This window comes from Peromyscus leucopus, chromosome 8b (genome assembly GCF_004664715.2).
Source record: "Peromyscus leucopus breed LL Stock chromosome 8b, UCI_PerLeu_2.1, whole genome shotgun sequence".
NCBI classification, from domain to species: Eukaryota; Metazoa; Chordata; class Mammalia; order Rodentia; family Cricetidae; genus Peromyscus; species Peromyscus leucopus.
This window is the reverse complement of record NC_051086.1, coordinates 20,527,933-20,581,994: the sequence shown is the minus strand read 5'-3', so window position 1 is coordinate 20,581,994 and position 54,062 is coordinate 20,527,933. Positions and strand designations below refer to the sequence as shown.

Genomic DNA, 54,062 nt, shown 5'->3' with positions numbered 1-54,062 from the left:
ATGACTCCCTTTCCAAACTCTTCCCATTCCATGCTGCTCACTCTGAGTCCAAACATTAAAATGTTTCCACACATTGCTGTTCCCTGACATCGTGTGCACACAAAAGCCTACTGTGTATATGAATCTACACCTTTCTCAGTAGCACTGTGACTTCTGGCATTCTATACCTGGGTGATTAATCAGGCTCATGGCTTATATCATGAATATATCACACTTATTTACCTAGTTTCCCAAAGGTAGACATTTAGCATGCTGCCAACATGTGCTGTTACAAGCATCATTGCTATGACCATCCCTGTGTCTCTCTCCTGCCATCTATGACATACTGATGTCATTACTGCTCAGCTGTGAGCTGAACTTGACATAAAACTCTTCAGTAAAAAGTGAAAGTGACTGGGCAGATCTAGGAAGACTGTTTCCTATGTGTTTGTTCTACAGTAGACTTCTACATCATCACCCCCTGCTGGGCTGGGTAATTTGGTTATGGTAAAGTTCACCATAGACTTTAGCCAAACTCCCCTGACCTGCTGTTGACTGAGCTGTGGTGGAGGGAAGACTCAGTGCTGAGGGTGAGGGGCATCAAGACCTGTCTGCTCCAGGCCTCAGTGAAGTTCTCTGCAGTTTTCACTGTTCCTTCCAACAATGACATTTACCATCCTCCTCAGGCTAAAAGTTCCGATACACATGCAGCAGCCTCACCATCCTGGAAATTCAGGTAAAGACTCAAATCTGACATTTCACACCCTTCTAGCTGCTTCTTTCCAGTCAAGGTGTCACAAGGACCCTCTGGGCAGGGCAGCCTGATGAAGCTAATTGCTTTACAGTGGCCTGGGAAGATACAGATCTCCTTGGATTGTTTATTTCCTTGTTGGTGTTGTTGAACTTTTTATTCTGAAATCATTTAGATCTGTAGCAAAGTCCTTGTAGTCATTCAATTCTTTCTATTGTGTGCAGGGTACATACTTGATCAAAACAAAGAAACTGGCCTGATACTATTAATTGAGTCACATTCCTTACTGGGAGTCCTGGGATTGGTTCCTCAAGTTTGAACAGTTTAGTTGGGTGTGGCTGCACATGAGTGAAATTCCAGCATTCAAGTGAAAATCCAGTATTGGGCAGGGAGATTGCTAATATGATGTCAGCCTGGTCTCCACAGCAAGACTTTGTCTCAGAAAAACCAAACCAACAAAGAAATAAAAGAAGTGGGAATACAGGTCAGTAGTATACATACATACATACATACATACATACATACATACATACATACATACACACATACATAAATGTCTAAGGCCAGCCTCAACTACAGAGACTTGAGATTCCTGGATTACATAAAAGCTCATCTCAAAACAAACAAAACAACCAGCCAAGCACACAAAGACAAGCAGAGTCTAAGTTAAACACTGGAAATTCCTCATTCTCCTTTATCATTGGGCATTCCCACAATCCCCAGGAGAGGACCAAATAATTGCTCTGCACTTCTAGACCAGCACTGTCCATTACTAATACAGTAAGGACTGCATAGCAGTTTTAATTTTCTACTACCATATTAAAAAGAAATGGGTGACAGGGCTTGAGAGATGGCTCAGCAGTTAGACGTACTGGCTGCCTAATCATGAAGGCCAGACTGAGCATCCCAGCCCTCACATAAGAAGACACCACCCCAAGAACACCTGATTCCCAGCTCCGAAATGGGGAGAGGGAGCAAAAGGGAATGGTGGTCTTTTGGCTTCCAGTGTACTGAGAAAACCTGAGGTCCAGATCAGGGTCATCCTGACTCAGAGGAATAGGCAGGGAAATAGAAGAGGACATCAGATACCCTCTTCTGGCCTTCATGTGTGTGTATGCCCCAGCACAAACACACACTTGCATATCCACAGAGAAATGAAAATTAAAAAAAAAAAACAAAAGCCCCATTTAACATATATTAGTATGTTAAGATGACTGGTGAGCATTCTTAAATACTCAGATGATACATAAGTATAGAACATCAAGGCCAGAGAGATGGCTTCGTGGTTGGGAGTACTTCCTACCCTTGTAGAGGTCCTAGGTTAAGTTCTCAGCACCCACAGGACAACTCATCCATGTCTCCAGTTCCAGAGGATCCATGGCCTCTTTGGTCTGTGGCTTATCCATGCACATGGTGATGTAATATATCGCCTTCCACTGATATTAATATAAAATTAAAAAACTTTAAAAACAAAATTATTTAAAAATTAGAGAGCTTTAAACTAAAAGTCATTTTATTTCACCTGTTCTCTACAAGGTACTTTGAAGAGTCTGTGGTTTTTTGCCCCTCACACACATTTCCATTCTATAGGCATATGCATTAAATATGATGCTATTGAGTTATGATGCTTTGCAAAAATGAATTCCAAGAAACAAGTTATGTGTTATTTTTCACTTACATTTCTTGAATATATTTGAAGTCACACAGTTCCCCAAAATTATTATTTATTATTATTATTATTATTTTGGTTTTCAAGACAGGGTTTCTCTGTAGCTTTGGAGCCTGTCCTGGACTAGCTCTGTAGACCAGGCTGGTCTTGAACTCATACAGATCCCCCTGGCTCTGCCTTCCGAGTGCTGGGAATACAGGCGTGTGCCACCACTGCCCAGCTAAAAGTTGTTATTTTTAATAAGTACACATTGTTAAGAAGCAGAGTAAACATGGTGTGACAACTCATTCCCAGAGCAGGGATGTGCAGAATACACCATACATTTTGTACAGGTGCCCTGGCATGGACGGTTCAGTATGCATGGACAGTTCTTTTTAAGATGATCATTGTGGCTGGGGATTAGCTCCATTTGCCAGGTGTGCAAGAAGCCCTGGGTTGGATCCTCAGCACAGTAGAACCCATGGGGCATGGCACACACCTGTGATCCCAGCACCAATGGAAAGAAGATTGGAAGTTTAATGGTTATTCAGCCACAAAAGAGTTTAAGACCAGCCTGCATTACATAGTGAGACCCTGTCTCAAAATGAATCAAGAAACACAAACAAACAATAACAACATCCAAGTCAGAACTGAAATGATTATCCTGTCTTGACTCCATTCAATAAAGCCTTATGTGATAAATCTTCTGGACCCCTCTCTTTACACAGATGGGTGTGGAGGCAGCATCTTAACATTCAATGATCCAGGCGGTGGTGGCACACACCTTTGATCCCAGCACTCAGGAGGCAGAGGCAGGCAGATCTCTGAGTTTGAGGCCAGCCTGGTCTACAGACTGAGTTCCAGGACAGCCAGGACTACATAGAGAAATCCTGTCTCCAAAAAAAAAAGACACATCCAAAGAGATGGAGAGATGGCAATGATCCAGTAGAATTCTTACCTCAAAACTCTGTCCTCAGTATCTTTAGGAAGACCATACAAGGTTGGCTAGTTATTTTATAATTTGGTTTGGGGAGGGGAGATGTGGGGGGAAGGGAGTGATGAGGACACCCTCTGGAAACTCTTGTTTGAACACAGCACCCTCTAGCGGACAGATGGGAAAGTGCTCACACTGCTTACTCAACACCCACACTCTGGGAGCCTCTATGGACAATTTAGTAACAACTGAAATGTTCATCAGGGTATGGAGAAGCTTGGCTTCAGATGGTTTAAGATCTCTTCTCATTGTGTAGCCTTGGCTGACCTGGAACTCTCTCTGTAACCCTTCTGACATAAAATACAGATCCACCTGCCTCTGCCTCACCAGTGCTGGGATCAAGGTATCTACCACCATATCTTGTATTCCCTAAGCTTTTGGAAGCAGAGATTGTGAGGTAGATTTATTTCTTTCAACTCCCCTATTCTAATATGGAGTGCTAGTAAACACATATTAGAAAGATGTTAGTTGAAGGGTAGACCAGTAGGTACAATAAGAGCAGGTGTCCCTTCTGCTCTTGCTCCAGGGACTCCTGGTTTCTACAGTTGATTCTTCTTTCTGGAGCAGTTTATTCACCTGTAAATTGAGAGGGTTGGTCCAGGTGTTAAAGTCCCTTCACTCTCTAGCCATCTCCAAAGCAGCATGGTCCCCAGGCCTAGAGTCACACCTCAAGTGAAGATCTTTGCTGCAGCTTCAGACACAGCCCAGGGGCACATTAGCAATGCTCCCACCCACTGATGTTCTCCTCTAGTCTGTTTGTATCAGTGAGTAGATGCTATCTAGTAGGTGGATTGGGGAACTGGAGAGACTCAATTTTCACACAGAACAGGTGAATGTGTGGCCAGGGAGATAAGGATGGAATTCTGGGAGAGACTTGTCTTTATCCATCAGCAGCTTTGGAAGTCCATCAACAGCCAAGATTTGAAGGGGAGACTGTAAGAAGAAGCTGGGGCTCTCCTACCTAACTGGTAAGTACAGTCTTCTGCAGACTCATTCTGGAGAGAAGCAATCAGGATAGTGCTCCTTGGAGTTATGGGATTACAAATGGGATTATATGGGATTGTATGTGGGACATTAGGGCAACTTAACGTCCAATAGAGTTATTTGGATTCTTGGAGTTAGATCTTTATTTAAACGGAATAATAAACTTTCATAGATGAGCTGTTTGTTTTTGTTTGTTTGTTTGGGTTTTTCAAGACTATTTCTTTTTGCATAGCCTTGGCTGTCCTGGAACTCACTTTGTAGATCAGGCTAGCCTCACACTCACAGAGATCTGCCTCCCTCTACTTCCTGAGTGTTGGGATTAAAGGTATGGGTCACCACTGCCTGGCTCATAGAAGAGTTATTAAAGTCTTCTTAAGTAAGGTTAACATGAGAAATAAGAAGAAAGCTGTAGAAAACAGGCTGGTACTCTTGAATTAATCCTTACTTATTTAGGTGGTGTCTATAAGTAACATGTAATGTTATCTAAATAATATGAAAATGGGAACAAGGAGGTGAGAACACAGCTATAACTTCAGTCTTCTTCATTGACTTGTTCGTTTGCAGATTAAGAAAAATTTGTAAGAAATGATTTGTATGAAATGTAAAGAAAAAACAAAGGGCAGCTGTAGGATGGCTCAGTGATAGTGAGTTTGTGTGTCAAGAAGGCATTACTGCCAGGTGGTGGTGGTGCACATGTTTAATCCCAGCAGTAGGGAGGTAGAGTCAGGCAGATCTCTGAGTTTGAGGCCAGCCTGGGCTACAGAATGAGTGCCAGGACAGCCAGGGCTACACAGAGAAACTCTGTGTGTAACCAAAAAAAAAAAAAAAAAAAAAAAAAAAGGAAGGGATCACTGTGTGTGAGGCAGTGAATGTCTGTATGTTCCCTGTCCTCAGCAGAACTCAAAAGGGACAGAATGGTGCCACGTGCTGCCAAGTAGTTTTATTGACAAAAAGCCACAAGGCTGATACTCATGTGGGCTTTAGATTTCTAAAATTCATCTATTAATTAACAGTTTTTAGATATTTCTCATGCAATATCGTCTCAGTGTTTGGCCAGCCATTTGCAGCATTAGGGGTCCTGATCCCCTTCCAAATACAGAGGCTGTTAGTGTGAGTCATGTGGGGTCCCAGGTCTGAGGATGCTGAGCCAGCCCATCACAGGTGTTCTCATGACATCTGTCACTGGCCTCAGAGACTAGAAAAGGCTGTCCATTTCCTCTCTGAGAGGAGGTCCTGGGATGTCTGAACAGAAGTGAAGGTCATAAAGTACTAGTGGGCTTACTTCTTTCTATTCTTATGGCTTAGCAATTAAAAAGCAAAAGTTGAAATCTAGAAGTTAGAATTGGAATGCATAGAACATCCTCTATAAATGGTCATTTATAAAAGCAGCTGCCTTGGGGATTCTGTGAAGATTAGACCTGTGAGTAAACAGCCCAGCATCTCCTTCACAGCAGATTCTCCGAAAAGTTGAGCAAACACTGGTGCTATTTTACCTAGAAGAAAAGCTAGGCATGGCGGGGCTCTGTGAATGGAAGGTTTGGATTTGTACCCAGTGCTTTTCAGGGTGTCTCTAGACATCCCTCCAGAAGACGCGGTCTCAGTCACTGTGAGGGGCAACATGAGTGATCCTTTGCTTTTTTGTTCATTCCATCTTTCTAGTGAAGAACTTGGATGAGGCTTAGGGACCAACCATTGTGGCCACTGAGCGGAAACAGCCCCATGCCCATCAGAGGGCAAGCTCATCTTCGCCATCAGAAGGCTGGTGCTCACTCAGGATTCTACCAGGAAACACATTCTTCTGGTCTCTGCCTTCAGTTTTCTCTGTGTTTGCTGCCTTATTTGTGCAAAGACCAGGAATGAGATTGATGATTATGTGTGGGGATGGATCGGGAAGAAGAGGCTGTTTTGGAGGACAGCTTTCCCTCTCCAAGGCACACAGTCCTCCACCACTGGGAACTTACAGAGCCCTGGGTGGAACCTTTGAATATGGGCTTTCTTGGCCCAGAAGAACAGGCTCACATGATTCACATCGTCAGGGGTCAAAGAAAAGTTGCCTTTTGAATATTAAGGCATGACCAGATACCATGTACTGAGTGCCACAGGCAACTAGAGTAGCTTCTTTTTGTCCTCCAGGTCAACATGATGTATCCTCAAGTCTTCATTTCAGGCCTCATACTGCTTCTCCCAGGTAAGTGAGTAGGTGAGCTGGGGGAGGGTGTGTGTTGTGGAGATGATTGGATACGACACAGGAAGAATACATTCCTTGGTATTTGTTGATTATGAATTGTGTAGAGAGGAGAGAAGTAGGGTAAAATTGGAGCTCTGGAGAAATTATTTATTTGGATGTATTTCAAAGCTGATTGCCAAAAATAAATAAATAAATAAAAATAAACAAACAAATAAATAAATAAAACCACAAGAGCACATGAGGAGTGACTACATGTGCATGCATATGATAGACTAGTAAGGCTGAGTACATGTGCATGCATGTGATAGACTAGAAAAGGGTGACTACATGTGCATGCATATGATAGACTAGTAAGGGCTGAGTACATGTGCATGCATGTGATAGACTAGAAAAGGGTGAGTACATGTGCATGCATGTGATAGACTAGAAAAGGGTGAGTACATGTGCATGCATGTGATAGACTAGAAAAGGGTGAGTACATGTGCATGCATGTGATAGACTAATAAGGGCTGAATTCATGTTTCTGAGACGTCACCCACTTATAACAAGGGATTCTTACTTGGATTTTCTTAAGGACTGATCCTAAAACTTCACTTCTCATAGAGTTCTAAAATCCTTTCTGAAAATTGATGCTGAAGTATAAAACTTCTGCCTTTAAGTCAATAATGCTGTAAACAAAACCTTGGCTTTGTTATTTGTATAGGAGAGGAGGGTAAGGAGTTGATGGTTCCACTTTGAATAACATAAAGGGGAGGGACAGAGGTGGTTTGGGACAGGGTCTCCTGAACCCAGGTTGGTCTTGAACTCGCTAGTTACCCTAGGCTGGCTTTGAACTTCTGACTTTCCTGCTTCCACCTCTCAACACACACAGCTTCTAGGACACAGCAGGTTTAAATTTGAAAACTTAAACTTGAAGTACAGTTTGCAAACCTCTGTCCCAGTTAGCTAAGAGCAGCACTAGTCTTGTCCAGGAAAGAGCTCACCATTCCGTTATCTGATACCAAATAGTTACCTCTGAACAGAGATACAGGTGTACAGTCACATAGAGATGGAGCAGGCTGTATTTATATAAGTATGTATGTATATATGTATGTATACACACACATACATATATATATATATATATATATATATATATATATATCCATGTAACAACAATTAGTGATAAAAAGAGGCCACAAATTTGAAAGAGAGCAAGGAGGGCTGTATGTGAGGGTTTCAAGGGAGGTTGGGAAAGGGGGAAATGATGTAATCATTATCTGATCTTACAAAGTAAAATAAATAACTTTTAAAAATTAAATTAGAGCTGGTCTCAGTGGCACATGCTTGTAATTCCATCTTTCAGGCATCTGAGGCAGGAGGATAGTCAGTGCGAGCAAGCTTAGGCTACAGAGCAAGAGCCTGAGTAAAACGCAAACCAACAGGTCAGGCCTGGTGGGGACTTTAGCCCCAACACCCAGAAGGTAGATGCAGGAGAATCTCTAAGAATTTCGGGCTAGCTAGTTTATAAGGGGGTTCTAAGCCTGCCATGGCTACACAGTGAGCTCTGGCTCAAAAAGGAAAATGAAAGAAAAACAGACAATAGTAACCAAAAACAAGAGAGAGAGAAAGAACCCCTTCTCTATTTCCCCTTCTTTGCCACAGCTGCTGCGGAATCCTTCCCAGAAGTGCATGGAGTGGTGGGTCACCCTGTGACACTGCCGTGTACTTATCCAGTGTCTAATGGACTCTCACCCACGTGTTGGGGCCGAATGGCATGTTTTACTGATAAATGTAAAAATGTTGTTATCTTGACCAATGGATACTACGTCTACTATGAGAGGAACAATCGTTACCACTTAAAGGGGCAGCTTCTTCGAGGAAATGTGTCCTTGACAATAGAGAATGTCACTGAGAGTGACAGTGGTCTCTACTGCTGTCGAGTGGAAATGGCAGGATGGAATGGTGTACGGAGACTGACCATCTCACTGCAAGTTCAACCAGGTAAGCGTGCCTTGTTGCCTTGCTTATTTCTTACAAGTGAACCAAGTCCTCTATTTTGCTAATAATTTGTTATTTTCCTAGAACAAGGAAACAAAAGCTCTTATAAACATTTTTGCTACTAAACACTTGCTTTTGTTTTTTGTTTTGAAATGTAATCTCATGTATCTTGATTTCTACAATCTCCTGATCCCCATGCCTCTAGCTCTTCAGTCCTGAGAACACAAATAAGTTTCATCAAACACAGCCTGAATATTTCCTTCTGAGGTACAGAATACCTTTCATGTGCTTGGATCAACCTTAATTCAAAACCATGAGCTAAGCCAGAATCCATGCCCTACCTGTGTACTTGGGACAGTCTTGTTGGTCCATGAAACTGTCTCCACTTTCCGTCCTGAAACCCAGTGGGGAGCTTTATTTAAGCTGAAGTGACTTGAATGAAAGGGATCCCCTGCCTCAGAGTTAATGTCCTGTGACATTAAAGCACCTGTCCTTAGCACTGTAAAAGCACAACAGCTCTAACCGGAAAAGCAGGCAATGCAGGATGCTGCTGTGCAGATGATTTAGACATCCCCCCAGGAAGATGCGGTCCCAGTCACTGTGAGTGGCAGCATAAGTGATCCTTTGCTTTCTTGTTCAGTCCATCTTTCTAGTGAAGAACTTGGCCTAGGGACCAACCATTGTGACCACTGAGCAGAAATAGCCCCATGCCCACCAGTTACTGTCTTGCGACATTAAACCACCTGTCCTAAGCACTGTAAAAGCACAACAGCTCTAACCGGAAAAGCAGGCAACGCAGGATGCTGCTGTGCAGATGAGCTGGCTTCAACAAGGGTCAGCTGACCTTGCTGAGTGCAGGCCACATCGTAGGTAGGTGGAGAGTTCCACTCCATGTCTGCCCTGCCTTGGGCTTTTAAAATAGTCCTTACATCACGTCACAAAATTATCCTTTTACATACAAAAATGGCCACATGGGAAAGTGTCTTCCAACCCCTGTTCAGTGGTTACTAGTGAGAAGTTTGTGAAAGCTCTAGGTCTTAAATCATTAGAGTTCCTTTGTGATGTGGACATCCAGACTTTCTTTCAGCTTTTAGTTAAAGGTTGAATTGTGAGGATGTGCCAACTTCTGATGCTATTTCCTAGTCCCCTTGACTAAGGGCTTACACTGACAATAGAAGTTTATGGTAACCTGTCTGCATTCTTTTTCAATTCAGACCATTATCTTGTAATTGTATATATCAACCTTATACTTTGCTTTTTATTTTTTATTTCTTTGACTTATTTATTTATTGCTGATACAGGATCACAGTGTATAGTATGGCTGGTCTGGATGTCCATATGTAGATCAGACTGGCCTCGAACACACAGATCCAACTGCCCCTGCTTTCTGAGTGATAGGATTAAAAGCCTATATCGCCATGTCTAGTTGCATGAAATTATTAAGAGTAGGCTTTAATCAAGCTTAGAAATTCTTTCACAGGTCACTGTTGAAAAGTCTTCTGGCTGGCTGGTCAATGTGTCCATGAGTGACACTCTGCCTTATCCTTTAACAACCAAGTCTATATACACACGGAGCTCCCTCTTCAGCATCCCAGGACCCTCATCAGCTCCTTTGGACTTCCCCATCTACCTGGGAGGAAAAAAAATGCCCCAGAGCAAGAAAAGCAAAGGTCTTGAGCTGATGGTTCTTTCCTGGATTTGTTCTTTTTTTTTTTTTTTTCCATCACAGGCAATTTATTTTGTTCTATTCATTCACAGTTAATACAGAAAATACTTGGAAACATTTCCATATATGTTTGACACAGAAATCATCAAATAGAAGTATACAATGTTGACAGGAGGCAGTACATTATAATTTATAACCCTAAATGTATTTATAAATTAGAAATGGAAAGATCTACAAATGAAATTATGAAGGTTCACCAAAGTCATTTAATCTGTCAGTTTCTCATTCATTTTATGTCTTAATAATTTCTATGTATGAATAGCATTTTATTTCTCTCAGTTTTGATAGCTATTGAGTTGTAACTTTTTACTACTCACATGCTTCTTCATGACATGTCATATCTAGTAGAGTATATTCCTAAGAAAGTAACAATAACAATGTGCATTTTACAACACAAAGTTGCAAAGTGACAATTTTACATTCTCACAAATCTTGTAAGCTCATGTAAAAAGCATTCAATCATCTGTCAGACAAAGAAAAAGTAAATAGAGAGTGTCATTCATTACTATGCAAAGCATTCTGATTTTTTATGTGACTTCTGACTAGATTTTGCAGTTGCTTTTCTATCAGAATTTATCTAGATATTGATCATGCTCAAGCATCTGGCTACACATTAGACTTATTCACCAAACTTTAGCCAGGACTGGATCTGGTTAGGTGACAGACCCACTCACTGGTGTGAAGAGTTTCACTGAAGCACAGCCACAGGACTCATTGCTGTGTTGGAAAGCCGTGACTTTCCAACTGGTTGAGGTGCATGCTTGCTAGTCAACATGTGTTTTTAGGTTCCCAGGCTGAAAACATTTACTCTTTGGCCTTTACAAAGAACAAGGGTTAGGGGGCGTTAGAGATGGCTCCGTTTCCATGGTAGGAGCACTTATTACCAAGCTCAGTAACCTGAGTTCAAGTTCTGGGACCCACAAGGTAGAAGGAAAAAAACATCTCTCAAGCTGTCCTCTGACCTCTACATATGGGACACACACACACACACACACACACACACACAGAGGAAGGCTGACCCTTGCATTTACTGCTTCCCTGCATATTATAGGTACACACATTTCTTTTCCTTTTTTCAAGGCAAAAGCTATCTAGATTCCAAATTACATTTTATCCTTTAAAGGAAAGCAAGGTCAAGCCAATTGTTCTCATTTCCCAAGGTTTTATTTTGTAGTTAGCAGAGTTAGGATTGGAGAAAGCTGCTTATGGGGGAACGTGTCATCTGACAAAAACACTGTGTGCTCCTGCTGGGGTCCTTCACTCAGTATTTCCTTCCAGGCTCCCCGTTCCCTTAATTCCCTTCATTGGCTCTCTGTGCACTCTCAGAACATCAATAAGCTGTTTGGATTCTTACAGCACTCCTGACTCTCTTGATTTGTGAATTCCTGATCAAGTCTGCCTAATTTGAGAATCCAAAGTCTGAGTGTGAGAAAAATGTGACAGAAAAGCAGACTCGATCTCAAAACTGGCTAAGACTGCTTTATTAGAACAGTGAGGAGCCCTGGCCTTTCTGTGGGATGATGGTTGAGCACATTTAGAGGGGATGAGGAACACACACACACACACACACACACACACACACACACACACACACAGTGTATGTGTATAGTTATGTGTGTGAGTGGCGTGTGTGTGTGTGTGTGTGTGTGTGTGTGTGTGTGTGTGTGTGTGTGTTTGTGTGTGTGTGCAGCTACCAGGAAGTTACAGCTGTTTTGTGGTTTGACCAGGAGTGGGGTGGGTTGTTTTCAATACCCAGGCATATTGTTTCTGCAGGTGGAACTGAATGGTCAGCATGGGGCTATTCAATTATTTATGGCTAGGGCCTATTACACATTTCCATCATCGTCAAATACACTTTATAGTCCCAGAGTTCCACTGTGCATGGCTATCTCTGATCATTGGGTCTTCTTCCATATTCTAGATTAGCCACAGGCCAATAAAGGTAAAGGTCTATGCTAAGGTCTAGGATGTTTTCCTGTTCATTTCACTTGGTCCCTCTTCAGTTTACTTCTATTTCCCTAGGAATTGATCCAACACAGAACCCACCAAGGATCATGACTAAAGGCTTCTACATTGGAATCTCCATTGCCTTGGTGCTTCTACTTCTTGTTAGCACAATGGTTATCACAAGTAAGTAATTTTAAGATAGTTCCAAATGGTAGGATAAATGATAAACGGTAAATAATAAACGGTCATAGAATCCAAAGAATGTTTGCAAAGAAAAAGGTTTTACTTCTGTAGAAGAGTGTAAAGCCACTTTAATCCACTGAACAAGCATACCGTGGGGGTCCCACTGGGCCTTTAAGTGTAAATCACAGGGCCCTGTGCTCTAAATGCTCAGAGCTTGGCCTCGCATTCTCCTGAGACTGGCCCTATAAAGCAGTGCAGTGACTAGGGAGAATGGAGTCTGAGCATAGATTTTGATGGTAGGAAAATGCTTACTCCATAGCTCTTCTTGCCAATGGAGTCTTCCCACATTTCTTTCAAGATGGCACTTCCTCTGTCTTCTTTAGCCCTTTGCTAGAAGACAGTATGTTTCATGTGGGTTTCCCAGACCAAGGAACTAGAACAAGGATTCTCAGCCACTCTGACTGCCTTCAAGTAACTCCACATGCCATGGGGTTCACATTTCACATGACTCCTCTGTGTTCCCCAATCCAAGATACATACTGCAGTCCCTTCTGGATCCCAGGGATGTGTTAGGACCTACTGTGCACTGAGATTGTTTCTAAAACTTATGAAATATTCTGTGACCTTCGTTTTGAGTCACTACATGGGTGCTAGGAGCCCAATCAGTGTTCTCTGCAAAAGCTACAAGTGCTCTTAACCACTGAGCCAAGTCTCTAGCTCCAGCCGTTTTTTAAATATTACTTCTTTTATTTTTTTAGAATATAATATAATAACATCATTTCCCCCTCACCTTTTCTTCCCCCAAGCTCTCCCATATATCATTCTGTCTCTCAAATTCATGACCTTTTACATAAGTTATTACATGCATGAATGTATATGCATGCATACATATATTCCTAAATACAACCTCCTCAGTCTATGCATTGTTCTTTGCATGCATGTTTTTTTTTTTGTTCCAAGACATCGAACATGAGCTCATTATTGATCTGTTTCACATGACTAGATAGAAAACGGAGAATCAGAATATGCCTGCCTCTATTTAGATCTTGTTTATCTAAAATGATTAAGCTGACTCTGGTGGTATGCACCTATAATTCCAGGACTCGGGCTGCTGAGACAGAAGAATCATAGCTCATGGACTATAATAGTAAGATAATGTTTAAAAGAGGGGACTAAAAATTGTAAAATAAATTACAAATATGTTCCCTTCTTTAGCCCAACCATGTTTATTCTCCCCTGGAGGGTGGTTACTGGGAATATAAAGGTCTTTAACAGGAAGTAGGGGTGGGTGGAAGAGTAAGTGGTCCACACCTCCTAAGTTACACTAAGGAAGGAGTGAAAGCCGACAGATATAGTGTCACTTTAGTGAGTGTTTTTAAAGGACCCCTGATGGACGAGATCATTAACAGGACCAGTGTCTCAGATCACCTTGTAGAGTCTATGTTTAGCTTATTCTCCAGCAGCCAAATTAAAAACCGAGAGTTCTTCATTTCTTTCAGTGAAAGACAATTTACCGATGCCATTCTAGTGTGTTAGGGATGCTATGTGGGTGAATGTATCAAACCATGAATGAAGAGAAGATACTTCCTATAGGGTATAGGAAGGAACCTCCCAGGGAATGGTTCAACTAAAAACAGAAACAATATCCTTGATTAGAAGAAAAAAAGCACCACGAGTGTTTCTGAGGACATGTTCGATTTTCTTTTTAACCCCCCTCCCTCCCTGCCTCCTCTCACCCAAATTTAGAGTGCGTCTTTGTGAAAAAGAAGCCAGGATCTCTAAGGTAAGCTGGCTCGGCTTCTGTCGCTTGTTCTGGAGAACTTGCCATCTTGGAGATTTTTGTTGCTGTTGTTCTTTTCTCCTCCTCCTCTCCCCTTTCCTCCTCCTCTCCTTCTCCTCTTCCCATCGCTCTCCCTCTTCCTGCCTTCCCTCTCCCCTCCTGTCTTCCTCTTTCTCCTCCTTCATTTTCCAGGCAGAGACATTTTGCCTGGCTCCTATTGTTCACCTTGGAGACTAGAGTTCCCGGAGCCTCTCTTGTTACCATACCTTCCAGGGATGTGTCAGCTTTCTGATTTCCCTATCTGTGGATCTGAACTGGTCCCGAAGGAGCTCCTCAGCTCTGACAACTTGTTGTAAGTGCTGAATGGTAAATTTTGGTCTTTGGAGCTGAATTGAATGAGTTGCTTCGTGCAACAAATGCACTTATCCCTAAATCATGTCTCCAGCCCCAAATCTTGGGTTTGTATTATTATTGTTGTTGTTGTTATTTAGTCAGAAACACTGAAGAAAATGTAACATATAAAAAGAAAAATAAGCTGTTTGAGGCCAGCCTAGACTTCTAGCAAGAAAAGTAAAAACAAAACTAGTAAAAACAAAAACAACAAAACTAAACAGGCAAGTAAACACAGTCCACTACTTGACAAATTGCAGGCAAAGCTTTGTCCACATTCTCGGTAATTCTCAGAGGAGGTGTGTTCTTCATGTGCCTGACTAAAGACATTCGTGTTGGTTCCACATTTCAGTAATAGAGACGGCCACTGTGTACAAATGACAAAACTCCACTGTGTTGAAATGCCACCCATGAGTTAAAGCTAATCTGTTTTCTTCTCTGGTTTGCCCCTCCATGAGTTCTGGAAGCTCAAATGTCAGTCCACTGTGCCTACCCTGATGAACAGGGATGCAGGATGAGCTCTGCAAGCGAAGCCCCTCCCACAGCTGAGGGCATAGCCGGTGCCAGATACTAACGGCGCTCTCCCAAAACTAATTCCTTGACCTCAAATAACCGACAATTTTGGGCTTGTGTCATATGCATGGCATACATGTAGTCTTTGAAACGGTGTCATAGACCGCCAGCTTTTGTGAAAAGGCACTGCATTTTCCCATGTTTTTGTACTCCGTGCTTAATGTTAGGAAATGTAGATACTATGCAGATTTCAAAACCCTTTCTACTTTTAAATAAGAATTTATTAGTGTGTGTGTGTGTGTGTGTGTGTGTGTGTGTGTGTGTGTGTGTGTACAGGTTCCATGACATCTGTGGAGGTCAGAGGACAACTTTGTAGAGCTGGCTCTTTCCTTCTACCTTTATGTGGGCTCCAGGGTTCTCACTCAGGTCACGAGGCTATCCTGACCCATTCTAAAGGGTCACAGTGCAAAGCTGTAAACACAGCCATCATCCTGTTCCAAGCACAGGTCCCACGTACACATCGTGACTAGGTGGTTTGATGTTAGGTATGTGTCTCTTTGGATCATCCACTGTTGAGTTCCATTACATGCATATCCTGATGGATGCCAATATGAACTGATATTTTTAAAATAATTCTTAGTCTGGTGCCTATTAAACATACTTTTCTATGGCTTAATACTAGGGCCCTGTGTGGCTCTGTTCACTGTTACAGTTTTTGTGAATAGGGCCCCTCAATCCAGTGTACATCATAAGTGAAAGCTCTGCTCAGCCCTGAATGGTGACCTCAAGTTATTTTCGTCAACATCTCTCTCTCTCTCTCTCTCTCTCTCTCTCTCTCTCTCTCTCTCTCTCTCTCTCTCTCTGCAGCTTGGTAGCATTCTGTGTCTGTAAGATCAGAACTTTACAGAACTCGAAAAACGTGCGACCACGAGTCCAGGAAAACATCTACATTATTGAAGACAGTCCTCCTGTCAAAGATTAAGTTGCAGTGGAACACAGCAATGAGATGTCACCAAGCTGGACACCCCTTTAAGCTCCAGGACTATTTTCTGTGTCGGTTCATCGGGTGTTCATGCTTTCCAGCCATAGTGGGAAAGATGATCCTCTGCCTGGCTGGCCTCACTCTCACTGTTGAAATGATGTCCAGTCTCTCCACTCACTGCAGAGCCTTTTCTCAACATGAACACTTTAACATTTTGGATTTCCTTTAGACCCCACAATTCTTTTGTCCATGAAAGAAAAATCATTGGTAATGGAGGCCATTGACTTCTATGTTGTTTACTAAAACCATCCAGCAGAGAGGAATAGGATTTAAAGATAAAAATAAAATAAAACGAAAGTGGGGAGGGTGAGATTTAAGTTAGAAGCACTTCATGGTTATGTCTTGTCTACTTAGTGTAACTCAAAATGTCACTTATCCTTACCATCTCCAAGGGGCTCTAGTCATGGAAGCTGCAGGTTTTACTTTCCTCCATAGATGAACAGAAGAGAGTCTAATATCACCATTAGAGGTGTGCATACTTTCTCATGGATCTTGAAATATGATTTGTGGTTATGTGGCTAATCTTAGGATAAGGATGGGTGTTGCATGTCAGGAGAGGTTGCCATGGTGAGAATGGACCAGGCAGACATCAGGGAAGAAAATAGTGGACCAAGGACTGAGTTCATTAGTGCTGTTTCCACTGCAGTCTGACTTGGTGCTCAGTGTCCTGTCCTCACCCACTGGACTCTGAATTAGGTGCTGGAAGGAGACAATGCAGACATGAAGGGGAAAGGGGGAGCAGGACCCAGGCTCTCTGCCTGAGAGAAGTCCTGTTCCAGGGGTGACCGGGTTTGGGACTATCACTGGTTTCATTCAGAGTTCTAAATTTATAATTGCCTCCAGACTTAAATTTATTTCAGAAAGACAAAGCATTTTTCATAGTAGATCAGTTCATCACAATTAATGAAATATTTGGTTTTTCTAGAGTTAACAAAGGCTGTTGTATTGACATCTTCATTAACAGTTTGGTTGTTGAGAAGAGCAGATTTTCAAGAGGGTATTAATTTGTATTTCAGTGTAAGTAAGTCCTGATTCCAGTTAGAGACACTCAGCCTGTAAAAGAGCAGGATGCTGGATCTCAATACACAGTCCACTGCTGTTCTACAGAGTTCTAGGACATAAATATGTGTCTGATTGGGTGTTTCTTGGGGAGGTCAGATAAGGAAAGTTCTGTTGAATGTTTGTTGAGTGGGGTTTCCTCACTTGCTCTAGAAATGATTGTATTTAAACAACATTTTCTTTTTCTTTTGCTTGAGGCACTTATACACCAAAGCATGGCTTTAGCTTTCTGCCTCCTTCCTGATTCCTGCCTGTTGGCTGCAGGGCTCTGAAATTGTGATTCCTGCTTGGTTCTTCAGTCTCCCTAGAGATGCATGGTAGACTTGGTCGATCTGTCCCATTCCCTAAACCTGCTTGCAGTCAAGAACATGGCACTAGTGCGTTCTGTGCAACTGAATATATGGGATTCAGTGGAAAACAGGGCTCAAATCCTAGCACTGAGTAACAACAGTAGTAGAACTTGTTCTGTGTTCCTATTTCTCTCCATCTGTCTAATGTTACCATTTCCACACTGACCTTGGTGTATAGCGGCCATTGCAATGAAATGTTACTCATGAGAGTCTCTGAAGAATTGTAGGGATGGCTCAAGAGGGTATACTGCTCTTGCAGAGGATCTGAGGGTTCCCAGCACCCACAGTAGGAGTTTTTATAACTGCCTGGGACTCTAGCTCCAGGGGATGTACCACCTCCCTTCTGGCCCTGTGGGCACATACTGGTACACAAATACAAATAAATCTCAAATGAAATTAAAAAATAGTTCTTTAAAGATGAAAAACCTACAGAGTGAGAATTTTCCTCCAGTAGATTTCACAATAATAAAAGATCAGGAGTTTTTGTTCCGTAAATGACTTAACTATTGCTACATTCATAAATATCTTATGTGTCATCTTTCTTTAAAGAGTTGTTTTCCTTTGAAATAGTTCATGTTTTGTAATTTTCTCACACCATAGGAAAAAAATTGTTAACTCAGGGGATTAATAGGATGGAAGGAGAAAAATTTAGTTAATGTGAAAAAAATTACCATATATATGTGGGGGGGGTTGGTTTTTAGCTTCACCTTGTTTTGTTTTCTTGAGACAAGATCTTACTAAGTAACCTCTACTGTCCTAGGATTTTCATCTGCAGATTAGGCTAGCCTGAAATTCACAGAGACCCACCTACTTCTGCTTTCTGAATGCTGGGATTGAAGTTGTGCACTGCCTTGTCTGGGACAAGCCTTGTTTGATCATGTTGAATGGTGTTTCAATACTGATCTCTCAAGACACAGTCAATTCCATTACCTGTACTCTGCCTTGGAAGAAGATAGTTTCAACACTTGATCATTAATAAAAATGCAATGTTCAGAAGCTAGACTTGTGGCTCAATGGTTAAGCACACTAGCTGCTCTCCCAGAAGATCTGGATTGATCTCCAGCACCTACAGGGTAACCCACAATGATCTGAACTCCATCCCCAGGGGATCAGACACTTTCTTCAGACATCCATGGAAACTGCAAGCCTATGGTGCACAGACGTACGTGCAGGCAAAACACCCATGCACACCAAATAATAAAATAATAATTAAAAAATAAAAAGTATTGTTTCTTTGAAAAATGACTTGCCATTTTTTTCAGGTTCACCAGTTCATTTGAGCTAGGCATTTTCATCCTGCTATATGGAATATTCCCAGCATGTGGACAAATATGTCAAAAGATGTCAAGGGTGCTGGGGAGATGGCTCAGTGGATAAAAAGATATTCCCAAGAATGAGGACCTGAGGTTGAGTATAAGAACCGCCATGAAAAGCAGGATATGGCTGAATGTATCTTAACCACAGCCTGTGGGGAGAAAAGACGCAGAAGCAAAGGCATGGGTATCCTCTACACTAGAATTGTATGAGGTTAGAATGGTGGTATATGCTGTTAGTCTCAACACTTGGGAGGCAAAGGCAGGCAGCTCCCTGTAAGTTCAAGGCCAGCCTGATCTACTTAGTGAGTTACAGGTAGCCTGGGCTAAATAGAGAGATCCTGTCTCAATATATAGGGGTGTGTGTGTGTGTGTGTGTGTGTGTGTGTGTGTGTGTGTGTGTGTATCTGTGTCTGTTTCTCTATGGCTGTAGCTTGGTTTGTTTGTAAGGCTCCTAGCAGTGAGATCAGGACCTGTCCCAGGTGCTTAGCTGGCTTTTGGGAACCTGTTCCCCATGCTGAATTACCTCGCCCAGCCCCTGTTGCAGGGGGAAGAGCTCAGTCCCACCTCAACTTGATGTGTCAGACTTTGTTCAAGACCATGGGAGGCCTGCCCCTTTCTGAATGGAAATGGAGGAAGAGCGGATGGAGATGGAGGAAGATGGGAGGTGAGGGGAAAGGAAAGGGAGAAGAGGAGAGAGGGGAAACTGTGGTCTGTATGTAAAATAAATTTTAAAAAAGTTAGTAAAATAAGAAATGATTCTATTTTAGTTAAATATTAAGTAAACTTAGTGTAATGGGTTATTGTCTTTGTTATTTTCTGATTTAATCTTGGCTGACACTGTTGCTTATAGTCAGGGCTAAGGGATTGATTAGGTGAAATCAGGGCCCTTTCTAGCTGAATACAGATAGATCATCAGCTCCCTCAGATTTCAGCCACATGAGGAGGAGCTGAATTCTTCCTAGAGTCAAGGTTGGAAGCTGTCCCAGAAGACAAATAGGACAGAAGAAGCTGACCTCAGGACACATTGATCAGGGAGGATAATCTCAACTTACTTCTGGGTAGAGTGCTGCTTTTAAACTCTATGAAGCTCTTTTCATTTATCTGTAACAGGTGAGAAGAATAGGTGAAGTCCCATCTCATCATGTCATACATCTCACAGGCTACATCTTGTGGGATTTCAATAAGAAAATGGGTCCAGAATGGTTAGTCCAGTGTCTGGTCACAGTGTGTTCTCAGTGTGCATTAGCGCCTGTCACCAAGACTATCAATAAGGCCATAAGGCAGAATGAGAAAATGGTTCAGTCCTGCAGCGAGAGTAAACTGAGTCCTAAATCCAGCTCTTCTGGCCAATTCTGAACTCAGTAACATTACACATACACAATAATTGAAAAAGTAGAAATACTCTTTAATTTATAGATATACCCACACTTTTTAGGAAACACAACACAACCTCTCTCTGTGTGGGTTTCTATGTTGCTTTCTCAGGCACCTCTCTTTAACACTGAACCATGCCTAGAATTCCAGAACTAGGGTTTCTCCTCACAGTGATCAGCACACATAGCAACTTGTCTTTACTTGAACAAGTAACTTATGGTCTGAAGGTGTAGCTCAGGGGTAAAGTGGCTTTTGTAGCATGCAGGAAGCCCCCAGTGCCACATACACCCGTAATTGCAACACTCTCTGGAGGTAGAAGCAGGAGGATCAGAAGTTTAAGCTCATCCACAGTGAGTTCCAGGCCAGGGTGAGCTGCAGGAGAGACTGTCTCAGGAAAAAAATAACATTCAGTTTGATTGTACTTGGAGACCATCACCACACTCAAGACCTAAATACTTCCATCAGCCCAAGGCCTGACACACTTTCATAACAGTGGTATATTCTCAGTTCTCAGAGAACAAGACATTGTGCACCAGAACAGGATGCTTTAGAGCATCCTTTCTCACAAACGCAAATGGTGAGAGCACATTGGGAGGTGACCTTTGAGGTCTGTTCTGAAAGAAGAGAATACACCACCTCTGTCAAGGCCCAGCAAAAACAAGACAGGAACAGAGAACCCCCAGTAACCGTCTGTGTGGGTGTCAAAAGCAAAACTGTAACTAGAACAAGACAGTGGCCCCCAGTAAAGTCTGAGAGGTGAGCTGAGGTTGGGTCCTAACTTCCAGCAGGCTGCCCGGTCCAGAGCGTTCTTAGGACTCCTTGACTGGAAAGAAGCAGCTGGAGCAGTGTGGAATGTCAGAGTTTGTAGTCTTCATCTGAACTTTCAGGATGGCGAGGTTGATGCAATTGTAGCAGGAATTTATTGTCTGAGGAAGATGGTTGTTGTCGCTGTTGGATGAAATGATGAAACCTGCAGAGAACTTCACTGAGGCCTGGAGCAGACAGGTCTCAAAGCCCCTCATCCTCGGCACTGGAGCTTTTGCCCAACAACAGCACGGTCAACTCCAGGTCAGGGAGTGTGGCTGGGATCTAGTGGTCAGTTTTGGCATGAGCAAATTGGGGATCACTGGGAAGGCAGGAGGAGGCAGAGCTTTGTGAGTTTGAAGCTAGCCTAGTCTATATGGGGAATAAGTTAGCCTGGCCTAGCTAGAGAGCTTGATCAAGCAAGACTTTATTTATTTATTTATTTATTTATTTATTTATTTAGATAGATAGATAGATAGATGATGGATGGATGGATGGATGGACGGATGGAGGATGGATGGATAGATAGACAGACAGATAGATAGATAGATAGATAGATGGAGAGTGGGATGAAGGGGGGAGGGAGAAAGAAATTGTTCCATCCCTAGTAGAGAAACAGGATGAAATAAAAAAGATTTTGAGTTTAAAGCTCTCTATTTTTAAAATAAATTTCTTTTTTTAAGTTTGTAAAATTTATTATATTAATACCAGTGGGGAGGGCTATATGTACATGCACCATGTACATAGATAAGCCCACAGGCACCAAGTGAGGGCCATGGATCCTCTGGAACTGGAGACACATGGGATGAGTTGTCCTGTGGGTGCTGAGAACTTAACCTAGGTCCTCTACAAGGGTAGGAAGTACTCTCAACCATGAAGCCATCTCTCTGGTCTTGATGTTCTATACTTATGTATCATCTGAGTATTTGAGAAGACTCACCAATAAACTAATATATGTTAAATGGGGGCTTTAGTTTTTTATTATTTTCATTTCTTAGTGGATACACAGTGTGTATTTGTACTGGGGTGTACACACACTTGAAGGCCAGAAGAGGGTATCTGGTGTCCTCTTCTATTTCCCTGCCTATTCCTCTGAGTCAGGATCGCCCTGATCTGGACCTCATGTTTTCTCAGTACACTGGAAGCCAGAAGACCACCATTTCCCTTTGTCACCCTCTCCCCATTTCAGGGCTGGGAATCAGGTGTTCTTGGGGTGGTGTCTTCTTATGTGGGGGCTGAGATGCTCAGTCTGGCCTTCATGATTAGGCAGCGAGTACATCTAACTGCTGAGCCATCTCTCAAGCCTTGTCACCCATTTCTTTTTAATATGGTAGTAGAAAACGAAAACTGCTCTGCAGTCCTTACTGTATTAGTACTGGACAGTGCTAGTCAGAAGGACAGAGCAATTATATGATTCTCCCCTGGGGATTGTGGGAATGCCCACTGACAGGAGAATGAGGAATTTCCAGTGTTTAACTTAGACTCTGCTTGTCTTTGTGTGCTTGGCTGGTTGTTTTGTTTATTTGTTTTGAGATAAGGTTTCATGTAATCCAGGAATCTCAGGTCTCTGTAGCTGAGGTTGATATTAGATTATCCATTAGCTCTAGTTCTGGAGTACCAGATTTCATGATTGTCATTTCTGCTGTATGTTTTACTTTGATTTTTTTTAATATTTCAGTATAGATTAACATAATCTTTCATGTTATTATTTATTTATTTACTTACTTATTTATTTATTTATTTATGCTACTGACCTGTAGTCCCAACTCGTTTATTTCATTTTTGATTTTGTTTTTTTGACACAAGGTCTTGCTATACAGACCAGGCTGACATCATATTAGCAATTAGAATTTCACTCAAGTGCTGGAATTTCACACTCAACTAAACATTCAAACTTAAGGAATCAATCCTAGGACTCTCAGTAAGGAGCATGGCTCAGTTAACAACATCATGCCAGTTTCTTCATTTTGATCAAAGTATCATAGTGTGTACCCTGCTGGCATGGAGAGAACTGGATGATTACAGGGACACTTTGGATTTTGCTTCAGATTCAAATTATTTCAGGATAAGAAGTTGAACAACAGCAACAAGGAAATAAACAATCCAAGGAGATCTTTATCTTCCCAGGCCACTGCAAAGCAATTAGCTTCATCAGACTGTCCTGTCCAGAGGGTCCTTGTGACACCTTGACTGGAAAGAAGCAGCTAGAAGGGTGTGAAATGTCAGATTTCAGAGTCCTTACCTGAACTTCCAGGGTGGTGAGGCTGCTGCATGTTTATGGAACTTTTAGCCTGAGGAGGATGGTTGGCGTCATTGTTGGAAGGAACAGTGGAAACTGCCGAGAACTTCACTGAGGCCTGGATGGAGCAGACAGACCTGGAAGCCCCTCACTCTCAGAACTGGAGCCTTCCTTCCTCTGTAGGTAGAGCTTTTCTGCATTTTGGTTTCCCAAATAACCTACATGGAGGCTTAATATAAATTATAAATACTCAGCCGATAACTCAGGCTTGTTACTAACTAACTCTTACACTTAAATTAACCCATATTTCTTATGTATTTTTTACCACGTGACTTGGTACGTTTTCTCAGTATGACATGCCCATTTTGTTTCTCTGTATCACTTGGAGACTCTCTTAACTCTACATTACTTCATCTCAGCATCCTTAGTTTGGTCACCCCACTTCCTGCCTGGCTATTGGCCAATCAACATTTTATTAGAGCAATTCGAGTAACAAAACTTTATAGTCTACAAGAGAATTATTCCACAACAGTTCTGTCAACACCAGGTCAGGAATGTTTGTCTGAACTCTATGGTAAACTTTACCATAACCAAATTGCTCCAGCCCAGCAGGGGATGCTGGTATAGAAATCTATTATAGAACAAACATGTGAAACAGTCTTCCTAGATCTGCCCAGTTACTTTTCCTTTTCACTGAAGAGTTTTATGTCAAGTTCAGCTCACAGCTGAGCAGTAATGACATCAGTATGTCATAGATGGCAGGAGAGAGACACAGGGATGGTCATAGCAATGATGCTTGTAACAGCACATGTTGGCAGCATGCTAAATGTCTACTTGTGGCAAACTAAGTAAGTAAATGTGATGTATCCATGATATAAATCATGAGCCTGATTGATCAACCCAGTGTAGAATACTATCAGCCACAATGCTACTGAGAAAATCAAGGTTCAGATTCACACACACTTCTGTTTGTGCAAATAAAAGGGAAAAATCAGTAGCCATCTTGAGAAACGCTTCCCCCTCCTCTCGTCCAAAGGTATTTGCTGACCAGCAGTTTTAGAAGTGACCAGAAGTTGAACTTACAAGGCTGGGACAATAAATCTATGTATCCTGGACTTGGCAAAACAAGATATGAGGAGTCATGGGCTCAACTGACTAGAAGTTGAACTCAGAGGAGAGTAGGACTGGAACAATAATCTGAATGTATGTATCCTGGGTTCAACGAAAGCAGGACATAGGGAGTAAAAATTTATGTCGCTGTAGATACCCTGCATCCTGTTAGCCATCAGTAACCTCATGCTTATAGTTCAGCCAGTAACTTCATAGAACTACCTCACACCTAGCCCCCTCATCCAATCCCAAGCTGCATGTAAACCTTTCCTATATAAATCCCTTAAAGTGAGTGCTCGGGGCCACCTGCTGTATTGGATGTTGAACACGAACCAAGCTTGCTTGTTTTGTTATTAAAAACCTCTATGTGCTTGCATCAGATATTGGCTCTGTGGTGGTCTTGCTTGAGGGTCTTACAACCTGGGCACAACACACAATGTCAGGGAACAGCAATGTTTGGAAACACTTTAATGTTTGGACTCAAAATGGGAAGAGTTTGGAAAGGGAGTCATGACTTCACACATGTTCATAGATGAGTACATATAGATTTAGTGAAATGAATTAATGCTAAACATTAAAACAACCCCAGTAATTTGAAATGCACAAGTTTCTTATTTGTCGAGGTTTTTGTTCACTGTATTGGGGTGATTCGGTCACCCTTTCCTTGACTAATGAACAGACACCTAGCTCAGAACCCCAACAGATGGGCCATTTTCCTGGGGGAACAGTGCCCATTTTTTTCCTGAGTGTTGATTCCATTAGCTCTGCCTTTTAACTTTAAAGAGCTGTTAGGAATTCTCTTGGAGGACCATGATTCTAAAAGTGGGGGGTGGGGAGTCAAGGACACACAACACAAATGCAAGTTCCCATGTTCCACCTCAGACCAATGGAGGCAGACATTTTAGGGAATGAGCACAGGTTGCCCAGGATGGTCTCAAACTCACTGAAGTTCTGCCACAGATTCCTCAGTACAGGGATTAAAGGTATAAGTCATCACTTTCTGACCTGTCAGTTTCTTTTTTGAGAGATAATTTCATCACTCAGGCTAGCCAAGAACTTGTTCCATAGTCCAGTCTGGTCTCTAATTGGGATCTTCCTGTCTCCACCTGCCAAGCTCCAGGATTAGAGGCAGTGTGCAATCATAGTAAGTGTTTGACCAGGACTCTCTTCTGCTGCTTCTGCTGCCTCTGAAGTCAGAGAATCTTTGGCACAGTCAATCCTCCTTCCAACAGGGCAGCCATAGTTTCCTCTTTTATTCTGTGAGGCATTACCAACAGAAAAGAACCCTCTCCCTCACATCTTGCTCTTCTTTCCTCTCTGTGTAGGGTCTTTGGAAGATGCATTTGTAGTAGAGGTTGGTAAGAATGCATATCTGCCCTGCAGCTACACCGTACCTACCCCTTGGACACCTGTGCCTATGTGCTGGGCAGGGACCGTGTCTCTTGTCACAGTTGTCAATTGGGGTCTCAGCACTGATGAAAGAAAGGTGACATATCAGAAACCCAGCAGATAGCAGCTAAAGGGGAATTTCTACAAAGGAGATGTGTCCCTGACCATAGAGAATGTGACTCTAAATGACCATGGGACTACTGCTGCAGGGTAGAATTCCCTGGTCTAGGGAATGATCAAAAATTAGACCTGGAATTAGTCATCACACCAGGTGAGTATACCTTTTCATGTCTTCTTTGTCTGTAAGAATCACCCTTGGGTCATGATATCATAATAAACATAAGGATTATTATCACCTCTGACTTCCCTAGCTGCAGTCCTGGAGTAGAATAAGAAGAACTGGGATAAGAGGCCTCACCTGTAAAGGCCAGTGATGTACCTTCCATGTGTTTTCATACTCAAGGATGCAGTCTAGAGAAGGGGAAGGAAGGCCTAGACCAGAGGTTCAAGACCCTGTCTGATCATTAGATCACATGGAGAGTGTCAAGTGCTCAGGCTCCGCCCTCCAAACAGGAGCATCATCATCTCCACAGTTACAGTCTGAATTCTCGTTTTACACAGCTCCTCCCCAGGTGTAGCCAGCACTGGAAACCCCTGGGTGAACAAGTTTGTGGTGGGTGTATATGTGCGCATGTTCTCTTGTTTTAAGATTATAGTACATGGACTAGCAATGTACTGAAGGAGTAGATTGCTGACCTTGCACACAACAGACTGGGATTAAAGATGTATACCACATTGCCTGTCCAACCAAGCCCTTTTGATAATAGTGGGATGAGAAAAAGATACTATGTGTTAGGATTCCTTGTAGGCAGACTTTTCTATCCCACCAGCTGCTCCCCAAATAACCACACAGAGGCTTAATATTAATTTTAAATTCTCAGCCAATATCTTAGGCTTGTTTTTAGCTAGTTCTTATAACTTAATTTAACCCATTACTATTAATCTATGTGCCACCCAAGGCTGGTTTGCTGGTTTGCCTCATGTACACCCTGTTCACTCTGCATCTCATGGCATCTCCTCAGACCCTCCCCCTGCCCCGACACACACACTTCTCAGCATCCTCCTATTCTGGCTTTCCTGAACAATCTCTTCCTGCCCAGCTATAGACCAGTCATCTCTTTATTAACCAATGAGAGTAATACATATTTACAGTGTACAAAGGTTGCTCCACAGCAATTCCTCATTAGTCTTTTACCTTCTCTGGGTCTCTGACTTTTCATCCTTCCAAGGGTGATCACACAAACCTTTGGGTTTCCTGTTTCAGAAAAAGGCCCCACTGCTTTAAAAATAATTTTGAATATCCACATGATATACCACATAAAATGTGGTCATTTGATTTAAAACACTAGTCAATTATCCATGTCTTATTGTTGTGTGAATCTTCCTGGAGTAATCACTTGAGCTCAATGAAGGTAGAAGACAGGAGATGGCACTAAAGACCCAAAGTCAGGATGGCCCCCACAAGGCTCCCATGCTGGCTCCAGTTGGTGTTCTCATTTTTTCCACTTTTGTTTTATTGAAAATAGTCTTTTCCATACAATTGATTCTGAGTACTGTTCCCCTCCCCCAACTCCTCCCAGATCCTCCCCATTTCTCCTGCTATCCAAATCCATACCATTTCTTTCTCCCTCATTAGAAAACAACCAGATATTTAAAGAATAATTATAAAATAGTACAAATTGGGCAGGCAAATAAGCAAGCATTTCACAAGCATATGTGACAGTCAGCAGGTTGTCAAGGTCAATGACCCATTGCTTCAGCTGTTTCTCCAGATCATGGTGTTGCAGGTAACAAATGAAGTCATTCTTGGCAAATAGTACAAACTGTACTTTAGGTAAATTAAATAAATCAATAAATCAGTATTTAATTTGGCCCTTTCTACCTTATCTTATATCATTATTTAAATCTTTTAAATGTATTACGCTTTATTGAGTGTACATGTGCATTCATGGTTGTGTGTGTACATGGATGTGTGTGTGTGTGTGTGTGTGTGTACAGTTGCCATGGAGGGTATTTAGAGATAAGAAGACAATTAGGGGGAGCCAGCACTCAGGAGGCAGAAAACTGATATAGAAATTAATATCCCCTTACAAATAGGCTCTTGTCGACAATGCAACTGGCAATGAAGCTACCAATACCATAACATTTGTTAACTCTTAACAAAACCAAACATTTCATTGATTTTGACCAAGTGATTTACTATGAAAGAGCTTTTTCTTTATGAAATAAATTAAATATAAAAATGGCCTGGAGAAAATTATAAATTTGGAACTCTGAATGAAACCAGTGATAGTCCCAAACCCGGTCACCCCTGGAACAGGACTTCTCTCAGGCAGAGAGCCTGGGTCCTGCTCCCCCTTTCCCCTTCATGTCTGCATTGTCTCCTTCCAGCACCTAATTCAGAGTCCAGTGGGTGAGGACAGGACACTGAGCACCAAGTCAGACTGCAGTGGAAACAGCACTAATGAACCCAGTCCTTGGTCCACTGTTTTCTTCCCTGATGTCTGCCTGGTCCATTCTCACCATGGCAACCTCTCCTGATATGAAACACCCATCCTTATCCTAAGATCACTATGTAACGGTGCATCATGTTTCATATTTCATGAGCCATTCAAAAGCATGCACACCTCTAGGCTCCTTTCTGTTTATCTACCAGAGAAATTAAAACCTGCAGTTCCCATGACTAAAGTCTTTTTGAGGAAGGTGAGGAAAAGAACATTTTGAGTTACAAAAACAAACAAACAAACAAACAAAAAAACCATAACCATGAAGTACTTCTAAATTAAGTTTTGCCACCCACATACACACACTTTTAGTTTTTTTTCTTTTTCTATTTTTAAATCCTATTCCTCTCTTCTTGATGCTTTTAGTAACTAAGGTTAGTTATTTCCTGCATTACCAATAATTGTCTCTCATGACACAAGACTTATGGGGTCTAAAGAACACAAGAAATTCTAAAGTGTTCGTGTTTGAGCGAACACTCTCCAGAGTGGGGGAAGACTGAGTACCTTATTTACAACGACTGTGTATATGAACAGCTAGAGGGCCACCCTCTTTCATTATTGCTGGCAACTGGGAAAACCAGAAGAACTGACATAGAAAATGACCCTGCAGCTTAAAGGGTGTCCAGCATGGCGGTACCCCATTACTTTCATCTCCAGTCTTGGAATGATGTCATCTTAGAGGGCAACTGGGAGTCAGTCCTGGAGGAAGATTGTCTTCAATAACGTAGTCTATATCTTTGGCTTGGGGTTGCACTGTGCTTTCAAAAGCTTTCTTCTTATAATCATGGAAGACAATTGAACCACAGCGAGAGCTGCTGAAAAAGAGTAAGAAGGTCACTTTTTGGGTCCGAGCAGAGTATTCATTTATGATTCAGCAAGACTGGGTATTCAGGAGGGCAGGAGCCCCATCCACAAAAACTGTAATAGGGAATGAATAGCACCACACAGCGACCTGATAGTAAAGTCATAGAAACACTTGCTTAATAAACATCAGACAAACTAAGAAACATCAAAACAAAAACAGTTCACATTGACATCAATCTGGATACTCGTGTAATAGAACACAAAAACAGAATGTCTAAAAAGACAGATACCTTACACCACACCAACAACAGCAACAACACCTCCCACCAAATAATAAATAAATTCTTGTTTAAAAAAAGAAATGGTTTTGAAATCTGCATAGCATCTGCACACTCTAACACTAACACAGATGGGGAAATATGTAAAGCATCAAAGCAGGGCTTTTCCACAGGGGCTGGTGGTCCAGGAAACAGCTGCAAGGTCTACAGTACAGCGCACACTCACATACATCACATGCACAAAAACATCAGGCACGATAGGGAAAGGAACTAATTTGGGGAGAGAGCTGCTGGTGTCTGTGGACCATCCTTTCCCCTTTAGCTAGGGGAGGGGCTTTTACTCTGGTAGTCACGGTGGCTGCTGTGTGAGCTTCCTACAGCTCATGAAGCAGCAAATCAGAGAAGAAAACAGACTGACTTTAACTCATGGGCAGTGTTTTGACAGAGTGGGGTTTTGTCTTTTATATAAAGGCCATCTCTACTACTCAAATGTAGAGCCAATGGTCATCTCTACTACTCAAATGTAGAGCCAATGGCTACCTCTACTACTGAAATGTAGAACCAATGGCTACCTCTACTACTGAAATGTAGAACCAATTAGCTACATCTCTACAACTGAAATGTAGAGCCAATGGCCATCTCTACTTCTGAAATATCGAGTCAATGGCCATCTCTACTACTGAAATGTAGAGCCAATGGCCACCTCTACTACTGAAATGCAAATCCAGTCAGCCACATGAGGAACACCTGAGAAGAGAATTACAAAGAAGAGGGAACAAAGCTTTTCTTTGGGTGGGTCAGTAGCACATGAACAAACACAGAAACGACTTAGGATCAGAAAGCTCAGATGAGCCAATGTGAAAACTGACAGAAAATGGTCATTGGCTATTTTGTTTTGATATTCATTTTTGTATTGTTGTGGGTTTTATCTGTTTTCTTTCTTTATTTCTTTGAAAGAAAGAGAGAGAGCATAACATAGGGAGAGTTGGGAAGTGGCATGATCTGAGAGGAGTTGGTTGGTGGAAAGGAACATGACCAAAATATGTTATATGAAAAAAATTAATAAAACATAAAAAGGGGAAGGAATGGGAGAAAGAGGAGGAGAAAAGGAAAAGAAAGAAAGGAACAAGGAGAAATCCACGAGACTTCAAGTTCCAAAGCAGTGGACACAAGCCAAGACAACTTACACTTCTGACTTCCTCTTCTTTCTCATGTGTCTGCACTCTGAAATGGAGTGGGGGGAGTTAGGAGGAGTGGAAAGGGAACTTGAACATGTCATCAAAAACATTCATGATATTTTCTTCTAATCAAGGGTATTGTTTTTAATTGAACAATTCCCCAGCAACCATGGAAGGCTCATTCATTCCTGTATCCCACAGGAAGTTTTTTCTAAGCATTTCTGATTTGATGCCTTCACCTAGATAGCATTCCTAATGTGCTAGAATGGCATTGATAAATTCTTTCACTGAAAGAAATAGAATCTAGGGTTTTAAATTGGCTGCTGGAGAATAAGCTAAAAATGGACTCTTCAAGTGACCTGAGATACAAGGTCTTACTAATGGTTTCTTCCATCAAGAACCTTTTAAAAATGTCACTAAGCACTATACTGGCCTTGGCTCCTCCCATAATGTTGCTCAGGAAGTGTGCACCACTTATTCCTCACTCTCCACTTCCTGCCAAAGACCTTTGGATTCCCAGTAGCCACCCTCCCTCAGGGAGAATAAACAACTTCAGGCTATGAAACTGAACATATTTGTAGTATTTTATGCAACTTATATTCCCCTCTTTTAGGCATTATCCTATTATTCTAGTCTAATCTACCCATGACCTGTGATCTTTCTGTATGAAACATGCAAATGGTTGACACATGTATTCTTCTTCCCAGGTTTCTACCCAGTCATGTTAAACAGGTCAGTAACGAGCTCATGTGTGGCATCTTGAAAAATCAATGGCTGACATTCTTATACAGGGAATGGACTACACAGACAGAAACACCTTGTACACTCCCACAAACCCTGCAGGAAAGGGCCATGCAGGCCTGAGTGCTAGTCAAGTGTTAGTCATTCACTTTTCCCTCCAATGTCTTATTTGCCTCTTCTATTAAATTTGTTCCAGAACATTCAGTAGTATCATCATCATGGGAACAAAACCAGATCTGCAGGCTAGGAGAGAACACACCAAAGGTCTCACAATGCTCTCTTGCCTACCAAACTCAACCCTGTGCAAAAAACTCTTGTTCCATAATATTTTATTTCTCTTTCTTTAAAAATTTATTCTCTCTGTGTGTCTCTCTGTCTCTGTCTCTGTGTGTTTGTGTGTGTGTGTTTGTATGCATATTCATGCACCCTTGTGTGTCTGTGTGATTATGTACTCTAGAGAGAAAGTGTCTGCTAAATCTAGAGGTATCCCATGGGGATGTAGTTACAGCCCATTGTGAGACACCCACCCAGAGCTGGGATGGATCTCATATTCTTTTTAAGATCACTCAAGCTCCTAAGGGCTGAACCATCTCTTCAGCCACAAATTAATTTTCCTTATGGTAAATGTAAATTTAATTTTTCTCTTGAGGTGGCCAACAATTGAAACATAAAAAATTAGAATATAGAACTATAGAAACAGAAGACTAAGAAGTTCAATACTGACCTCAGTTACACTGTAAGTTCAATGCTAGCCTAGGATATATAAGACAGACTGTATCAAACACTCTAAAGGAAACAAACCAAACAAACAATGATACTTAAGAAAAGAAACACCAGTGTTTAAGCTTTACAAGTTATATGAAACAGGAATCTTGATGATACTGTAACAGTGCTCACTGAGCATGCCCCAAGTGTTAGAAATGATCTCAGTGCACAGTAGGTCCTAACACATCCCTGGGATCAAGAAGGAACTGCAATATGTGTCTTGGATTTGGGAAACACAGAGGAGTCATGTGAAATGTGAACCCCATGGCATGTGGAGTTACTTGAAGGCAGTCAGAGTGGCTGAGAATCCTTGTTCTAGTTCCTTGGTCTGGGAAACCCACATGAAACTACTGTCTTCTAGCAAAGGGCTAAAGAAGACAGAGGAAGTGCCATCTTGAAAGAAATGTGGGAAGACTCCATTGGCAAGAAGAGCTGTGGAGTTAGCATTTTCCTACGGTCAAAATCTATGCTCAGACTCCATTCTCCCTAGTCACTGCACTGCTTTATAGGGCCAGTCTCAGGAGAATGCGAGGCCCAGCTCTGAGCACTCAGAGACAGGCACAGGACCTCTTTGCTTTAAAGTTGAAGGCCCAGCAGGACCCCCACTTTGCTCGGTGGATTTAAAGAGGCTTTGCACTATGCTACAGGTGTAAAAGATTTTGCTCTGCCAACCTTCCTTGGATTTTGTGATCATTAATCAGGAAGACCAACTCCCATTGCTAACACTGAAAGCTCGATAGAGTTACTCACTTATGATCATCAGGATGCTCGTGAGAAGCAGCAGCACAACAGACACGGAGATGCCGATATAGAGCCCTTGGTGTGGATCTTCAGGGGTTTGGTGTGGGGACCACTTCCTAAGGAAACATCAATCATTGAAGAGGCACCAAATGAGATGAGCAGAAAACACATCCTGACCTCAACCTAGACTTTCCCCTCCATTTTCTGTGGCTACTCTAGAATATGCAAGTAAGTGGGAGTGTGCACCTGGACTCCATCAGAGGCAGAAGACCATCTGAGAGTTCCAAGACAGTCTGGTCTACACAGCAGTTCTGGGACAGCCAGGGCCACATGGAGAGATTATGTGTTTAAATAAAATAGAACATGCCAGTAAACTCAAACAACCTGAACTGGTACTAAGTTGTGCAATGCTAGACAATGCAAACTTCAAAGTGTCTAGAAGGATGAAAATGTTTTCTATGTGGTTTGAGCTGACAATATGATTGCATATCTTGTGAGTGATTATTTCTGCATCAATATTCTCTAGGTTGTTCCTCTATTGAGAAAAACAATGTCACTTCTCTAAGGCAATGCTCTGAGGTTCCCATCATGTGCTTAGTTCCTGAACCTGGTCTTTCCTCATAGATCCTAACTGTAATAGGCAGTTCTGGATTCTACTTTTTTTTTTTTTTTGAGATAGGGTCTCACTTCTCACTATGTAGTAGCCACAGCTAACTAACACAGATGGACCAGACTCTGCCTATGTTTGCCTGCAATTAAAACCATGGTCCACCATGCCTGATAAGATCTACATCCTTTTTTTTTTTTTAAAATACTCAGAAGTGGCTACTCATGGATGCAGCCTGATTAACACGATGTGATCAGACAGAAATGCAGAATCTCCCCTAGTGCCCTGGTGCAGGTGATCAGGGATCAGTACATACTGAATAAGCAGGAGACAGGCTGGGCAGCAGGTGAGGCCCCTCTAATAGCTTAGCACTCATCTACCAACCCTAAACAGAGCCCATGGGATGGATTTTACTGCAGGGAAGTGGAGAAATAGAGACCAGGTCTTGCCATGTAAGCTCATCTCTGCACATCCAGCTCCTCCTAGTCAAATAGACAAGTAGTTAGCCTGAGCACTGTCTCTATGTCCTCAAACATATTCAGCTGGAAGGGGAAATCTCGGGTCCTTCTTGACAAACACTGTGGGGATATAAAGTAATGTTCGTTGTTTTTGAGACAGGGTCTCCTGTATCCTAGGCTGGCCTGGCACTCACTATGCAGCCCATAGGATGAACTTCTGATCCTCCTGCCTACATATTCTGAGTGCCTGGATCACAGGCAGATCCATAATACCCACGTGAACATTTACTTCATTTAATTTTCCTAATTATGAATGGCAGCAATGGCTATCCTTTGGAAGTTGAACTACAGGTTCAAGATGTAGGATGATGTTGCTAGGCATGGAAGTGCACACCTGTAATCCCAGGACTTGAGAAGTAGAGACCCGAGGTCCCAGAGTTAATGATCCTTCTCAACTTCATGGAGAATTGAAGGCCAGCCTGGTCTCCAGGAGCCCCTGTCTCAAAAACAAACAAACTAAAAACCTAGACACAAGCACACAAATGTATCTCTGTGCACTGTTCTCAATGCACCTAGAGCCGGACTGACAGCTTCAGAGTCCTGATGTTGCTATTTCTTATTTTGAATTTAATTCTGAATTATTTCTCCTTGCTGGTAAAGATGACTGTACTGCAGTTAACCAAGCTCAGCTCAGGTACAACTTCACCATGCAGGGTTGTGTTAAAAAAACAGCACAAGTCTGCTCAATTAGAAATGCTCTCAACATGGCATGATGGTTCCTAATATTGCACCAGAATATACAAATGTATGTTAATTTACTCCTCTCTATTAACTCATTCTTTTTTACCTTAACTTTTAACCATAGAAAATCAGTTTGTTTCTCTCTGTGACCTCACCTCCTTCCATTGCTTTGTATAGTATCATTTATTGGGTATCTCTAATAAACTTTCTTCTGAACACCCTTTTTTGAGTCAAAATCTTCTCTTCTTTTTAATGTATTTATTATCATACACTTAATACTGTCTTTGTCTTTGTGGGATTATTGAGACATGGTCTTACTGTGTAACTCAAGCTGACCGGGTAGTCGAGGCTATCCTGAAACTTGGTATCTCCTGTGTCATCTTCCTGAATCCTATGATGAAGGAAAAAACAACTATGCTTGACTCTCTTTCTCTTCTTCTAATTCTTCTTCTTCTTTTGAGACAAAAGTCTGTGAACTAAATTGATTTACAAAGTCTTTAAATGCAACATGATTCCAGGAAGACAGACAAGTGAATCTCACTATTAACACAGGGAGGGATATGCTTACGGTGTGATTATTCCAAGGGCGGTGTGAAGATGTCACAGTGTCTGTGTAAACTGATCAAAAAAAAAATTACTTGTCATTAGAAAAAAGTTGTACTTTCATTATAGTCATTACCCATATTCATTCCCACTTCTATGGTGGATTTAAAGTTAAATAGCATGATCAAAAACTCTAAGAATGCATAGCATCACACTAAACATTAGTATTTTGTGAAATTTCTTGTACATCTTAACCTTTCTGTTCTGGACTCATGTAAAATTCTTTTTCTCTCTTTGAAAAAAATACAAGTACATACCCAAGCTTATCTACAAATTTAGGTGAAGCAGAGAACTCAATGGTGGAACAGTTTAAGGTGCCACCTCATCTACACTTGCATAGGAGCTGAGGACGGTAAGTGCACAAAAGCCACATTCACATTCATGAGTCTACTCAGAGTGAATGAAACTACCATGACATCAGTAATAGTGTGTCCTCACCTAATGTCACTGAACATCAACTTGGATCAAAGTATCACCCAGAAACCAATGTGTCTCATGTGATGTAAGAATTAGGATTTTGTGTGGTAGGAGAGTCACTAAACTCTAGATACATATCAGGGTGTTTCTGAGACATCTGTTTTTGGAACAGATTATATCGTTTATGCTTTCTAAAATCTGTATGTCAAATACAGAATTCTCATTCTGCTGAGTAACTGCAATAAACAAATACCTTACATCCTAATCTTGAATTCCTCAATTCAACTTTATTCACTAAAAAGCACATATCAGGTGATTATACACTTGTAATTTTAGCAAATGACAGACATCTCTGCTGGCAATGCACACACAGTACCCACACAAATGAATAGAAATGCTCTAGGTCTATGGAAGTCCCAATTACTGCAAAAACTTTTGTTGCCCAGCATGAGTGAAGTTGGATGACTCATAGCCCTCCTTGTTCCCTCCCACATTACTGCGCTTATATTTAATCATTGGGAGCTCATTTCCAAGGAACCAAAGGCAATGACTAGGTTTAGGCAACATCTATAGTCTAAGCTGTTTGTGAGCAAGGATCTTCCAGGTATAGGAAGAGTAAGTGACTCAGTAAGGAAGATAAAATTTGAGTTCAACACTGGCAGGCATGATGGTAACCACCTTTTATCACTAGAGGCAGAGACAGGAAGATCTCTGTGACTTCAGGGCAAGCTTGTCTACATAATGAGTTCATACCAGTGAAGTTGAGATCCTGTCTCAACAAAATAAAATTCAACTAATACTACTCCACCAGTCACATGACAATGTATAAATTATCATTAAAAATAAAAACAAAAACGTATTTTTGCATTTTCCTGCTTCACAAATAAATTAAAAGATCCTTGAATCAAAACTTTAGAAAGCACCAACTGTCCCTAAAAAGGGAGATTTATGTATTCTTCTCCAGTGAGAATTTGAATACAGGACAAACCTTCCAAACATAAATCTCAGAGCAGGAGGTCTGACCCTGGACTCAGAAGAACCAGCTTCTGACCCAAGTGAACAGGGATAGAGTCTGAGCCACTTTCTGTCTCTGTAACTTCCACCATGAACTTTCTGACTCTAAGTTCTTGTCACTATAAAATAGGGACAGGTCACAGCTATGCAGGACACAAGTGTCTGAGAATTAAGTGCTGCATCATAAAACATGTAGCATGCATCCTGATGCTTAGGAAATGCTAAATGTTATCTTCACTGCACTATGGCCTCAGCTGAATGGAGGAATTTCAAAATGGATGTAAAGGGTCGAGTCTCCCTACTCTGACCCTAGTCCTCAGTAATCTCTGCTCCCCCTTCCTTAAATCAGAAAATCATGCCCCACTGAGGAAGATTCTCATCACCTAAATCTGTCTAATAGTGAATCCCGGGGAATCTGATGCAGAGAAATGGGTGTCTTCCATGGTCAAGCTCTTACATGCTGAGAGTGCATTTAAGACTGTAAAATCACAGACCCTGTGAAACTGTTGTTTAGGACCCAGTTGAGAATGGTTCACCTATATATTTCTGACTTGATTCAGTGGCCTGTGTTTCCTACTACCTCTCATGAGAAGAACTCAGAACCCTGAAACATATGAGTTTTACCTGGTTTGGGAGTCTGTGTGTGCACTGGTGTTAGTGGAGTAGAGGAAGAAATTCTGGTTGTTGTTGGAGCATTTGGGGGTCTTGTTGAAGTAATTGTGTATTTTGTGGTAGTTGCAGGTCTCATTGAAGTAGTTATGAATTTTGTGGTAGTTTCGGGTTTCCTTGGAGTAGGTGTGGATTTTGTGGTTGTTGAGGCTGTTCTTGGAGTAGTTATGGGTTTTATGGTAGTTGGGGGCTCCTTGGAGTAGTTGTTGGTTTTGTGATAGTTGAGGGTCTTCTTGGAGTAGCTGTGGATCTTGTGGTTATTGTGGGTCTCGTTGAAGTAGTTATAGGTTTCATGATAGTTGCTGGTCTCCTTGAAGTAGTCATGGACTTTGTGGCTGTTGGGGATCTCCTTAGAGTAGTTGTGGGGTTTATGGTAACTAAAAGTCTTCTTGGAATAGTAATGGATTTTGTGGCTGTTGAGGGGCTCCTTGGAGTAGTTGTAGATTTTGTGGTAGTTGAGGGTCTTCTTGAAGTGGGTGTGGGTTTTATGGGGTGTGTTGAGTTTGTGGTTGTTTTTGGTTTCTTTGGAGTAATTCTGGGTCTCCTTCGAGTTTCTATGGGACTCATTGGAGTAGGTCTGGGTCTATTGATAGGTTTGAATCCACCTGTAAATCTCCTGAAGAACTTGTTGGAACTCCTGAATTTAGAAATCAATGTGAAAGTAAGGGTCAGCCAAGCAAGAAGAAAGAAGAGCCTTCACTCCACCCACTCTCTAGCACACCAGGGAGAGCTGTCCCCAGAGAGGCTCGTCTCCTGCACTTCTGTTCTTTGTCATTGACCAACTAGGATGGGGCAGGACAGGGCACTGGAAATAGGCTCATCAATAGGAGGCAGCTGCACAGACACATAGAGCTGAGAACAGAGCCAAGTTCCTCCTGACACATGCTCTAATTGATAGGTGTCAGATCCTCAGATGTCTCTAAGCATCTCTGTGACACTGAGAGAGTATGGGGCTGGGACTGATTGTCTTCCTCTCAGTGGTGACTGACTTCACCCACAGACTCCATGTTCAGCATGTTTAATACAGTCAGTCCTGAGAGGACACAACACACAGTGCTGCATCATAGCTGAAGGCTAAGTAGGCAGTTGGCCTATGAGGGATCTCATGCATGGCCCAACATTAAGGATTTGCACATTTGGGTAGAGAGTGGACACAGTCATCTGTAGCTTCTTCTAATCTGAGAGAAACAGGGTGAATAACCCTTATCCAAAAATGCTCAGTGCCCAGAGTTTCAGAATTTGGATATTTCTGAAAATTTTATAATATGTGCATATGGTTTATGATGGGGGCTCAAGTATATACATATAAATTCACCATTCATAAGCATATACTTTACATTCATAACTTACAAGTAGATTATAAACTCTTGATAATTCTGTGTATGAATGGTATTGAATTTATCAGGCAATGCCTAAGAGATTTCAATCTTCAAACACTGCAGATTTGGGATTTGGGGACAAGGCATTTAACCTGTAAATTCTCAAATCAGAAAATCAGAAGTGCTGTGTGAATCCAAACAGCTCACTGATGGTCTGAGAGTGCACAGAAAGCGAAGACTGGAATTAAGGAAGGCAGTACTTGGAAGGAAACAGTCAGGGAGGACTCCAGCAGGGGCACACACTGGTTTTTGTCAGCTGTGGAGGTTTCCCTACGTCCAGCTTCCTTCGATCCTAAATCTGCTATCTACAAAGTAAGATCAGGAACTGGGATCAATGCCTTTGAAAACTTTTTTTAGAGGATGTAATATAATTTGAAAGCCAGTCGAAGTAGAGTTCAGTCCACTTTTAATATTTAAAAATTATGTGTATCCACTTATTTCTCTCTCTCTCTCTCTTTCTCTCTCTCTCTCTCTCTCTCTCTCTCTCTCTCTCTCTCTCTCTCTCTCTCTCTCTCTCCCACCTTTCTTTCTCTAACGAATAAAATCCCCTGAAAAACCAAACAAAACAAGTAACTTGCACATTTGAAACTCCTCATAAGGCATGTGTGTATATGTATGTTGTGTGTAACTGTGTGTGTGTGTGTAACTGTGTGTGTGTGTGTGTGTGTGTGTGTGTTCACTTGCAAGACATAAGCAAGGCAACAAGGCACACTTACCTGGTTGAACTTGCAGTGAGGTGGTCAGTCTCTGTACACCATTCCATTCCTTCATTTCCACTCGACAGCAGTAGAGACCACTGTCACTCTCAGTGACATTCTCTATCATCAAGGACACATCTCCTTGAAGAAGCTGCCCCTTCAGCTGGTAGCGACTGTTTGTCCGATAGTAGATTCTGTGGCCATCAGTCCAGATAAGTGTTTGTCCACATGTGTCAGAAGCACATGCCCCTCGACCCCAGCACATGGATGAGAGTCCATTAGACACTTGATAAGTACATGGCAGTGTCACAGGGTGACCCATCACTCCATGCACTTGTGGGAAAGAATCCATGGCAGCTGTGATCAAAAGGTGGAATTGGAGAATGAGCACTCAATAGTTTCCTACAATTGATTCTACTTCTTCGTTTCTTTCCCATTCTCCCTTTTTGGCTGCAGATTAACCCTGGGGCATGAGAGGTAAGTGCTCTATCACTGTGCTCCAGTACCAGCTCCTCTTTGCATTTTTCTTTGTAGAGTTTTCATAGCTTAACATTTTCACTCTAAACAATTTTCTGTTAGCTTATTCTTCTTCTGTGTGGTTATGTAATGGTCATGTGTGTGGATAAAGCAACTTACTGCACTGTATTATATTCACACTGTATCTTTTTAATTCTTTTTGTATTTATTTCCTTTTCTTTCCTTCCTTCCTTCATTTTCTTTCCTTCCATCTTTCTTTTTTTCTTTCTTCCTTCCTTCCTCTTCTTTCCTTCTCTCTTTCTCTCTCTCTTTCTTTCTTTCTTTCTTTTTTCTTTTTGTGACAGAGCTCACTTTCTCACAGGCCTAGAACTCTCTATGTAGAATAGGCTAGCACAAAACTCATAGAGATCCACCTAACTCTACCTTCTGACTGCCAAGATTAAAGGCATTCACTACCATGCCTGACCTGTTGGTTGATTTTTTGTAGCCCAGACTGGCTTATACTTACTATCCTCCTGTCTCAGAATCCTAAGAAATGGGACTGCAAGCATGTACCACTGACATTAGCTCTAACTCCTAACATTTTAAAACTGCTTTCCCAGAAGCTGTTCATGATGATGGGTGCCTGTCAAACTGGAATTCAAAAGTAAAGTCAGGAAACTAGTGCGTTCAAAACCAACCTGAGCTTATGGGGCTGGGTCTCAACACCACCCCCCAAGTCCCCTCAGTGCTACTGACAATGAAATCACTGACTTTAGCCACCTCTCCTGTACAAAGAGCAGGGCCCAGGTTTCGTTTCCAGCACTGTGGGTAAATGGCAGAACTTTACCTACCAACTTCAATATCAGTTTTCAGATTGGCTTTTGTTTACTTACATGGTTTTCATTGGTTTTTTGAGACAAGGTCTTGCTATGCAAACCTTGACTGGCTTCAGTATTTAGTACTCTGTGTGTAGAACAGGCTGCCTCAATTCACAGAGATCTGCCTGCCTCCACCTCCCCAGTGCTGGTATTAAAGATGTGCACCACCAGGGCAAGCTCAGAGTAGCTTTTGTAATACCATCAGGAGGACTGGGGCTTTAGGATCAGTTCTTTAAAAAGTTAAGAAAAAAAAAACTAAACAAGGATCCCATCTTATATGTTGGTAACATTCCAGAAACTGAATACCATTCACTTGTAAAGTGAGACCACAAAAATCAGAATGTTAGATCAAGAACTAAATCATGCAATTTTTAAATCTAAAATAGTAATTTTAATATGTATCTTTTGAGATGATAGATTGAAATCCCTATTATCAATTGCTTCCAAGTAAGGGATGAGATCTGAGGGCTGAAGATGCAGCTAAAGGGTACCATGCTCACCTCACCCATGAGAGCCCCTGGTTGGATCCCAGCACAGCAACAAACAGATAAGTAAACAGCACAAAACCATGAACTTCAAGACTCACTAACTAGTCACTTGTCTTCAAGCCTAGGCCGTGAGTGTGGGACACGATCTGAGAAAGCACGTTTCTTGTTCTATAAAACGAGTATGTAATGGGTATGTATTTCTCACTGGGACACTCATTACTTGATTTTTGCCTGATACTTTTTAGGATCACAAACATAATACACATTATAATAAAACTGTAGAAATTATGAAAAGAATTAATGACCTTCCACAATCCCACTTCCTAGAGATTAGATTGTAAGGTTAGAATGTGTACCAGATGGAGGGGCTCACACCTATAATCTCAGCTCTTGGGAAGTAGGGACAGGAAGATCAGAAGTTTGAGATCATTCTTAGCTGTCTATTACGTCTGCGGGCAGCCAAGACTATCTTGGAATGGTCTTACAAAATTTAGCATGTAATTCACTATTTTCCTCTATATCACAGAATGTGTTCAGTGATATGTATAGAACACTAATTATTTTTAATTAAATAACTGAAGATGAGGGTTTTTTTAGGAGCATATAAGCTAAATGAATGTTAGGTTGCCCTTTCATGTCTCTTCTTCAACCCTCATGTATTAAATACAACATGCATGTATGCCACTTACGCAACAATCTTGTGGGTCTTATTTTTTAATTTGGATAGGTTAAGAAATTTCTTTGGGGCTAAAATTTCATCCTGGTTCTTTCCTGTAATACACAGGGTACAAAGTTCTCTTCTGAGCCTCTGTCCTCCTAGTCATCCCCCAGTTCACCTCTCACTTACCTGGGAGAAGGATTAAGAGGACTGAAATGAGGACTTCAGATCGCATCATGATGTTGACCTGAAGGACAATGAGAAGACACTCTGGTTGGTTGTGGCCCTCACCTCATGCAATCTGAGCAGGTCTTAATTCTCAGAAGGCAACTTGTCTCTGCCCCCTGGTGGGGTGAATTATGTGGGCCTGCTCTGCTGGCAATGAGAGAAACCCATAACCAAAAGATTCATCTAGGGCTCTGAAAATTCCCCATAGTGGAGAGCTCTGTGACTTCCCATGGACAAGGAAAGCTGCCCCCCCAAACAGCCTCTTCTTCCCAGTCCTTCCCCACGTATGGCCATCAATCTCACTCCTGGTCTTGGCACAAAAAGGTGGCAGACAGAGAAAACTTGAAGGCGGAGATAAGAGTGTGTTACCTCCCTCGATAGAACCCTAAGCAAGGACCAGTCTTCCAATGGCGGTGCACTTGGCCTCTGGTGGACTCAGGGCTGTTCCTGCTCAGCAGCCACAGTGGTTGGTCCCTAAGCCCCAATCAAGTCCATTATTAGTGTCCATGGACAAAGAAGAACGGACGTGTTGTGTCTACACACAGTGTCCCATACAGACAAGGGTTTTGAAGTTTTTCATTTTAGTTCCACTGTGACCACTAATAGACTGGGGCTGAGGGAGTATGAACAAATACTACTCTCACTAAAACATTAATACTAGGCTGCTGCAATGGCTCATGGTTAAGAGTGTCCACTGCTCTTACCAAAAAAAACAAAAAAACAAAAAAAAAACTGATAGAGGTTCACAACCACTATCCCTGGAGATACAGAAGACCCAACAGTTCCTCAGATACCATTGCCCCAACACAACATCACCAAGCATAATCACACAGAGATATACAAAATTAAAACAGTAAATCTAAATATTAAAAATGGTAATGGGCTTATAATAACTTTAAAATCACATATATATTTTATTTTATAATTTAGTTTGATTTTACATATCAGCCACAGAATACCCTGTCCTCCCATCTCCTGCCACCACCACCCCCAGCCCACCCGCCATTCTCATCTCCTCCAAGGCAAGGTCTCCCCTGGGGATTCAGCTAAGCCTGGTAGACTCAGTTGAGGCAGGTCCAGTCCCCTCCTCCCTTCACCCAGGCTGAGCAAAGTGTTCCTGCATAGGACCCAGGCTCCAAATAGCCAGCTCATGCACTAAGGACAGGTCCTGGTCCCACTGCCTGGGGGCCTCCCAAACAGTTCAAGCTAATCAACTGTCTTACTTATCCAGAGGGCCTGATCTAGTTGGGGCCTCCTCAGCTATTGGTTCATAATTCATGTGTTTTCACTAGTTTGGCTATTTGTCCTTGTGCTTATTCCAGTCATGGTCTCAACAATTCTCACTCATACAATCCCTCCTCTTTCTCTCCAATTGGACTCCCAGAGCTCCACCTAGGGCCTGGCCATGGATCTGCATCTCCTTCCATCAGTCATTGGATGAGAGTTCTATCATAACAGTTAGGGTGTTTGGCCATCCGATCACCAGAGTAGGTCAGTTCGGGCTTTCTCTCGACCATTGTCAGTAGTCTATTGTGGAGGTATCTTTATGGATTTCTGGGGACCTCTCTAGCACTTTGCTTCTTCCTATTCTCATGGTCTCTTTTTCCTTGTTGTCCCTCTCTGTTCTTGATCCAGCTGGGCTCTCCCGCTCCCCTAAGCTCTCTTACCCTCACCCTTGCCCTTCATTACCCCCGCCCCCACGTCCAGTTTACTCATGTAGATCTCATCCATTTCCCTGATGTTGGGCAATCCCTGTGTCTTTCTTAGGGTCCTCTTTACTAGGTAGCCTCCCTGGAGTTGTGAGTAGCAGTCTAGTCATCCTTTGTTTTATATCTAGTATCCACCTATGAGTGAGTACATACCATGTTTGTCTTTCTGAGTCTGTGTTACCTCACTCGGGATGATTTTTTCTAGATCCATCCATTTGCCTGCAAACCTCATGATGTCATTGTTTTTCTCTGGTGAGTAGTACTCCACTGTGTATATGTATCACATAAAATCATATATTTATAAAATTACAAGGTATCCAAATTACTGTAATAAATACAAATATAATATTAAAATTTTAATCACTTCATATATTTGTTCCCTGTCTTCAGGGGAATACATCTGATTCTATGAATCTAGACCATTAGTGAACCAAAGACCTCTGGTCTCGTGTAGCTTGCATCTATCTAGGAAATAGAGACTTGTTTATAAAATATAGAAAATATAGAATACACTCTTATCCTGGGTGGTGAACACATAAACAGAAGGAAAAACAACAAAGAAAGCATAGAGCAAGCCGAGGGAGCTTTTGTGGCAGGTATGATGCAACTTTAGCTTGGCCTATCTGGCTTACATAGACTTTCTCAAAGCTGCTTATCTTCCTGAACTGACCACTCCCTTTCCCTCCAACACACCAAATAAAGCAAAATTTAGTTACTTCTGCCCTTGGCTACCTCACCTTGTAAGGCAAAACCTCAAGTGCGTACAGCCAATTGATATTCTTCACACTGCATACAAGACATTTCTTACAAAATTCCCTAATTTTCAAACCAACATAAAGTCAATGAACATCACAGCAAACATATCTATGCCCTCATCTCTCTGGCCTCATTTCCTTATTATTGTATAATATTACATATTTACTTATAGACACTGGCCTAAATAATTGGGGCTTAATCCAAGAATAAGAAACTCTTTTCTACAGCTTTTTTCTCATTTCTCATGTTAACTTTGCTTAAGAAGGCTTTAATAACTCGTCTATGAAAGTCCATTCCATTTAAATGAGGACCCACTTTCCAAGAATCCACAGAACTGTATTGGATGCTAAGTTGCCCTAATGTCTAGAGACTCCACTGTGCCTCCCCCCTGCCCCATTATCCTAATGTCCCCCATACAATCCCACATCATCCCATATGTACTTCCACATGGTACAGAAACTCCAAGGACCACTATCCTGATTGCTTCTCTCCAGCATGAGTCTGTAGAAGACCCAGCTTACCTGTTACCTAAGAGAGAGTGGAAACTTCTTGTCACAGTTTCTTCTTCCAGTCCTCTGCTGCTGAGAGATATTTCCAGAGCTATTTATGGATAAAGAGGAGTCTCTCTTACAACTCCATCCTTATTTCCCAGCCACACATTCACCTGTTCTGTGTGAAAATTGAGTCTCTCCAGTTCCCCAATCCACCTACTAGATAGCATCTACTCACTGATACAAACAGACTAGAGGAGAACATCAGTGGGCGGGAGCATTGCTAATGTGCTCCTGGGCTGTGTCTGAAGCTGCAGCAAAGATATTCACTTGAGGTGTGACTCTAGGCCTGGGGACCATGCTGCTTTGGAGATGGCTAAAGAGTGGAGAGCCGTTAACACCTGGACCAACCCTCTCAATTTACAGGTGAATAAACTGCTCCAGAAAGAAGAATCAACTGTAGAAACCTGGAGTCCCTGGAGCAAGAGCAGAAGGGACACCTGCTCTTATTGTACCCACTGATCTGCCCTTCAACTGACATCTTTCTAATACGTGTTTACTAGCAGCCCGTACTCAGAGTGGAACAGAAGAAAGAATACATCCAGCCCACTGTGTATGACTACTTCCCCATCTAACAAATAGAGGGCAATATGTTGTTCAAGCAAGTGTTTCTAGAAGCAATTATGAATTTTGAGGCTGTACTCACTCCTGAAAATCAAATAAGCAAATAAACTAACAACCAACCAATGATGAATGATCTTCTTAAGACACTGAGGACAAGGTCACAGAATTGTTTGGAGCTGAAACTTCTGGCCCATCACCATCTATGTGGTGTAAGATGCTGCCCCCACACTCATTGTGGGGGAAGACAGATGGGTCACAGGGATTTAATAACACAGGCATAACTAAATGGAGTTAGGACAATCGTTTCAGTATTAAGTTGGGTGTTGTATTTTTGTGTTTCTTTTTTGTTTTGAAACAGGGTCTCATGATGTAATTCAGGCTGGCCTGAAATTCCCTTGTAGTCAAAGACAATTGTGAACTGATCCCTATTCCTCCATTGCTGCTGGATCACAGGTGTGTGCAGCCTCCCTAGGTTTCTGTTGTACTGGAGATCCAATTCAGGGCTTCATGCAAGCCTGGAAAGTCCTCTAAAATTGAGCTCTATCCACAGCCTGGATTATAACATATATTATATGTTTCTGCCTTCCTGCCTGCTTCTAGGATTTCTCCTGGTCCAGGCACCTATTCCATGGCTGTCCTGTTTCCTGGAACATTTCTCTCTGATGATTTGAAAAGCTGCCTCATATCTTTCAGTCTCCAGCTTAAATGTTGTCTATATTTGTCTAATGTTGTCTATAAATGTTGTCTAATGTTAAATTTGTTGTCTATAACAACAAATCCCTAGTCCAGTTACTGTCATTACAAAATAACTCTTATCTCAAAAGTGGTCACTAGTAGCATGCCACACCTTAGGAGACTACACAAGGCTTCACTCGGGGCTTTTATGCGTAACAAATGGAAAAATGTACACTGAATTCACAAGACTTAAGGTGGAAGAATGTGAGCATTTCTTAGTGATTTGCCTATCTAGTCCATGTTGAGATTAAAATACTTACAATGCATTATGGATAATTCTCTCTGGCCTCCAAGGCCTCCCACAGCTGCTGAGCCCTAAGCTGATGCCTGGAACACCTGTATAAAGTGTATGCTGTAGTACGCCAAATAGTCTTGGATGAGGTTTTTTCACAAGGGCCATCTGTTTAATATCAATGTGTATTTATGAAGAATATCAGAAATTTATTGGTACTATATGACTTACAATATTTTCAAGAAATATGAATGAAAAAAATAACCCATTTCACAGGAACCCATTTTTGTAAAATCTTCACAACTCAATGGCAAAACATTTACATACATATGTTGGTATGTTGAAATGGCATGGAAAGAATCCACCAGACTCCTTAAGGTATTTGGTAGAGTAACAGGGTGGAAAGAAAAAGCTTTTAGTTTGAAGCTCTATTCTCTTTTCTATAATTGTGAAAAAAAATTATTTAGTGTGTGTGTGTGTGTGTGTGTGTGTGTGTGTGTGTGTCACAAATATGAATTCCTCTGGAGGTCATAAGAAGGCATCTGTTTCCTTAAAGCTGGGTTTACAGGACATATTGAGTCACCTGGTGTGGATGCAGGGAGAACAGGTCATTTCCTCTAAAAGAGGGACAACTACTCTGAGGTGTGAGGACAGATCTCCAAAGCCATGGTAAGTATTTTAAGCATTAAACAAACACACAAACGAGTGGCCCGGGCTACAGTCTTTCCTCAATGAAAAGCCAACTGAGCAACAGCATGTGTTACTGACTACGTCCCTGACACACGTGCAATGCTATCAGCTGTCTGACTCAACTGCCCTTGTGTTCCTCATATGATGGGCTGTACCCTCCAACTAAGAGAAATGATTTCCTTCTCCCTTATGGAATCGGAATAAAGTAATTTTAATGGCAAGTCTCTAGACTGTGCGTGCATTGTTACAAAGATGGAGGGTCATTTTCATTAGCATGGTGTTGTTTTCTAAGCTAAATTCCAGTCCTCCCCCTCTCCAGAAGGACAGATTATCTCATGATGACATCAGCAAGCTTGTGGAAGGGTGGAAGATTCCATGAACACAAGGGCTTCTATTGGAGAAATTATTTTGACCACTCCACGTAGTTAGAAGGATATTTATTTAATGGTGTAACTCACAAATTAAGTGAAAGGTAGGTCGCAGGTCTGGGAAGGTGTATGCAGTCCAGCGTGTTCTCCGGAGCTCTGCACAGTCCACCTTCACCGTTCAGCATCCCGGCACACAGCGAGCGCCCAGAGAGAGCGCTGGCTGGCCCATCCAGCTCTCGGGTCTCCAAGCGCTTCCCCTGGCCCCACCTCGTAGGTGTGACAGTTGCCAGAGTCTCATTGGGGGTTGGAACTTCCAGATCCAAGCTGGAATGGCTACCCACTACAGCTTCACTGAGACACATATTCCTCAACCAGTAGAAATGCCTTCAGTTACCATGTGTTTTATCTGGGTTACATTAGAACCAGTCAAGTGTATCATTCCATGATGTCTCCAATTCATTTATTTTGAACAACTGCTCCATCTGACCATCCTTCTTCCACATGAGTTTGTTGAATTTAAGCAATGGTAAGGCCGAGGATTTGTGGTTCCAGAGAAAACAGAAAAGGAGGACAAGGTCAAGAACTCCTCCCTGTGTCCCAACAGGGCTGCTCCTTGCTCACTGGGTCTTGCTGCAATCCCTTGCTTGGACTTGAATTCCTGCTGTGTTCTGACTTCCTAGAGGGAAAATCCCATGAATCTCTCTATCTGTGGTGCACAGCTTGGATTTGCAATGCAGCAGGCCTATGCTCATCCTTCCAGTCCAAGCATAGACCCTGATTTTACCAACTATGAGTCAAGCATTGAGTGGGCTCCTAAGCTATGGCATGCTATTAGTGACTAATTCTGGTATGAGTCGTCGTAGATCATAATAAGCTACCCAAGAAATAAATTGGACTAGGGATAAACAGATTATGCTATAGACAACAAATTTAAAATGGAAAATGAAAGATATGAGGCAAGTTTTCAAACCATCAGAGAGAAGGATCGTAAAAAAAGGGAACAGGCATGGAATAGGTGCAGGGAGGAGGAGAACTTGGGCTGTCCTAGAAGCAGACAGGAAGCCAGCCAGTGTGGCTGAAACAGAGAGGATCAGAAGGGGATGGTAAAGGCTAGAAAGGCAGTCCCCCTAGAAAATGGCTGAAAGGTCCTCAACAACAGAGTAGGTGAATCTGATTGATAATTGTTTTGTTTGTTTGGTTGTTTGGCTGGTTGGTTGTTTTTGTTGGTTTTGTTGTTGTTGTTGTTGTTTTGTTTTGTTCTGTTTTGTTTTGTTTTTCAAAGCAGGGTTTCTCTGTGTAACGACCATGGCTGTCCCAGAACTCAGTTTGTAGACCAGGCTAACCTTGAACTCACAGAGATCCTCCTGCCTCTGCCTCCCATGTACTGGGATTAAAGGAGTGTGCCACCACCATTCTGCATGACTGATAATCTTAAAGAGAAAGCTGGAATACTTAGGCTACCACATGACTAGTAAGGACTATTAGAAGACCAAGATGGAGTAGAGGCCCCCAGTTAGGACACTGATTCCTAGAACAGGGAGAGAAGAAAGGGTGAGATGAATGAACATAAAAATTGCTGGGATTCTAACAGAAAACTCGTGAGAATTGCTTGGCCTGGATGAATTACTTAATGTGGTTCTGCTTTGGGTGTTTGTTGTCGTTGTTTGCCTGTTTGTTTGTTTGTTTGGTCTGCAGCTCTGCTCTGCTCCTCATGCCCCAGCCTCCCGACTGCTTGTTGGCAGGTTTGTGCCTCACGCCCACTTCAATAGGATTCTTCAGCCAAATTTGAAAAGCAAAACCAAAATGGAAAGGACCATGCTGAGATAAACATTTAGATTTCTAGGGACTGGAGTGTAACACAGTAGAGTGTCCAACATGGACCCAACCCTGTGTTCAACACACAGCATGGTGGTCCACACCTGTAATCCCTGGCACTTAGGAACAGAGGCAGAAGGATCAGAAGTTCAAAGTCATCAGTAGCTACAAAAGAACTTCAGGGACAGCATGAGGAACAAGAGACACTGTCTCAGAAATTTTATTTGTTTGATTTCTAAGATAATTACCTTTAAAAATATGTGCATCTAGGTATACACTTACTGCTATATTTGTTTAAAATATGTTACTGTTTCATAGTTATAGTGTTTTTAAAAGTATCACATTCTCTGACAAGCCAAGTTCACCTCTAGAATTCCAAACCTCAATAACATTTAAATGCACATAGGCTTGATATAAAACATACATCTTTCAACCATATTTGAAAAAACCAAATATCTATGTATAGGGAATTGGTTTAATAGACCACTTATATTTATTTTACCTTACACTTCACATCCATCTAAATAAAGTATGTTATCCAAGAAGAAAATGTGAAGTTACCATATGTAATCTTTTGTAAACAGATAAACAAAGACTCATGGGAGATGTGCTGTGGGTCACAGGATCTAATAGATCCTAGCCCCATGTATCTGTTGAGTACAGTGAAGTAGCCAGTCAGGGTTGAGATATGCTATAAATGTAAAATGCACATTGAAATCCCAATGCTTACAATGAAAGAGTGTGGATTATTCTGAGTGAATTTTCTATCTACTCTGTGTTGAGATGACCAGACTCACAATGCACTCTGAACTAAAGAAAGTCTGTTCTTAAAAGTAATGTCACCCACTTCTAATTATGGACATTTATTTATTTGTGTGAGGATTCAAGTGAGAGTGGATGCACATGTGTGTGCATGTGGTGTGGGTACCTGCAGATGCAGGACAGATGAGGGTATCTAGTGTCCTCCTCTATCACTCTGCCTATTCCTTTGAGTCAGGATCTCTCCCTGAACCAAGGCTTCCTGAGTTTTTTATCAGACAGGAAGCCAGAAAACCACAGGAATTTCTGTCTTCCCCTGCCCACTTTAACATTGGGATTTGGATATTCCTAGAGTTTGGTCTTCTTATGTGGATACTGGTGCACAGTCTGGCCTTCACTGTGAAGCAAGTACATGTAACTGCTGAGCGATCTCTTGGGTATTCTTACCTGTTTGCTTTAAGAATGGATAGTAGAAAATTAAAACTGCTTACATGTAGTCCTCATTGTGTTAGTGCTGGACATGGTCTAGAAGTACAAAGCAATTACATAGATCTCCCTTGGGGTGGGTGGGGATGCTAAAAGGTAAAGACCAAGAATGAAGGGATCCCAATGTTAAAGTTAAACTCCACCTTTTTTGGAAGTTTGCTTGGCTGGTTTTGGTTTATTGATTTTGAGATGAGGTCTCTTGTAGCCCAGGAACCTCAGTCTCTGTGTCTGAGGCTGATCTTAGACTCCTGATCTTCCTGCTCTGAAGCACCAGATTTCAAGCATGCATCGCCATGTTTGTCTTATTATAATTAATAATAATATTAAAATATTGTTATTTTAATATTTCAGTATTGATTAGCATAACATTTGCATGTTATTTATTTACTTACTTACTTTTATCTATTTATGTATAACATGGAGCTATGTTCCCACTCCTGGTGTTTATTTGGAAACAGGGTCTCGCTATGTAAACCAGGCTGACATCAAACTACCAATCCTTCTGCCTAGCGCTGGAATTTCACTCGTGTACTAGAACTATACTCATGTGCAGTCACACCCAGTTAAAGCATTCACACTTGAGGAACCAATCCCAGGACTCCCAAAACGGAACATGGCTCAGTTAACAGTATCATGTCAATTTCTTCATTTTGATCATGCTGATATTAGAAGTTGGATGATTACAGGGACACTTGGGATTTTTCTGCAGATCCAAATTGTTTCAGGATTAAAAGTTGAACAAGGAAAAAAAATTCAAGAAGATCTCTATCTTCCCAGGCTACTGTAAAGCAATTAGCTTCCATCAAGCTGCCCTGCCCAGAGTGTCCTTATGACACCTTGACTAGAAAGAAGCAGCTAGAAGGGTGTGAAATGTCAGATTTGAGTCTTTACCTGAATTTCCAGGATAGTGAGGCTGCTTCCAGGATGTGTATCAGGAACTTTTAGCCTGAGGAGGATGGTAAATGTCATTGTTGGAAGGAACAGTGAAAACTACAGAGAACTTCACTGAGGCCTGGAGCAGACAGGTCTCGATGCCCCTCACCCTCAGCACTGAGTCTTCCCTCCACCACAGCTCAGCCAACTCCAGGTCAGGGGAGTTTGGCTAAAGTCTATGGTGAACTTTACCATAACCAAATTACCCCAGCCCAGCAGGGGGTGATGATGTAGAAGTCTGCTATAGAACAAACACATAGGAAACAGTTTCCTAGATCTGCCCAGTCACTTTCACTTTTTTTCTGAAGAGTTTTATGTCAAGTTCAGCTCACAGCTGAGCAGTAATGACATCAGTATGTCATAGATGGCAGGAGAGAGACACAGGGATGGTCATAGCAATGATGCTTGTAACAGCACATGTTGGCAGCATGACAAATGTCTACCTGTGGGAAACTAGTTAATAAGTGTGATGCATTCATGATATAAGCCATGAGCCTGATTAATCATCTGGGTATAGAATGCCAGAAGTCACAATGCCATTGAGAAAATCAAGATACAGATCCACACAGGTAAAAAGGCTCCTCTCTGTTTGTGTATTTCCAGGACAGCAAAGTGTGCAGAAGCTTTTTATTTTTGGACTCTAGGACGGGGAACATGGGAATGGGAAGTGTTTGGAAATGGAATCATGATTCCATACACATCTTACATGGCTTGACTGTTTTCCTAGATAGCCATTTACATATAAATTTATTATAAAGTAATTAATATTAAATAATAAAACATCTACAATGCTCTCCCTAAATTCCGGGAAGAATGTAACAGGCAAGCATCCTGGGCACTTATGATGCGCCAGAATCCACAGAAAACACACTCACACATCATCACATTGGCTCACGAAATTAAGTAAGACACGGACAAGTCTCTGTAGAAACAGTCCACAAAGGACAAGTAGGTGTAGTGGACAGTAGCAAGAGGGATATGGGTTTTGATTTTAAAATGGCCCTGTGTAGAGCCAAGTGAAGCAAATGAAGCAGACTAGATGGCTTTATAGGAGTATAGGTAACCACATGTCATAGAGAAGGTACAGGGGTTTTCAGAGGAGAAACTGAAAGCTTCAGAAATACAATCAGTTAAAGAGCCTACAAGGCAGACAGCTACTATAATTGAGCAAAGACAACTCAGTATGAACAGTAGACTCACAAACTTGCCAGGATTCCTTTGCACTCCCTGCTTCTACAGGAATTATCAAGCTCCAAATCCCCTGTTCTAGTGGGACTCACTCAAGCAGCCTAACCTTATTTGAAAGCATCTAAAAGGACCTGGCTATTAACCCCATGATCTTTGATTTTATTTTCAGTTTTTAGTATTTTTACATTTATTTTGCATATATTAGTATACATGTGCCACATGCATGCCCTTCAGTTACTGTTTTTAAATATAATTTTATATTTAATTATGAATATCAGGGTCTGTATGTGTGTGAATATGGGCACATGAATGCAGGAGTCTATGAATGCTGGGGTATCCCTATCCCTACAGAATGGAATTTCAGGCAGTTGTGAATGCTGGAAGCTGAGATTGGGCCTGTGCAAAAGCATTACCACTGAGTATCTCTAGCCCTTTCATCATCTTTTATACAATAGGCACCCAATGAAAGACACATCAAGTAAAACCAAAGCGCAAGTCAAAGCAACTCTTTCAATACCAGCTCCAGAAAGCAAAATCTATCATTCAGCACTTGCTACAAGTTGTCAGAACTGAGGAGCTCCTTCTGTATCAGCTCAGACACAACAGTTGGGAAATCAGGATGCTGACACATCCCTGGAAGGTATGGTAACAGGAGAAGGGCTCCAGAAACTAATTTTAGAATCCAAGGTGAACAATGGGAGACAAGCAAGGCGTCCCTGTCCAGAAGAGGAGGAGGAAGAGGAAGAAGGAAGAGGAGAAGGAGGGGGGAATGAGGTGGAGGAGAAGGAGAAGAAGAAGAGGAGGAGGAGAAGAGGAGGAGAAGAGGAAGAGGAGAAGAGGAAGAAGAGGAGAAGAGGAAGAAGAGGAGAAGAGGAGGAGAAAGAGGGGGGAGGAGGAGAAAGGACAAGAAGGATGAGAAGAGGGAGGAGGAAAAAAGAAAAAAGAAATCTCTAAGACTGTGGGTAGAAGAAGAAATGGCACAGGCCATGCTGGCTTACCTCAGTGATCCCGTCTTCTTTTTCTCAAGGGAGTACTCTAAATTAGGTCGAAGTGGCGCAGGAAGGGTTAAAAGGAAAACTGAACATGTCATCAGAAACCCTCATGATGCTTTCTTCTAATCAAGGGTGTTGCTTTTATTTCTAGTTGAACCATTCCCTAGTAA

The 54,062-nt window shown here is 41.9% G+C and overlaps 1 protein-coding gene and 1 pseudogene across 1 annotated transcript; one reads left to right on the top strand and one right to left on the bottom strand.

Annotated features, from left to right (window-relative positions):
• Nucleotides 1-6,495: 6,495 nt before the first annotated feature.
• On the top strand, nt 6,496-28,223 carry LOC114689864 (hepatitis A virus cellular receptor 1 homolog). Its single transcript, XM_037201163.1, has 4 exons — nt 6,496-6,544; nt 8,189-8,527; nt 12,273-12,380; nt 28,198-28,223. The coding sequence occupies exons 1-4, from the start codon at nt 6,496-6,498 to the stop codon at nt 28,221-28,223; spliced, it is 522 nt and encodes a 173-aa protein (XP_037057058.1).
• Nucleotides 28,224-28,957: 734 nt separating this feature from the next.
• On the bottom strand, nt 28,958-42,124 carry LOC114689866 (annotated as a pseudogene).
• Nucleotides 42,125-54,062: the final 11,938 nt, after the last annotated feature.

Coding starts and splice junctions, on each gene's coding strand:
- LOC114689864 (XM_037201163.1), top strand. CDS start 6,496: ATGATGTATCCTCAAGTCTTCATTTCAGGCCTCATACTGCTTCTCCCA. Junction 6,545..8,188: donor CCTCATACTGCTTCTCCCAG/GTAAGTGAGTAG, acceptor TCTTTGCCACAG/CTGCTGCGGAATCCTTCCCA. Junction 12,381..28,197: donor TAGCACAATGGTTATCACAA/GTAAGTAATTTT, acceptor GTCTCCTTCCAG/CACCTAATTCAGAGTCCAGT.